Source organism: Eurypyga helias, unplaced genomic scaffold (assembly GCF_000690775.1).
Source record: "Eurypyga helias isolate BGI_N326 unplaced genomic scaffold, ASM69077v1 scaffold14733, whole genome shotgun sequence".
Classification (NCBI taxonomy): domain Eukaryota; kingdom Metazoa; phylum Chordata; class Aves; order Eurypygiformes; family Eurypygidae; genus Eurypyga; species Eurypyga helias.
In genome coordinates, this window is record NW_010240665.1 from 9,917 (window position 1) to 71,475 (window position 61,559).

Genomic DNA, 61,559 nt, shown 5'->3' on the forward strand with positions numbered 1-61,559 from the left:
ATCTTACAAATACTCCAGGCATTAGGAATGGAAAAAAAACCCCAACCTACCCTATCACTGTAGATATTATTGCTTCATAGATTGTTTTTTTTTTCTCTTCTCTGGCTTTCATTATTCCAAAATTAGTTTTTATAAACATTTCAAAATTGTAGGTCTGTGTGTAAAAAAAATCAGAGATAATGGTTTTACAGATACCACATTAATTTAGAATAACTTTGTGACTTGTTCTTAAGTAAGTATTAAGGGCTCCAAACATTGACCCTTCTTTTCAGAAACTGAGTTGGTTTTAAGCGGTTTAGTATCTGGGCTAGTTTCTTATTTTTAAAGAGGAATTTAAAAATAAAAACAGATGCAGATAAACACTTGAATTTCAGGATCAAAAAGCAAGCTTTTGTTTAAAAAAAATTAATGACAAACTACATCAGCTTGAGAAGAGAGTGGTTTTGAATTGCGTGTCTTTCACCTTCATGAAACAAAAAAACCCGGAACCTATGAGGACTGTGGTCCAACAAATATCATAGGCGTGTAAGAGATGCAGGCTGGATCCTCCATACCTGTATTTCCCCAGTCTTCACATCACTAATTTACACCAAAACCAAGTATTTTCCTTTTCTGTCTTTTCATCCCATATGATCCTCAAAATTCAGAGTTGAGCCTGAAGGTGGAAGGTGTCACCCTCCAACACAGTATCTGTCAGAGGCGAATAAAGCTGCAAGGCGGTGGCAGACTTGGTGCTGCTGATCTCCAAGTCACCATCTATGCAAAGGGTCTTTTCATCTGCCAAACACCCCCGATGCCACACTTCAGTGGGGTCTGCAAGCACTCCGCTTGTCAGAAATACGTACCAAAAAGTATCAAAAGTAGCCAATTTTAAAATTTGCTGCTACTATTACGGCTGTGGCTTCTTATAAATAGCTTCAAGACAGGTAAAGTTTCTCATGCTGAGATGTGCGTGAGGCTGAGTGGGTAGCACTGATGTAAATCACCACCCCTGCTCTCAGCCGGGATGCTGCTGCCATCCTCCCCCCCGGAATTTGCACTGGGGCTGCGCGCTGTGAACAGCAGCAGCATGTATCTGTACTTCCCAAGAAGAGGAGAAAAATGGCTGCGTGGAAGAAACTTCCGCATTACAGACATTCCAGTTGTTCCTTTGAGCCCCAGCCATAACTCCCTCCAGATGTAACCCTTCACTTCTCCCTCTTTACAAGTTTATTTTCCTTGTAAGGAAGAAAAACATGGAAAAGATTTTTGGTGGGTGTAAACCAAACTGGGTAGTACTGAATGTAAAGAATGAAGAAGGCATTATACAACATCCGACTGCAGTCAGTGAGCTCAGTCACACGCACGGAGCCATGGAAATGCTAAACCCCATCAGATGCCTCCATCTAGGTGAAATTCATCTTCTTGCCTAACGTCGCAGGGGAGAGGAGTATGTGTGTGCTGGTGCATGCACAGGAAAGGAAATCTTTGCCTCAGTTTATGACTTGAACAAGGAGCTCTGTGGCCTCTCTAGCTCCTGCTGCAAACTCTGGGACAGATAAAAGCCTGACGGTGCTGCACACATCCTGCCCGGGAGGTCACAGCAAACATGTACCTGCAAGGCTGTGGCAGCTCCACAGCTCTCAGGCTTCTCTGTAGACACTTTCTGGAGCAGGGAGAAGGTACAGAGTGAAAGCACTCCATTTTCACACTTCTTAAGTGATCTTCTGGTAGGAGTACAGTGACAATTTCAGATTTAGATTTAAGTTTTGGGCAAAGGAACCTGCTTTTCTATTCTTCTTGTGCAGAAGAACAAGGCTTTCTGCATTTCATGGCTGGAGGGTCATGGCAGCTAAACCTCTGCCCAGGCCTGACAAAACAGTAAACCACTTCTTGGCCTCGTGGTGAGTAACTCAAGGGCTAACAGAGGTACGCTGTCTTTTGACCGAAACCACCAGCCTCTGCTCTCCACCCAGCAGAGCTGTAAATGGACCTGTCCATGGACTCTCACAGCTGTGCCCTTCCCTGGAGAACCAACCGAGCAGAGTGAGGAGGAGTTGCAAGAAGCTTTTTTTTTTTTTATCAGACTTCAGTCTACTGGATGGAGAAATCACAGCAACAGTCTTGAAATATTCAGATAGCGTTTCACCACTCCATTGTATGGCGTACTGCTGATGCACTGCTGTGCTGCACAATGAAGAAAAACCGTGGGTTTATTTTCTCTGAACAGAGGGGTAAAGCACAGCTTGTCAAGGGACCTTCAGGCTGATAGCTAGCTTTTCCTGAGGGTTCAGGTAAGCCAACGAGCCTATCAATCATATTTGAAAATTTAAAACTAAACTCCACTGAAATGAAATACCTGAAGCAAGTCGCTTCTGCTGCCATCCACACCGGGCATCACCTAGATGTCACCAAATGCACCATTGTACCACTGACTTTTTCTTCACCCAGAAGCTCTCCTGAGGCTGTCAGCTCGTAGAGTGAGCCTGATGTCCAGCGCTCACCTCTGCTCTTGGGGGGCTGCTCCTTCACCCTTTTAGTAAAAAGAGCCCCAAAAGGCAGCTTTAGAAGACGTGGACACACTAAGTTTAATTCTCTTGTCAAGAAATAGTTACCACTAAGACAACAGCATAAGAACAGAAAACATGAAAACCTTTACTCATCGGTGACTTCAAGTGTCATTTGTGAGAAGGCCCAGGAATGGAAGTAAGGACATGGGAGGAAGTGCAGACCTGCTGAGGCATGGTGGGCGCTTGATTCGCCACTGCAAAACATCTCGGTGTGGAGCCTGCAGTTCTGGTAAGAGTGAGATGCAGTAGTTCTTGTCCAAGGACAGTCTGAACTACTGATTCAATAATTCACATTTGAAAGGAGTATCTGCATATGTAGATGCAATAGGCAAGGGATTATTCCATATTTTATGTCAACACATAGATATCCTACAGAGTATTGTTTTTCTTTCTTTTTTTTCCTTCTCTTTTTCTTTGGTCTGGTTTATGTTTAGATTCTTATTAAAAACATGTGGAAGTATCACAAACAAGAATTTGGCTGCCAAAATTTAGGTCCCTAAAACCATATCTACCGTATCTAGAAGGGCTGATTGTCAGAGGTGGGAGGCTAAGAGTGTGGCAGAGCAAGATATTCTTCATTTAGGTGCCTACATACAAATACAGGTGCTTGTTTGGAGCAATCAAACTGGAAACATTTTGGTCAGTATATTCATGCAAGAAACATGAAAACGGTGAACTGCTGAGCATCTGACAAGCTTAATGCTTAAATCATTAGCAGAACATGGCAAGCTGCAAACTTTCCAAGACATCCACTGGGAATCTCAAACAAAATAGTTGGAATTCCAGGCTTCTTCAAGTTCATTTGTTATAGAATCAATTGAAAAGGGACCACATTTAGACTGACTGTTCGCAAACTTAAAGTCTGATTTAAGAGAAATTTAGAAGCCTTAGTTCAACAGAGCAATTTGTACAACATACTAGCTGGGGCTGCCAGACCGTGGAGGTATCCAGCCTTAACAGTGCTGCTTCTACTGCAGCTTTCTCTAGATGCTCATGCTTTACTACACCTACTCAGAAGTGTATCAGCCTGAGAAATTCACTGCCAGGTTTTTGGCAACTGGTGCAGAATAACTTAAAGCCTGCGGGAGGCCCGAAGCCACTGAGCCTGCTCAGACTGTGCGGAACATTGTCAGGCTCAAGAAGACACCAAGGGAGAAATGGGCACTGCAAGTATAACATTGGAGGGGCACTGCATGTATAACTTTGGCTACTGGAAGCACAAAGTGGAGAAAGTGGATGCTAGACTTTGTTTGACCTGTCAGGATCTGAATAACCATTTATTTCTCAGGAGAAGAGCATAACTGGGTAACGGACATGTCTGGGAAAATACACACGCTTCATGCCTCCTACAGCATCAGTGCCATTGGTGCAGAAAAGGATGCTGGACACCTAGGACCCATGGGAGAGTGAAAGTCCTTCTGGCATGCAGTGAGAGGAGACCATCCCAGGGTGGGGAAAAGCCCATGCTTTGGGCCTCTTTGTGCATTCTGTAATACAAAAGATGCAAAATCCTCACTCCTATGAGCACAAGCAATAACTTTCCAGTTCTAGAAGATCAGTCAGATTGGTGGATGGCAGCCAGGCCCTCCCACTCCCTCTTCGTGCAGCTCTATGGTCCCGCTGCACTGTGGGCTGCTGCGAAACGCAGCACAGAGAGCAGAGCCGGCAATGCAGGGCTAAGAGGAGCTACCAGGCTCACCCTCTGGCCGTTCGCCTCCCCACCTTGCAGGCCAGTGCTCTTCTGAAGACGCAGCCTTGGGACGCCGCATCCCAGTGGCAGCCAGTGCCTCAGCCTGCAACGAGGCAGGGAAAAAGCCCAAGTTGGTGCCTGCTCTTTCCTCCTTGGCACCACTTGAGTGTTGCTGCATGAGCTCAAGGGAGTTGCTGGAGAGCAAACCCACAGCTGTCGCTTCCACTGGCTGTATAAGGCGTTGGAGTAACCAGGAGAGATGCTCTGGATTGCCTTGATGGGCCAGATGACTGCTATTTAGGTATTAAGATGCCCAATTTAGGCATCCAGAATAGGAAGTCTGCTTATGGCTCTGGTGTGCTATGGCCCTTGCTTATTATGCTGTTCATAATCGTGTCATTGTTTCCGTATGCTTCCTGTTTTATTATATCCATCTGCTGCTCCATATTTTATATTTGAAGTGCAGGCTTTCTGTGCCACAAATTTGCTCTGTGCTTAGCACATAGCACAGGCATGCCAACGCCCAAATTCTGCACTGCCCCCGCAGTCCCTGGTGGGAGCCCTTCCCAGTTAAATGAAACAGTTGAGACAGTAGGTAGTTGAGAAAAATGCTTCACATCCACTGAGCACCAACATTTCAGTTGTCTGCCTGCTGGTGCCTGCTATCAATGGTAATAAAAATTCAGGGCTTGGAGGGCAAATTAATAGATTGATTCTCCTATCAGTCTTTTTAAGCTGTAGACATCAGTCAGCATGCTGAGAAAAAGACAAGTTTTCACGTAGGTGTTAGAAGTCACCTTTACATCCGTGACACAAGCAATCCAAAACACAGAAACACTACGGTATCACACAGGCCTCACTGCCAGCCTCTTCTACTCATGGTGGTTTCACAGCACCTTTGGACACTCATATGAAGCGATCCTGCTAGATTTAACAAAAGGCTGTGCCTGGGCCACGATTTTAAAATGTTTCCATTTCTGACTGCCCGGCTTCATGCTGGCCTGATTCTTCAGAGGGCACCCAGGGATTCAATACCCCTGTCCCCTCACCTTCGACCACTACTTATTTGAGTCAGCACCCCAGCCTGGATGTTGCTCAGACTCCTGTTTTTCTCCCTGAAAATCCTCTTCGATGATCTCATTCATGGTTGTTTGTGTATCTGTACTCCCACTCTGAGCTGTGCATCCCTTCAGTTACAGAGACAAAAAAGGCAAGACTCTGGTGTGCAGTAGATCAAAGGCAAGGCTCTGTTTCTAACTTGCTGAAAAGCTCCAGAGTAATTTGTTGAGAAGCTCTAGAAATCACATGTAATCCCTAGATAATCCTATGTTCAGAAGAAAAGCACGCCTGCTCCCTTTGGTATCCATGATCCAAAGCTGAAAAGAGAAGTATTTAATGTTAATAGTTCTTCCCACCTGAATTGTTCTACACACCAGCTTGGAAAACTATTATTTGTATGACATTTCAGTGGCTTTGTGTGTGACTGGATTGATGATAATGGACTAAGCAGACTTTTTCAGCAGGCCTGAGATGACTAAACTGTGTAAATCACAGTACACACAACTACTTTCCCCATCAGTTTGGTTTTACTTTAATTCACCAGTTATAACTAATGCCTCTAAGAAAGCAGGAATAAGCAACTAAAACATCACCCTATATGGTTTCACAGGTCTCTGGGGAAGGAAAGGGAGCAGTCACTGCCTTCTCCAATACAGACACTTTGACTTGCAGTAACTGCTCCCAGGAGGCTGACGCTACTCAGCATCGACACAGCATTGTAAGGTCGAGAAACAGGAGAGACCCATTTTCTGCCTGAAGAGTTTATTATCTGCAAGAGGTATCCGACAGTGTTCTTCAGTGGCACCACTGCAGATGAGGACTCAAGGGGTGCTTTGCCCAATTCACATGAAGTTTGTGGCCCAGCCACCAGACAGAGTTTGCCCGAGTTCAGCCCGAAGCACAAGGCCGTCCCTTCCCTCTTGTGTCTCTGACGTACGCTGGCAACAGCAGCTGCCCGAGGAAGATGTAGGGCCAGGGGTGCTGGTGGGCACGCTCTTAATAAAGCTTCTGAGACCGTATTACATGGGCAGCTTTGGAGACTGGGGCTTCCTTAGCCCGCAAGAGGAACAGGCAGAGCTCAGCTATGGAAAGATCACTGGGAGAGGTTGTTTTGAGGGGCAGTCTGCAAGGAGTGGGCTGGGATGTGAGTGGGCTGTGCTGCTGGCAGCCAAGGAAGCCACTCTACATGCCAGGTCTGGGGCAATGCCATGTGGTGGAGCCAATCTACACCCTTCCTTGGTGGTGCTCACACCCCTAGCTGCCACCTTCCCTTCTCCTGCAAACCTGTTTAGGAGGTCCCTTTTAGGGGCTAACCGAGAGGGGGTAGTTAAAAAGCTCACCGGCTCTTTCCAGGCATGCTTGAAAAACACAACGCACCCTTTTTCTTGTACTTCATTCCCCCTCTCCAGAAAAAGCAGTTTTGAGATAATAAAACCAGCTAAACATGATCTACATCACACCCATATATGCTTGACACGGCAATACAAACTGCAGCCATGTTTCTCAAGACTTGCTCTTAAAGACACTGCAGTGAGTCCGTGTATTGGAAACCTAATGGCTTCATACAGATGGTGTCTGCTTCAAATGGCTCGGGCGACAAGTTCAGGCTTACTTTGTTCTACTCAATTACAGAACAAAAACGGCTGGTTGCTTAGTGAAATAATGTGTTACAGATACCATAGGACTGATTTTTTGTGTATATATGGGCATTACAAAAGTGGGGTGGAGACTAAACACCCCTTCCCTCCAAAACCAAGCAGAATACGTTCTTGTCAGTCATACGGGAATTACTGAAAAGTTGCAGACATATTCATGAGACAGGAGATGTCCTCAACTTTTTAACCAAGAAGCAGATGGAAAGGAGATGGCATTGATTCTCTGTGATCCAAACCAGTTGAGTGTGGAGGAGCCAATGGATCAGATATAATACTAAACAAGCAACACTCAGCAGGAGGGCAAGATGCTCCAGAGACCTTTGAGGCAAAGGGAATTTGTGTGAAGGACTGAGAACTGTTATGGTATCAGGATTTTCCCCTCTTGTGAGGGTAACCGTTTGTTGCGGAGCTCGGATCACCCAGAGTCAGCCACAGCTGCGGCTGGAGCAGCCCAACCGAAGGAAGACCATGGTCCTTTGCCCTTGCTCTGTGTTCCTGCCTCATCTGTTTGCCTGTTACATTAAACACCAATATCACTGTTACTAATGTCTAAGTGCTTCATCAGTACTATAATATATTATATGTTGAATTAAAGAAAGAGTAAGCCTTAACAATATCAAGCAGAACACTCATTACAGTCAAATAGGATCACTGTCATCTTCACTAAATCAATGAACTTTTCAATCCCATTGCTGATTCAGTTGTGCCTCCTTCATCTGTTACCAAAGAATTACTTCAACTACTTAAAACCATACATAAGGACTGAAGCTATCTGCATATATAGAGAAGCTTCTCGATGTATGTAACAATGCTTGATAAGTGAAAAGAGTAATAAAAAATCCTACTCAAATCCCACTTCACTCCTACGGCCTCCTGGGTAAGGCAGGCCTAGACAGAAAGTTATCACAAAAGACTTAGTTTTTACTGGTTTGTATTACCTTTGGCTAGCACAGCCTGTACTACTCCAGTGGAAGATGTCATACAGCCCCAGCAAATACTGGAACAGTCACTTTGGAACAGCAGTGAAGCCAGAAGCTTTTAGTAGGTGCTGGAACAAATTCAAGTCTCATGTCTTTGCCACCTCCTTCCCTCTCTCCAAGTCAACGAAGTGAATACAGCCCTTCATTTAAGAATGAGAGGGATTCACAGACAACTCAATAGTCCTGTCACAGCTGCAGAGATTTTTTCATTATCCAATTACTAGGGAAATGGTCTTCCTCAAACTTTGCATGAATAATGAATCAGTTGGTCATTGTGGGGAAAAAAAAAATCACTGTAGTAGATCATTAGTCTTGTTATCTTCTGGGGTCACAACCTCTCACCTGCTGTAGCTGAGCCTTATTTCCAATCCATCCATTTTACTAATCAACCTTCGTGTTGCTCAATCTACTCTATGGTATCATCTATGTGTTTAAAGGTTTGATGTCTCCTCTAGAGCCTCCTAGCCCTTCCCTTTAAGTAATTTATAGTTACCATAGTATCCTACAGCCTTCTTAACTGCTTAATATCAAGTCTCTTGTGTCCAGCTACCTTGCGTTCATGCTTGTACCTGATATGCTTGAAGGGCAGGGCTTCTGTGGTGTCATGTTCTCCTCTAGAAAAAGTCTTTCCTAATTTCAGGCACTGAGAAAATTCAGTCTTTGTCCTCCTCCACAGAAAAGGTTATTTCTGGTGTACTGAGCCAAGTTGTGAATGTCTCATCCTACCACCTAGGTTAATGGTGCCATGTACCCATGCTCTGCCTGTTCTTACATACAGGGCATATAGTGGATGAGAGACTGTTGGGTCCTTAGAAAGAAAATCTTCTGGCTTTCATGTTAGCTGGCACGGAAGTGTTTGTTATAACAAAGCTGTAACACCTCAGCAGACACCCAAGAGGTCTCCTGATGCCTCTTCTGTGCCTAAAAATGGAAAAGGTAAGTCCAGGTCTAAGCCTGGGTCTCCTGTAAGATTTCACCGTTAGTTGAAATGTATTTTCTTTTTCAGCTTTCACTATCCTGACCTAGCTTTTCCTAATTTTCCTACTGAAATATGAAAAAACAACAAAAAATCAGTAAGCATTTTAAAAGTCAAGAGCCATCATGTATACTTCAATGGGGAACCTAAGGTTGATGTTTTGTTAATATGACTCTGAATATGAATTTGGGGTGAACTACTGAAAAGTAAGCTAGCCCCTGCAATACACTGACCATTTCACATAGCATCCTGAATTCTGCTCTGCTGCTGTTAACCTGAGCTTGCTTCTGGAAAGCAATACTGCCTGATGCAGTCCGGTTTTGGGAAGAGTTGCTGAAGTCCGCTTTACAAACCATTACTGAAACAAAGAACAGTACACAACCAAATGAGACACGGTGCATCAGTTAAGTAGTGGAGCATGATGAAAACAAATGAAACCATCTGAAAAGTGAGTTGAACAATTACTTCCATTCTTCTTTTCTAAAAATCACTGTAGCTACAGGAGGGTAGCATCTTGAATAGTTAAGTGCCCCTCAAATACAACATACAGGCAAAACAAGAACAGTCCTTCCATATTAAAAGCATTCCTGCTGTGTCACATCACGGTGCCTGCGTAAGCCAAATTCAAGACTTTTTATTGTCAAGAGGCACTACCATTACACTACATTTTAATACGGATCTTTGCCAACAATCATAAATAAAACCCTCACTCATAAACAATTCCTAAAGGCAGTGTGTCGGATAGTATTTCATTAAAAGAAGTTTGCTGCAATGTAGTGGAATACCACAGGCCATGGCCAGTTGGGCCTTTCTTTCCCCTGCATATCTCTAGGTGTTGTGTCGGTCCCCAAAAGCCTTTTTGGTTAATGTATGTCATGCCTACCAGAAGTTCCTTCTTGCTAATGGATGAAAAAACCACCGCTTAAAGGTGGAGAAAATCAGTGCCATTTTCAAGAGGTGTTTAATGTGGGAAACCTGTAAAAGCTGTCAGGGCAAAAAAATTGGAGAAGACAGAAAAAATTGTAAATGAGTTACAAAATGGTGACAGGAAAAAAATTTTGTCAACAACCTGGTGGTTAAATGAAAATAGTATTCGCTAAATACCTTTCAAGATTAAATCCATAAGTGACAAGATATTCAACTGTACTGGTCTCTGTTATGTAAATTCTGAGATTTTCATGAAACAGAAAATGTCTCTTGACACTTGATATTCTTCAAAAGTCTGTTGCATGGATGGAATAACTGGACAGCCCTTCTCAGACTCAGCAAGAAGATGAATGTTTGTTTCCTAGACTGCTGTGGTGGTCATAGCAATAAACACTTTTAAAAGGCTTTAATTTAAAGTAACCTGTTTTTTCTGCTCTCCGGACTACTCCTGTATCCTCAGGGATGAGCAGCTCACTGCATACATTTGGATGTGTAAGGGCTGACTTACTTTTACAGAAAGCTGCACTTAGTAACTCACTACAAGGCTGACATCACTGAAACAAAAGTTCAGTAGTGTAGGGATGTGGCAGAGGTTACCGTGCAGCATATTACTAATATACTGGGGAGAAAGATTATGGCAACTGCCTGCTAGTGTCCACATCCAGGATGCAATCTCCCCAGGGGATAAACACTCTTGGCAGGCACTGAAACCCAGAAATCTCCTTTGCAAAACTGTCTGCAACTTGCAGCCAAAGCTATCTGCATACGCTGGGACCCAAGACTACAGTCCTTGACAGCACACGGCTCCAGACATTTCCATGGGGCAAGTTTAATCTACAAAGATGTAGAAATGTAAAACAAAGTTTTGCTCAAAGTAACTGTTTGTCAGATCATATGCTTCTAATTTGGTTTCCAGTGACATTACACAGCTGCAGCCAATGGATTCCAGCCAGGCCCCGCAGTCACCGAGGTTCTTTTTGGTTTAAATTTAGTATCTGAACATGTTTTGCCCATCATTAAAATGGAGAGTAATGCTCAAAAGTGAACCGTAGATGTTACAACTGCAAAGAACTTATTAGGTCACCTAGTCCCATCCTCAGAGCAATGCAGGATTGAAAACACATTGCAACAAATACTGAGCAGAGCTGTGTTTGTTTTCTTTTCTTTTTTTTCCTACTATTTTTTTCTTTATTGTAATCATTAATTGGTATATTTAAAGGTTTAAAAAACAACCACAAATGCCAGTGTAAACATGCTTCAGGTATATAAGTAATATAAAGTATTGCACATACAAAGTCCTATGCTCCGTATCTCCTTATGGTGCTATTTCATCAGAGGAAGAGTTGTGCCGATGACGTGACTGTAATGAGCCAGTGATCTAACTTCACAAGCCGCTACACACAGCAAATCAATATTTACAAAAGCTAGAAGCTCACTGTCTTTTTCATGGGAGGATGATTTTGCCTGGAATGTGTGGGATAGAGAGGTGTGCAAATATGGGACAAGCTTGCTTTGTGGTGGTATTTATCTGCTGATCTCTGATCTACACGGGATCACCTCAAACCCATTTGGGGTGAGTGGTCTGTTAGCGGTTTTCTGGGAGACCGGGAGGAGGCCAGGCCTCCTCATCTTCAGAAAACGGAGGCGAAGCACCTCCATTTTCTGAGGCATGTGTCTCATGAATTCTCATGGGCACACTGCACCTGAAGAGCTGAAGACTCCACGAAGGTCTTCTTGCAAATTTGCCTTAGGTATGAAGATGGAAGGAAACCTGCTCAGGTTTCCTAGCTCTTGCTTGGATTTCACAGGTCTGTGTGCAAGAAATGGTAAAACTGTAACATCTCCTGTCAGACTGACAGAAGTGACAATGTCTCGTGGCTAGGCCTCCTGTCCTCAAGTCTTAGGAAGCAGAAGGGCAGCTACCTAAAAAGAACCACACAGCATCAGAATGGATGAGGGCAGTTGCCGATCAAGAAGCTGAGATGGATTGGGAAGAAAATGAGTTCAGGAGAAGGAAAGTGTGGTGTATGTTTCAGAAAATAAACAATCCCTCCTGAAGTTCACACATTATAGCTAATTTCAGTCGGCACCGAAGAGTCAAGCTTTCAGGCGTGAATGTGCACAGATCAGAGCTTAGAGCCCCTGCTGAGACAGGGACCATTTGCTGATAGAAGAGCAAGAACAAAGCCTCTCTTCTTCAGAATCCTCAGACCAGAAGAAAATGAAATCTTAAATGTGTATTTTTACTCTTTACCTCAAAATATCTTTCCTTCTTTTTGTTCATGCTTGGCTGGCTGTCGTCCTGTTTTTCTGCATAAATACAAATCCTGTCCACCTTCCCTGCAAGACTTTTCTTAAGAAATTATTATATTCAGCCTTCAACTTTGCTGAAATCAACACTTTAAATATGCTGCCAGCTTGCAGTCTGTAAAATAAATTAAAAAAGGCAAAGATTTCTTTAGGTGAACAAAGTGTTAGGGAATATGACACAAGTTAAAGAGAAGACACAATGGCAGTAGCCATTCCATTTTCAGAGGCCATTTCAAGAGAGTAAGAGGGCAACGGGAAAGAAAATTTATCCTAGCCCCAAACCTCCAAGCCTTCTCCGTATCACCAGTGTGGCTGTGATAATTTAAATCGGTGTTCCACAAATGACTGTATCCTTTGTCAGCTGTACAGGTGTCAGCCATCAGCAACGCAGTGAGAGGGTAACTTGTTGCCGGCTCTGCGGATTTAGTTATCTGGGTGTGACACTGCCAGCTCTGGGCTGAAAGAGATACATGATGTTCTTGTTTATCATATGTCTTATCTTGTAAAATGTTGCATAAATCTGCTTTGCAAAACCCCTTGTAGCCAAGAAAAATGTGTTCTGTGTGTGGAATGGGTTCACTTTTCTATTTACATGCAAGGTAAGTACATGATTTCTATTTTTTTTACTTTCTTTTCTCAAAATCTAAGTTGATGATTATATCAGATACTTATCCTGAAAAGGTGGAAAAATAAATAATTGTGCCCCATCTATAAAGTTCTCTATAAACTACCTTTGTTTTTCAGAAGTACTTCACAGTACTGATATATTGCTTGTCTCCCTGAGCCATAATTTCATAGAAGTTCTTATTCTTAGGGAGGTGTCAAAGGCATTCTGCATGATACAGCAGTGTTCAGAAGGCTTGTGCCTGTCCATCTTCGAGACAATACAGCAATGCAGGTGTTCTCTCCTTGGGAGATTTGGGCTTGTTCTGGAAGCATCTCAGTATATACCACACGTGTTCAGAAGCATCTGCTGAAATGTAGACTGACAGGAGCGTGGGATAAACATTCTGCTTGGTGGTGAGTAGTTTGTAAGGCAGTGATGAAGCTGCTTTCTTTGGCAAGGATGGCCATCATGTGGCATGTTCTCAGAAGGTTGCATAGATCAGATTACGACACCGTGTCACTTGCAGGAACAAAGGAAGACTGGTGGAAGGAATCCTTCATTTAATCCTCATCATGTTTCTAGTCTCAGGCAGAATTCCGACTTGAACTGTCACTCTCTTCCTCTATGCATCAGTAGTTTTGTTATTTGTCAGTTGTTCCCTGTCAGCCATGTCATCTTGAGGAGGTCTAGCTCTGTCAAAGAAGCCACACTGCAGAAAACAACCAAGAAGTGAAGGTGTCATGGTAAGACAACCACAGGAAGACTCAGCTGCAGTTTGATTCTTCACTCAGTCAGCCTGAAAGGTCTGTACAATCTGTGGCAGGCTGACAGACTGTGAAGCTTTTTTGTTTCTATTCAAATTGTTCTCTATGAGAAGTTAAATGTTTAGGTGCAAGGCATTGAGTTTCAAAGCACTGCCTTAAAAATTCAAATTAAAACTGTCTTTGCAGATGTAAAGTTGGTCTCACTGCTGATATGGACTGACTCTAATGAGAAAATTGCTAATTTCAGTTCAGCAAGACACTCATTCAGAAAAGATATTTAGATTGACAGATAGTACTAACTACAGAGGTGGAGTATCTGTTGGGAAATGTGCACAGGACAGTGTTCTGGCCTAGACGAAAGATCACTAAAGACAAAATTCTTCTCACCTAACTTTAACTGCCTATAAGTTATGCTTTTGGTCAAAAGGTTGGAAGTTATGTAGGCTTCACAAGAGGTCAAAGGAGAGTACCATCAAAAAGTAAGGCCTCTCATCCTCCCATGGTTTAGACATAGCTTTTCCTGTTCTTAACTGACCAGGCAAATCTGCAAAGTTAGCATAGGTTGGACGCCTAACCCATAACCTTTAGGCAGCTAAAGGCAGATGAGCCATATCCTGACTTAAGAAATTATTTTATTTTTTTTTAAATTGGAACTGAGAGCGTGGCCAAAAGCTATGTTGGCTCCCTATAATATAGCAGTTTCCTGTAACTTGTGAAGGGAGACCAACACAGAACTTGAAAACTTTAACAACAGAAGATGTGACATACTAACATAAGAGGAAAACATCTAAAAATTAATTCTCAAAGCTGGGAGTGTTGTTACATGCTGACAAAAACTGGAAATTCCTGAAGTATTCAGAGAAAACAAAGTTAGAGTCACTTCTTTTTGAACCTAAACATCCTGAAAAAGAGGATCATAGGTCTTGGGAAACAGAGCCAAACTCTGTCTGCCCATTTATAACCAGACCTTAATAATAAAGGAGAACTTTGAAAACAAGTTCCTTGCGTAAAGGTCAGTGACACCAGCATGTCAGAAATGCCAAAACAAAAAAGACACATGTGTATTGTTGCTTTAGCTCCAAAATGCTACAGAACACAAAATTCCAGCCTTTCTTTTCCTTGTCTGTTAGTATCTTCCAGCATCTTTCAGGTTTTTTTTAAAGGCAAGAGTAAGAGTAATAATGCAACATACCTTCCATAAAGCGAGGGTCAACATGGCTAATACCAGTAGCCCAAGAAGTATCGCTAGTATTATAACCCATAAAGGGATTACAAAGGAGACATTTGGAGTGGACCAAATGACAGATGTTCTGATCTGAAATGAAAAGAACACATTAAATGAACACAAATTAAACAAGTAAAGCAAATATGGCAGCAGAATACAGAGGTTCTAAGCATTCACTTCAACAGCATTTTGCAGACTAGAAATATGCATTGCTTGGAATTCTTCCATGTTCGCTTCATTTACTGCAAGGTCCTTTCCACTTGTTCATGATAATTACTAGAAATGGGATTTACACATATACAAAAGTCTTGTCGTACCAGACACAGGAATCATTTTCACTTAACGCAGAGAAGCAAAAAACACCCTTCTGTGCAGATGCTTCAAGATTCGAAGGGCAAAGTTCTACTCCTGTGTATGCTGGTGAGGCCTAGGCCTGTGTAACTAACTGACTTACGCTGAATTACTCTGAAACAATGGTTGACTTCAGCCCAAACTCTTAATTCAAACCACAATAGATACCAGTTACATTTTTCTTATTTTAATTGCTGCTGACACACCAGTATACGTTTTTTCCTATGACTTGAGTTTAAGCTAAGCAGTCCAAACAAGAAACTCTGGCAGAGTGCATTGTTCTTGTGATACAGCCTAATGCACAGTTTGGTGTTAGGCTCCTTAGAAGAAGCCAAGCATATGCACAATTACCTAAATGGGAAATAAGCATGAAACGCGCTCTCTCATTGTCTGAGGCTCTAGAAAGCAGCAGGTGTGTATAACATGAGTTACCAAAGGTTTTAATTGACTTGGCAAACTTCTCTCTTTAGACCTTCATCTTGACAAAGAGTAATAATAAACCTTCTGTATTTCTTCTTCTGAGTCCATCCACACAAATAACCTCCTCCTCACTCTCCATTCCAGACCTTGTACCAAATTTATTCTGCACTCTCAGACTCTGCTTGGAGAGCTCCTTGTCAGTCTCACTGAGTATTTGCTCTCTCCCTGCTGCTCCCAAGTGGGAAGGAATGAGTTTGAGCTTTCCTTAGCTCCTCAGCCACAGTTATGTCCCTTCAGTTTTAGTTTATTTTGTCAAACTTTCCTCTTTATTGTTAGCCTAGGAAGTTATTTCTCTCTGAGCATTTCTTTTGGACCTCTCTCATTTACTCCTCATCTCCCTCAAACAGGATAAGTATGTGACAGATGGAAGTTATTTTCTTCATGACAACATGGTATCAGTTTGCAAAGCAAACTCTTAAATGATCTTCCTCTTCAGTGCTTGAGGTACAGCTAGAAAATCTACTCTTCTTAATAAGTTCCTTGGCTATTGCCCAATCCCCGATCTGCACTCCTTGCAAATTCTCTTTCCACTTGGTTTTTTTGCTATTAACTCACTGGTTGATGCACCTGAAGTTTCGCAGAATGTTAATTTGTTCATTCATGGAACAGCATCCTAAGTTTGAAGACTAAACACAACTCCATAGTCCAGTTCAAAATCAATTCCATCTCCGTGTCTCCCACTTTTCTCCTTGAAGATGCCAAGTTTCAGCCTTTCTGCAACATCTAGCCCTTTCCTCTCCCATGCTTTCTCATGATCAGCATACTTCCCAAGACTTTTCCTTCTGCAAGTACCAGCAGACCTGTCTCTCAGATACTGTCATGCCTAATTGGAATGCAATTTGGAATAATCCTTTCCACTTACTTCATCTGTGCAGCCAACTGCCCCCTACTCTGACACAGCACTTAGAGAGATGACACCCTGGTGAGGTCTACTGATGCCTAGTATCAACCCTCACTGTTATGGGATACAGATCACAGCTGAAATTAGGGACAGACTTTCTATTTAGGATACCACTTGCCTTCTACCAAAGCTTACACTGAGGGTTACACAGAAAATTCCGAGACAGTGCCCAGTCCTGGGGTTGGCACTTAAACATTGACCTAAACTCTGAAGATGAAGTGCTTGCAGTGCTGGCCATGCCTTCATTGATCTAACAAACACATACTTCTCTAGTGCAGCTGTAAATAGTTATTACGCTAAAAGACTTCAAAAAGATAGGATCAACAAACAATAAATACCTTAGCCAATTAAATCAAGAAAAAATTATTTCAAGACAAACAGAATTACTAAAATACCCATGAAATCCCACCCTTAGTCACCCAAGATATCTTGCTGGTGTGATCAAGTGATCAATTATGCCACTTCAGGGATACTATTCCCATCCCTAGACTCCTCTTTGGGTTGCTTATTAACCACCCGAGAACTTCATCGGCTCTCTGTATCATTAGATTCAGTAAGACCAGTCCTCATTTAGTGAGGACAAAATGTTCTTGAATGCCTCTCCTTGTGTCTCAGAGTGGTACTGTATCTGGCATTAAAATGCAAGGGCAGAGAAAATGAGATGCAGGTCATCTGAACTGTCTGCAGAGATTCCGCCCAGAGAAAAGCCAGTTAAGGAAAAAGATGAATGGAAGTAAAAGGCTTATCTGGCCTTACATAAGAAGGGATGCAGACATGATGGGCTGCAGAAAGCCTGTAGCAAGCAATGAGCTCAGCTGCCCAAGAAAGCAAGCATCCCTCTTCTGTTCCTTGAAAATCTTCATGAATGCTGCCCTGAGGCAAGCCTTGAAGGCCCGATCACGTGGAGAACTAGAGTTGGGAAGTGCTGATGAAAATTCAGTGGAGCCCAGGACAGCAAAAACTGAGACTGACTAAAAAACCCCAACTCATCCACACTGTGCACTTCCTCTGCTGGCAAAGGCTGTGGTACCACAAGCAAGAGGTTATCATTTTTTAAAATTATTATTTGAAAAGGATCTGAAACTATCAACACACAGTGTTTATACCTTACTGACACAAGGTTTGAGCTTCACTACAGTTTCTGTTCAAACACTATCACTTGTCTGAGCATGCTGCTGTGGAGCTGGAGCAGTGAAGTGACAGACCACTTACCACAATCATCCTAACCAATATTTGTAAACAACTGCAAAAAGCAAATCCAAGCAGGGCTTTCTGTCCTCACGTCAGACAGAATGACTGACTCCATTTCACAGTAGGATCAAATCCAAGGGAAGACCCGCTTGCTTAGATAATTTGATTTAGCCATCAGTACTGATAGCTTGAGCTGAAATCCTAGGTGGCACAATGTGACTGAGATAAATGCAACAGGAAATGAAGTCAGCATCACTGCTCCGGGCCGGACGGTACAACACCAGCAATCCAGAACAAAGAGACTCTGGCAAGCTGCTGGCCAGCTACGGAGGGGTTGGTAGAGAACAGTCTACTGAAATTGTATGTCCTGAATTGAAATTATCAGAGTGGGCAGGTACTTCTGTAGGAAGGATTTTTTGTGATGGTACCTGACTTAACCACAGCTGTCTCCTTGGGCACCAAGGCCATGTTCATCCAATCTGAGGCAACGAATTCAGCAACCCAGGAGCTCTCAGACAGGGGTGAGCCAAGCTGCTGCCTGGTGTTGTCCAGGACCTGAACAGCTCACTGGGCTGCCTGCTGACTGCACAGGAGCACAGCAACTAGACTCCTAAATAATGTGCTGCAGTTCACTGTTCAAAATTAGGGGGGGGTCAATCCAGACCTCAAACCATGTTTGAGATACTGTTGAAATCAGTGGAAACAGTTGATTTGATTAGGGATGGTGGATTTCATTAGGCTTTGGATAAAGCTGATAGTAGTGTAACTACAAGTAGCTATGCAGCTATTCCATATTTTCTTTTATGCACCACTTCCTAGATGTTCGCTGCATTTGCATGTTGTGTTTTCTTTCCTCTTAGGCTTTGAAAACATTAAGGCAACCTGCCCTTCTTATGATACCTACAGAGAACCTATCAGCGTGGATCCAGATAAGGACACCTGGGTCTTCCTGAGGACACACGGTAACCAGTTGGGAGTGGTGTAGCAGTGCTCAGCCTTGCTTGTACTGCATGGGTTCATAATCCTCTCTCCCTTCTTCCTTCTGTCATTTACAGACAGTAGAGTGCAATTTACAGTGTAATTTCAGTAGCTCCGCTGGAGCCTGACAAATGTTGAAATATAAACAAGAAACTGTAATCTTGCAGAAGAGCATCAGGTTTATAATCCTTAGATTACCAGCAATGGGTAAAACAGACAGCAGAAATTCGGTCTGTCCTATATTAAGCAGGATGCTGCTGCAAAACTGCTGCATCTCTCTTCTCTTGCAGCAGGAGTGAGGCCAATGGCTAATGAAATATTCGCCTGCTAAAATCTTAAAACCATTTTGGCACACCCACTCCCTTTTCCCATGAATCCTTCTTTGTCTTAGGTTTTTGAAAGCAAGGGAAAGGTTGTGCTAAGTGCTTGAGATTTATTTCCTGAGCAGAGGATTATATGTAGTCGTCAGTCTCACTCCTGCCTGTGTGTATTACCAGTAGAATGTAACGCCCCGGGCTGCCTCCTTTTATACAAAGACTTGCAGGGTTACTAATGCAATGCCTGGTGAACAGTTTTGACACTGCAAGTCCTGAACACCCACAGAGCGGAGGCAGAAGCTGGAGGGGAAGAAAGAAACAAAGCATCCTTTCAGTTTTGCCTGCCTTGTTTCACCATTTCCACAGAAGACTCTGTCTCCTCCACCCCATGCTGTCCACAACAGTTTTACATATGATTTTTATTTAAGACAAGTTTGCATTATTCAGCTTGGATCTCTGCTCTTCTCCATGTGGTAGGTTTAGTACTGCAGGATTAGAGCCAGGGAATGTTTTGGGAGGGATTTATCTGTTTTCATCTAAGGTGGCCAGTATGAAGCAGTGGAATTTGTACACATGTTGCATGTTGGCACTGTACTTCAGATGCACATCGGCTTTCCTCTCCGTCCAAGGCTAGAAGACTTTCTTACACGGAACGTTGAAAACAGTGGTGGCTTCTCTGTCAGGCTGGGGACAGACTTGACCTCACACACTTGAGAGAAGCCATCTGAATTTTGTCCTTTCCCACTACCGAATCTCTCACACCTTCTGTATGCAAAGGGCTGACAAGGAATGCCATCTGGCTCAAGCACTGAGATGAGGGTGCAGCCAACTTGAGAGTTACAGACAGAGCCTTTGCCTGCTATTGGAAATAACATCCACTGTCACTGTCTGATAGTCTTAACTTCAGAATCACTGCTGTGGTTCCATGAGTCATCTGTTGCTCACAAAAGTAATTCTATAGGGGGGTATTTTATTTTGCCTTTTTCATAACGTGCCACAGTTAAGCACATTTTAAGGAAAGAAAAGAAATATTAGGGGGTTTGCCACTGATTTTTTACAGTTTGGATTTTGCTCCTGCCTTTGGTGCTACTCAACGTAGCTTCAGAATTGTCATTGATCCCAGCAGAAGGCAGCACGATGCAGAGAGAAACGTGGGGTAAGCTGCTGGTTCATTGGCTGGCCCTTGTGGGAATTGTTCTACTGGTGCAAACATCCAGCATCAGTGGTCAGAATGCAGTGCCTGGTAGGAGTGAGATTCTCACAAGGCTGTATTTTCCCTCTTGTCCTATAAAAGACACACTTAAAAAAATAAAATTATCTCCTCCATTGTTCAATCTTCTACTTTAAGAAACAGTAGCTAAATTAATTATTATTCTAATGCTACCCTTTTTACTACCCATGATGACCTTACTCTAACCTTTACTCATTTTGATTACAGAGGTTGAGAAATGGGAACTCTTAGTACTCCTACACGTTCCCATCCAACCTTTGCAGCATGATGTTCTTGTATGTTCTGAAAAAATGCTCAAAATAAAATGTAAACCAACCTCTGAGCTTGTAGTCATAATGAATATTGACATTTATATTTACACTTTGCAAATGTTTGTGCAAATATCCATATATGCAAATATATTTCATAAGGAATATAAGCCCATTTAAAATGAAACTACTCGTAACTGTGTAATAGTTAAAAAGGAGTTAAAAGCCTTAGTCTGAAATCAGTTTTACTCACTGCAGGACACTGGTCAAACAGTTTATGCTAAAGGCATTCCCTCTGAAGATCCTATCAAGCATTTAAAAAAAGCAGTTATATTTTATTAAACTCCAAAACTGGCTCAAGAATCATAAATTAAAATGAAACAAATTACTGCTTATTCTAACTCTATACTTTTTACAATAAAAAACTATTATTTCACCTTGCACATGAGATTAATCATGTAGGATAGTATTATTTACCATAAGAATACCTCTAGGAAAAAATGTCAATGTTCTTTTGAATTATACAGCTGTTAGCAAGGAAATACAACCAGTTGTACAATATATAGTTGTAATTCAAAGCCTATCAAAATCAATAGAAATATTTTTATTGATTTCATTGGATTTTGGTTTAAGCTCCAAGCTAATTTCCTGTTTGATGCCATTTTCATTCTAATGTTTTACTATAAAAGATTTCGATTTTCTTACATTTACATAACCTTTCACACATCTATGTATAATGACCTTCTGTTCAAGATGCAGACCTGTATTCCATGATGATGGAAATAAAGACCTCAGTGCTGCAAATATGTAAGCACATACCTACATGACTGTGTAGGTTACCAAGGTGTATGGGATTACTAATACCACCAAAAATACATATACATAGCAGCCTGCAAAATTGGAACCCAGTGCTGTATGAGTTAAATGAAGGACATATGCTCTGTTCTTTTAGAATATATCCTCTTCACTATATAAACTTTAAGGTGTTGGCTGACTATTAAATCTATACTTTTGACAATTAATTTAAAAATATTAAAATCTTTATTCCACTTCCACCCTTGCATTGTCTGAAAGAAAACCATAAACCTCCAAATAAATCTTTGGAAACTTTTAAAACACAACCAGTGATCTTTTTCAGAAGGAGCAAAAATATTGAGCATTGCTCAACTTCAAGCAAATATTTCTTCTTGCAAGGGGAACATCAAAAGAGCTTGTGCATATAACACATCAAACTGTAGAGCTGGCAAGCATCCACTGCCATGTCCAGATATGAAACGACATAAAAGCGCTATCATTTTTCAACATTTTACAGTTGCCATTACAGGCATTTTGCTGTAAATCATCTGCAGCAAATAACAAGCATTATACTGGCTGGAGTAAGAGAATAAAATGCTTATCTGATCATTTGGTAGATCATCTGACACTTGTTGAGAACAGCAGGCTATCACCTGGGGTAAAGCACTTCAGTCCAGATGAAGGAACCACTACCAACAGAGTTCTGCCCAACACGTGTTTCTGGTATGGAACACATTGTGCAAGAAAATATAAAGAGCCTGAGTATATCTGTCAGCTTGGAGCCTTTGAACCTTTTTGGATGAATACTGTGTTAAGCATCAAATCTCTCTGGCAAAAGCATGGGTCTCCTGATGTCAGAGGTTGGGAGCATATAGGACCAAGATTTCACCTTGTGTCTTCCCAGAGCCAGTATCAGTCAATCTCTGCCTGTTCAGAACACAACTTTACAACCCATATCCTACAAAATATATTAAATGTAAACTGTGACGTGTTTTATTATGTTGGTTTTCCATATAACAAAATATTCTGTTCCCTACTACTACATCTCAACAGACATGCTATGATGTATCTGCACTAAGATTTAACTGGGGAAAGTTTGTACGAAGCTTACGAAGCACTTCAAAAAGTAGATGATAAATCTTTACAGAGGTGAGAACAATAAACCTTCAAATTTCAGATTACTCTTACACTAGAATAAAATTTTGCACTCATATTTTACTTACCTCCATCAGTAATGACAAAATAGAGTGAACTTTAACCACAGTATTGGACACCGTAAGAAGCAAATTCCTTTAAATTGCTCTCCAAACTCAGTGCTTTGGCCCCAGCAAAAGATTAAATCAACTTACACCTCCAAGATTAATTTTTCATGTAATAACACAGGGACACACGAATCTCGCTCTACAAATAAGGGAAATACTTTACTGTCTCTCGATCACACCTGTAGGGTTTACCAGGTAATTTCGTACCTTGCACGTTACGTGCTGTGAGGCGGAAACCCCAGAGAGGCACGCAGCCTGTTCTGAAAATCAGGGTATCAAAGCAGCTTAATACAGGTAAGATATGCCACAGATAATCTGTAAAGTTGTGTGAGAGAACTGCGGACTGGGAGAAGAGTGAGATCTCTCAACCTGACAGAACCAAGATTTTGGATTTTGCATATGAATTTCCTCCAGAATTTTTTTTACTCTAAAAAAGGTAATTGGAGACTTGCTTTCACAGTTTTGCTGTTTTCTTCTGAGTGAAAAATCCATCCTGCCTGCAATACAGCTGTCTGCACATTAATGCAGCAAGAAATTATTTAAAATTGGAATTAGTATCATATATCAGCAACTTCCACAGAAAGCAGTAGAGGTATTTTCTTTAGGTGTTTTTTCAGGAATTTTCACTAGAAACACAGAAAAGACCAATCTCAGTATTTTAATCTATAAAAACTTTCACAGCTGTGATCAGAATTACCAAATACATGTGCTTCACACAACGATATCATTTCCAGTTACTTACTGCTATGCTTCCCTCGGGGAGCTTTGCTGGTTGCATTTTATATGGCATGCTCCTAACTTTGAAGGACACATTGGAAGAAAGAGTATAGAGATCATTCTTTCTCTGAAATTACATTAAAAAAAAATTATTAAAACCCGTGTTTATTCATAAAAGCATTATGAGAAATAAGCAGAGAAAAAATACAGAGCACTGATTTCCTAAGGCAAAGACGGTTCCTTTTGGTTACGGGTACAGCAGTCCTGGGACCTGTGTGTATCCACGAGACAAAAAACAAGACAAAGATGCAAAGACCGCATGTTCACATGAGAAGAAGGGTTAGACACACAGACAGACAGACAGTTGTTTGTCATATTTCACTCTGAAATAGCAGACTGATGAGTTTGAATCAAGGGGGAGGTTTATGGGGTGTGTGTGTTTTAAAACCTAGCCTCTGCTCACCAAGCCCAACAGCAAATGTGGGTGTCTTGAGAAGATTTCCAGGCCTACGTTGAGACCAGGCTGGTAGAGCTCCCTGTTGGCATCAAAAAGGAACAAACATCTAAAACACTAAAAGGAATAAACATCTTTGCACTTCACTTGAGAGTGTGATTGATTTCCTATTGCAGCAGAGCTCAAAACCCCAAAACACCTTGCTTTTTCACTTCATTGTGCAACTGCAACAGGAAAGTACAGCAGTCATTGTTAAACTGGCTGCCTAGTAATATATTTATGTAGCTCTCGTTAAGCACTTCAACAAATGAAAAATGAGAAGTATCTGCCGAAATCTGTCGGGAACTGGCCTAAGGGCTGACATGTGAAAGTACATGTCCCTTAAAAGAATCTCAATGGTTGCAACATATACTAGAATGGATACAAGTATTTTCCATGTGCATATTTTGAATCCTGTTGACTCTTGGCATCATCATTTTCTAACTGGAATTAGTTTTGAAGGCTAAGAACATCAGGTATCAAGTAAATCTCGCAGTTCACTTTGAATTTGACATCTCTCTATTTCACTGAATGTTATTTTGTTATAGACAGAAGATCCTACACTCTTTGCCCTCTTTTTCTTGTTTTTATCGCAAGGAAGGATGGCTGAGTGGTTACAATGCTCTTCTGGAAGTCAACAATCTGTTTCTAATTCCACCTCTGCAAATGATTTTTTGGGTGACATTTATCTTGTATATCCCACCCCCTGTAAAGTTGGGGTAATCTCCTTTTTATAAAGTGCTTTGATATGCTCTAAAAAGCATTGGATAAGGGCTAAGAGACTATCACTATATCCCCTTACCTTAGGCTCCTTGAGGTAAACAATTTTAATCTTTTGTATGAGAATATTTTTGAAGCCCTTAATTATTTTTGTTACCTGTCTCAATCCTTTCTGAAGTATGATGACCAGAATTCCACACAGTATTTGACTACAGATTTACAGAAAGACAGAGCCTTGTAAGAAATCTTTCATTTTGGCACCAGTTTCTTACAGTCCAGTGTATTCAGAACGTCGCTGTCGCTTCCTAAATCCCCTTCTGCAAAACTTTCTCCTTGCTTCTACTTCTCACACATTTAGGAGTTCTGCTCCATTGACTCAGTCCCTGTGTGATTACTCAACATCTTTTCCTCCCTGCTAGATGTTTTTCTCTGGAATTTCCTGTTGCATCAAAGGCATAAACCCTCTCTAAGAAATGTTTCTTCCCTTTCAGCCATTTGGTGGAGCAAAGACTGAGGTAAGAAGACCTCATGATAATTTGGGCTACTATTTCTTTCCTTCACTGATGGAGAAAGGCTTGTTTGTTGACATGACTTGAAATAAGCATAACCTAAACCTGGGAGCCAGCTTGGATGTAGCTGGAGGACCATGGCCCAACTCGAAGTTTTCACAGAACTACTGAGGTGGGAAGGCACCTCTGGAGATTATCTACTCCAACCACATGTTGAGAGCAGGGTCAGCTACAGACATAGGCTTAGTCCAGTTAGGTTTTGAGTATCTTCAAGAATAGAGACTCCACAAACTCTAGGAGCAACCTATCCCAGTGTTTGACTACCCTCACAGTAAAAAGGTTTTTCTTATGTTTAAATGGAATTTCCTGTATTTCAATTTGTGCTTCTTCCTTCTTCTCCTCTTATTGGATATCACTGAGAAGAGCCTGGCTCTGTCTTATTTACTCCCTCCTATCAGATGTTTATAGACACTGATAAGATCCCGCCTGAACCTTCTCCAGACTGACAGTCCCAGCTCTCTCAGCCTCTCTTTGTATATCAGATGCTCAAAGCTCTTAATCATCATTGTGACCCTTGGCTGGACTTGATCCAGTATGTCCACATCTCACTTGTCCCAGGGAGCCCAGGGCTGGACACAGCACTCCAGATCTGTGTCACCAGTGCTGACTGAACAGCAATAGTCATCTGCCTCGACCTGCTGGCAACACTTTGTAATGCAGACCAAGAGGCTGTCGACTGACTTTGCTGCAAGGACGTACAGAGTGGGGTCATGTTCAACTTGGTGTCCATCAGGATGCCAACATCCTTTGCTAGAATACTGCCTTCCAGCTGGTTGGTGCCCAGCCTGTATGTACTGGTGCATAGGGTTATTCCTCCTCTGGTACAGAATTTTGCATTTCCCTTTGTCACGCTTCATGAAATTCTTGCCAATCCATTTCTCCAGCCTGTCAAGGTTTTTCTGAAGGAACCGTCTGCTGTATTAACCACTGCTTCCACTTTTCTATCATCTACAAACTTGCTGAGAGTGTACTCTGTCCCATTATCCAAGCCATTAATGATGTTACACAGTACTGGCCCCAGTATTGACCCGTGGCATTAGAGACAAACCTCCAGCTGGACTTGATGCTGCTGACCACAACACTTGAAGCCTGTCAGTTCAGTCAGTTTTGAATCCACCTCCTCTCCACCTATCTTCATTCATTTTGACAGTGTCAAAAACTTTGCTAATATCAAGATAAAAACCAGTGACTGCTCTCCCCTTGTCCACCAAGATGAACCTTTCCGTGTCCAGCAGAAGACTCAAATTTTCCCTAGCCTTCCTTTTGCTGCTGATATAGAAGTCCCACTGATACCCTTTAAATCCCACGCTTAGCTCCTGGTGGGCTTCTGTTTTTCTAACTCTGTCCCTGCATGTTTGGACACTCTCTCCATATTCCCCTTCCAGCCTCTGCACTGGGTCAACTGATGCTGCTTCCACCTCTTTTATGTTTCCTTTCTATGTCTCAGTTTTACCAGGAGCTCCTTGTTCATCCATGCAGGCCTCCTGCCACCTTTCCTTGACTTCCTACATGTCAGGATGAACAGTTTATGAGCTTGAAGGAGGTGATCCTGGAGAATCACTGCTTTTCCTGGACTCTTCTCCAGGATCATTTCCTATGGAGTTCTTCCAAGCAGATCCCTGAAAAGGCTGAAGGCTGCTCTCCTGAGGTTCAGGGTTGTAGTTCTGGTATTTGCCTTGTCTGTTCTGTCATATTCTTAAAAACTAGTTTTCTCTTCAAAGCTGTGAGTGTTTACTGGCAATATGAAGCTAGCCCACTTTTGCCTTCTGGAACTCATTTGGATATGCCATAATTTTGTTCGTTGAAAATATTGAGAGCAGCTGAATTTTTATTATCAAGACATTTAACCTTCCCTTGGGGGTTATATTAGGTATGAGCAATACGAAGAAAAGTGCCTCAAAAGTCTACATAGGGATAATCAAATCATACCCTTAACATAGATGGCATCTAATTGAAGTGAATTACCTTTTCTATCAACAGTGTTTGAAATGAAAAATTGGACCGATTTAGTATTAAGACTTGGTGAGTAAGTATTTTTTATACACTTTCATGGTGCTAAACATCTATGAGATGGTCTTCAGAAAAAAGTTTTTCCTTATCACACTAATTATTTTCCATTTTCAGACTCCAGCCATTCTTCATCTTTTATTCTACAGCACTAGACATGTCACACAAAGTCCCAGCATACTTCTGTAGTTGTGCAATGATCTGCATTCAGAAAAAAGCCTTATGTTTTCAATCCTAAGCAATTCATATTATGCAGGATTCTGGATACGATTATATGATTTCTAAAAATAATCTGTAATGGAGAGAGTAGGATATGTTATATTGTTAAAAAAGCAGACATTAGACATGCAGCCTGATTAGCTAAGATACAGTAGAGGCATTAACTCTCTTGAAACATCATATAAAAGAAACACAGCACTTACAGAGAAATAAATCCCTTCACCTCCTATACATGGCTTATTTCATTTTCATCTTATATTAGCAATAAGAACATCAGAGGAAGGTACTTCCTGTGGATTAATGCTTGGCTGGGTTAATAACCTTGGGTTGTGCCCACAGCTATCAGCTTTACTCAACCCTTCATTGGACTCCTGGAAATGCTGCACATTCCCATTGTTTTACAGCAGTGGAGAACAGAAAAGACTAGGAAGTATTTTCCTGCATTCACCAGAATTATGTTTGTGGCAAATGACTTCAGAAAAATGACTGTGGCATCAGTTGCAAACAGGATTTTTAGCTGTACCAACAACTTGGAGATACAGGCAGATGCCTATCCTACAGCCTTGTTTATAATTCTGAAGGCATTCGTGAGAAACAGCATTTCTTCACTATATCATTTTTAAAGTAGCATATGTTTAAATATTCAGCATTTACTGTAAGCATCAGGACCTGTGGTTTGCAATTCAAGCTGAGGACTGAGAGGAAGGGGAAGAAGGAATTTGGTATTTGTGAATGTCAGTGCCTAATGACCAACGGCCGGGAGCCCAGCCCTAGCTACATTGGCCCTTTGAGCTTCTCCCTGTGGTAGAACAAGCTGAGCTTGCTCTTAGGTGCATCGCCGAGACAGCTATGTGCCAATATCATGGCAAGCAGGCAAAATGTGACGGTCCCCTGTGTTGCCTGGGTGGTAGATCCCTTCTGGTGTATTTATTAAGGCTTCTCTCTCCCTACACACTTTTGGTTTACAAATAGATTTTTGAACTGAAGCCTTTGTTTCCTTTAATGTTTGTGAGACATAGGTGCATCCAGAAATGAAGAAAAGTGTTCCCAATAAATATTCAGTGCAGTGTTTCCCCAGGTACAATTGAGACAAACAGAAATAATGTGGGAAGTGCTGGGAATTCTTGGACAATCTGAAGGAGAGTTCACCAGGCTCCACTGGAATGCTGGTGGTTTCTGCAGGAAGCTCAGGCAAAGATCTGAAGTCTCCCCAAAATGTCTTTAAGGCATATGGAGGCACCTTAGTCAGGTAGAAGACTAAAATGCAGGGGCAAATCTGGCCCACAGGTAGCTAGAGTGAAGGTGGGTAGGAGGAACAAAACTTCTGGCAGTTTAAAGAATTCTGACAGGTCATTGTTCTTCTATGGGTTTGAAGAGTTTAACTACTGGAGGGAATCCCCAGAACAACTTTGTTCACTGCCTCTACAGAGCACTGTTCACCTTCTCTGAAATACTTTTCTTCTGGGTAGATGTAGCCCAGTGAAGTCACCCTAACTGAAGGGTACGTACTTTATCGACTGCAAGCTGCACGCTGCAGTGGAATTTTCCCCCTCGAAGTTGTCTGTGGCATACGGAGTTCAGTGCTGTTATAACAATATTGGCTCTGCTTGATTAGAACTTGTTTCCCTTTGTGTCTGCTGGAGTCTGGCACATTTTAGAGACAAGAGAGTAAGCAATATGGTGTTACCTTATAAATATATGCTTTGGGAATTCATTAGTCTGCTTTCTTTGACCGATACCTCCAAACCCCTGAACTACTGCCAACAGAGTAGCTTACATAAATGCTAAGGGTAGAGGTCATGCAATTATTTTTCTTTTATTAATTTATTAAAAATTATTCTGTGCATGGTCAAATAGTACCTGTGCTATTTGTAACAAGAGGGTATGTCTACCCAAACGAATCTGTGACCAAAGATAATACAACTCCTCTGCAAATCAACACATCCTCATGTCTATCATTAACTTCCTACACTTCACATATTGTACATGTTACATTCATTTAAATAGACTATTTTAAATTACAATATAGGCAGATATTTTGCTGTGATTTCAGAACACTAATATACTGATTTTAATGGTTATTGATTTAAGAAGTAAAACTAGCCTACACCCAAAAAACGTTCAGTCCAGTGCCAAGGTCTCTTTCATTCTAGTGTTCTTTCCACATAAACAATCAAATCCAACATAACAGAGAATTTCTGGCCACACATAGTTTTCTTTTTTACTTATTTTGTTTTTTCAAATAACAACAGTTGTCTGACCTAAGACAAATTTATTTGAACTTCTTCCTTTTATTATTATATGTAGCTTGAAAAGCAGTGCATCAAATTTATGGCTTTTAATTCTCAATCTGAATTAAAATAATCTACTTAAATTTATATATATGGCTTATATATGGCAATTAGTGAGAGACCAAGCTCTATCTCTCACTAATTTTTCTGTGCTTCCCTACTTCTAACCATGGACAGGGAATTTTGACTGGCTGCAGATTTATGTTTTGAGAACACTAATCCCTTGGCTTAGATGTTTTCCACTCGGCACAGAAAGAGTTTTTGTGCTGAGTCTAGAAACTATTGTTCCTTGGGCTCATATCCCACTCACAGCTTGGGTAATTGCTCCTATAGTAAAGAGGTGAGGGAGAAAAGTGATTGAATAAAGGAACCTATACAAGAGCTAGATCTCTCACCTGTCTTGGACCAACTCCACCAGGTGAGGAAAGAATTGAATACATGTCTTCCAGTTATGAATTTTCTAGCCACTAGGCTGCCAGCTCTAGCTTCTGCCACTAAATATTGACTAACTGAAGTCCTCCTTCATTCTTTCAACTAATGCTGTAGGTACTTCCTGAGTCAATTTTGGACTCTGCCTTCTCAGAGGGGTGGAAATATTCCTGCTTATTCCCAATTTGTGTGCCTAACCTCCTGATAAGGGATGGCTGTCATACACCATCATGATGGTTAGTGCAAGTCAATTTGCCTGAGGTACCTCATTGTCTCCATATGCTGGATAGGGAGCCTGGGTATTTAGTTTCAGGTTTTGGATTCCAGTCTGGAGCCAGGCACTTAGGATGTGGGCATCACAGCACTCATCACCTTTATTATGTTAAGCATACATTTCCATATTTAGGCACCTAAAAAGCAACAGGAGCAGTGCATGTTCAGAAACACTGAAATAACCAGTATTTAATAGAGAAGGCAAAACATGGCTTTGTATACTAAGGGAGCCCCCAATTACAGTGTGGCTGCCATGTTTCTGTTGCTTTTCAGCTTTCTCAGATTAAAACTAGATTTTTCTCCCTTCTAGCTATTAAAGTTCATGCAGTCAGGGGTGCCAAATTCAAATGTCTGGATCTGTCTAAAAGGCCAGAGAGAAACAATACAATTATATTCAATATCATTAAAAGAAAAGAAAATAAACTTCAAACCTCTTGGGAACCTCGCACAGCCTCTGTGGGTTTTTTTTACATTACTGCTTCCCCAAGATCTCCCAGAAGGAGATTTTTATCATTGTGAGGAACTTTCAATACAGGCTGAAATAACAGTCAAGAATGAGCTAAGTTCCACTTCCCACAGTGCTGTAAGCATCCTAAGAGATTTGAGCCTGGAAGGATGTCGCATATCAGGCAGATGGTACAGATTCATCATTTAGAAATACATTTTCAAAACAGGTGTTTTACAAGCCAACCTCTGAGTCTTAGATTAAAAAAGTACCCATCAGAGTTCAAAGAACACTGGGCAAGATGTCCCCCTGATGATTCAGAAGTACCATTAGACTAATGGGGACATAAACGGAGCCCTAACAGAACACAACATAACATAACCTTGTTACTCTTTTGCATGAATCAGGCTATTATTTGCTCGATCAGCAAGTCTGAATCCAAAAGTCAGCTTTACTAGAGGGTTCATATTTACAGTCAGGCTTTGAAGTTAATCCAAAGAAGTATGTGATTCTTCTTGGCCTTAGCACAATGTCTGTCTCTTGACGGCTGGTTGGGAAATTTGGGTTGCTTTATTTACTCAAACATGTCTAATCATTGCACGTCATTTAACTGTTATTTGTTATGGGAGTTTGGGGTTTAAGGTGACAGATTACAACTGTCAAGAGGCAAAGGGGTCAGCTGTTGTCAGTTAAACTAAGTGGAAGAGGAAGGAGTCACTCAATACATGACTGATCTTTTGTGGCAACAAAACATAAGAGCTGATCCATATACCTTTGGTGAGAAACATGAATTACTTCATCCTAGCATTAATCAATCACTTCCAATCAAATACTTATCAGGTTTGAATTAGTGTATCTGTGAGAAAAAAAATATGTAAGGACAGTGCGTTCTCAGCTTTAATGAGCACAATTGCTTCTGCAGATCATCATATCTTCATTTAGATTATAACACAGTTGAGGAATTTGTATGTTGCCATTATCCTGCTTTCTTTGGCATATGAAAATTTTTGTACATTAGTTGCTTGTGCAAAAAAGTCTGGGATGCTGCTGTAGAGACAGCAACTTTTCCTCTAATTTTTTTTTTACAAATCCATGACTGTGGGGTTCAGTCTGGGCCTTGAACAGTCCTTCCTGGTTCAGAATCACCACATCCTGATTATTTTGACTGCATTTCAATCATCAGTTTGAATCTGCAGAGTTCAGCCTAGTTAACAGCAGCAGTTTTTTAGGTATACTTCAGTTTACTGCTGGAATAATCTTAGGAACTAGAAGTTTACAGGCTAAGAGCTGACTATGCCCTTTTTCAGGAAGTAATTATGCTCTGCAATCTTTTATGGTGATGACTGTATAACTGCTAATTTTAAAAGGGTCTGTGAAAGAGAACTGTTTTGAGGTGAGTTGGAGGAAGGCAACCAGATCCCATCATGCTATTTGCTCTCTCCCTCTTCTCAATAAATAAGTTTGCATGTGAAGCAAGGGTCATGTTATTCTGGCAGCCTCTTAGACATAAATGGGAGGATGCAACAGTTCTCTGGGGACTACCTTTTTTACTCAGAAACAATCTGTTGCTTGAAGTGCAGTTTTCTGAGCTTTTACAAGGCTTCTAAGTTACTATCTGAAGGAAACAGAGATGCTTCCTAAGGCTACAGGCAAAAGGAAAAGTTATCACAGCCCATAAAAAGCCTTGTGTGATAGCAAGGGTACGTAAGGACAGTGGAGTAAGCAAAAGATGTAGCTGTAGGAGTGTTTGCCATGGGTCTCTGCACCCAGGGAGCCTACAGAATGGTTCACCCCTGCCCACAGGTTGGTGAAAGATTCCACCTCTGCCTTGACCTCACTGACTGAAGGAAGGTGCAGGCATAGCAAGCAGGATTTATTAAGGAGTAAGGAAGAGCTAAAGGGACTGCGGCACTGGCACTGCCATGTGTGTTTGCACATACCTGTGTCCCAAGGCACAGCTGTGACCCTTCTCCACCATTCAGACCAGAAGGAGGGCAGAGCAAGGTGTTTCAAATCAGCTGGATAAAGCATCCTCTGAAGACACGTCTCTCTCTTGCCACTGGCTACAGTTAGGCAACCAGTTTTGGCATCTCGCTTTCAGATGACTCAAATTTTAGGTAAGATGAATCTCACTGCTCCTGCATTAAACATGCCACTGAATGTCATATGGTTATCCTTCTTCTGAACCTAGGTCAGGCTAACCAAGCTTATAGCTAGAAAGATTCTGTCTTTATTAAGAGACACCAAGAAAAGGAGGTTTAATACCTTCTGTAGCTACTTTGTTCCAACTGTTACACATTCTCTGTCACAACCAAAACTCAGGGAAACACTCTCTGTTTCTCATTAACTTTGTTTAGCTTTAACCTCTCACAGTTATTTCTTGTTACATACTAAACTGGACTTAGAAAAACTTTTATGAGGCAAATTCCCACTGATATAGCTGTAAATAGCCTAGAAAATTGGCATATAAGGATCTGTGCAAGGGGTTTCATTTATGTGGGTTGTTCGTTTTTTTTTTTTTTCACAAGACCTTGGTTTTGGCCCTTACAGGGTTAAGTAGATTTCACCAGCAGAATGATGAACAGAAGGCCTTGACTGGATCCAGAATGTGCCTGGTCCAGTTCCTAGTAAGGTAACTACAGGAGCTAAGCTTTAACTTTTGCTTGGTGAAGAAGACGGGGAAGGTTCATTGTGATTCTGTTTGATGAAGAAGATGGGGAAGGTTCACTGTGATATTGCTTGGACACTGCTGTGGTCAAAATTATTACAGATTGTTTCAGCCAAGGATAGTATCTCTGCCTGTCTCTGTGTGTTAGGAACAGTGAACTAGTGCAGTTAAGTGCACAAGTGTTAAGTTCACAAGTGAACTTAACAGTTAATAGCCAGTGTGGGAAGGTCAAACAGTCTCTTACTGGAATTACAAAAAACTGGAGTGAAGTTAACATCATATTTTCCAACACATGTATTTTTCCTATGAGGGCAGAGATGCTTACATACTGGTATTTTCTGTGCAAAATTTTGTAAGACCTTTGTGAAAGCTTACACCAGAAGATGTCCAACCCAGTTACCCAGATTTGGAAGGACAGGCATCCAAGCTATCAAGCTTTTGGGCTTAAGTTTGAACTAGAGCCTGCCCTTTTTTCCTCACTAACAGATGACTCACTAGGCAAGCCTAGATGAAGCACATCCAGTCTAGCCTTTCAAACACATTTGCTAAATACGCCTTCTCTTAAAAGCATTGTATTTCTGGTACGGGAACTGAAGAGAGGATATGAAAGTTTCTTGGGACTGATTGTTAACCAAAAGAAAATGTACTGACAAATCAGGAATTAATTCTCTTAGTATCTTAAAGCATGTCCTTTGTTCCTGAGCTAGACTTAAATCACTCTCTCAAGAAAGGCCAGATACTTCAAAGGTCTCTTCAGTCATAATGGTGCTAATAGCTGTTGCACAAGAAAACCAAATTGTGACCTTAAGTCCTGACAGATAGGTAGAAAGACCTTTCAAGTCATCCTTTCAGTAACCACTGCTGCAGAGACCCGTGACCCTCCAAGTATGATGGTCAGCTATTGAGCTGGCATTCAGCTTTCTGTAAATACTGTCCTATCTGCTCTCTTGTTTCTCTAGGAAAGCAAGTTAAGAGAGGAAGAATTTCATTTATCTACTTTTGCATTTGAGGAAAGGGAGAAATTAATTTAAAAAGTGGGAGGAGCTTAATTTAAAGCTCCTGTTGTAAGCTGAAGATCCTCAATTCTTTTCTTGCAAGGGTAAGAGGTACTGTGGGGATAAATCACTCTTTACAGGAAGGTTCTTGCATTCCAGGTAGGAAGAATGGGGAATTCAGACTACAGTAAGGGCCAGGTGTGAGGTAACAGCTCACAGTGCAACCCCTCTGCCTTATGCAGTGTAAATACAATTCTGAGAGCAGATGAAGTTGGAAATGCAAGAATTTGCAAAGGGAAGTTCATTTTTTCCATGGTCCGCACTGCCCCTTTTTTTAGTGGTGTCACAGATTGTCACTACATGAATGTTGTATGTCATATGAGCTTGATACATAGTACTTTTCCCTAGTTTAACAAAGAATGAATAACAATTAATTTTTAGGCTGGACACCGTGTACACCATCTGCTGTTTGGCTCCAAGAATAACCTTTTATTGAGAAAGATATAATGAATGCAGAGCACATCATGGAGACCTAAGAGATTACTGATTTGGGCCAGTCCAGGAAAGAAGAAACAAAACAGGAAAGGTGTTTAAAAATAATCTTCAGGTAACATTCAGAACATGAATTTGAGAGGGAGTGATAGTGAGAAATAAAATCAAGCAGCATGAACCAGCGAGACATTGTTTTCAAAGAAAGGGGTAACAAAAAGGATTTGCATTTGGCCCATTTAATTCCATCATCTGTGTTCTTAACTATCTGGTCAAATAAAAGATGCAGGCATCTTTGTGTGTAGAAAGAGTTTTTTGTGTGCATTACCTCCAGGAACGTTTGGGCCCATAGCCGGGACCTGATTTTTAGTGCTGCACTCTTCCCTTTTTCCAGCTGTCCCACAGTGCAGGAAATTAGGATACACTTCACATTTGTACAGTTCTGTGCACAAAATAAAGGAAGACATACCTATGCTTTAAAAATGTATCTAATCACTTTCAAATGCTATACATCAGCAAACCAAATCAACTTTTCCTTAAAGAGTTAAGTAGTCTGAAATCAGTAATTTGATCTAATACACATGAGATGACCCATGAGTCATTGTGAGAACTATAAACCAAGGGGGAGATTCATTTTGCCCCACCGATGAATACATCCACCCACCTGTAGTAATGAAAACATAATTTTCAACAATATCTACTGAAGAACTCTTCAAATGTCCAGGTACTTATCAATCTTTTGAAGCATGTGATTTTTATTTATCTATCAGTCATTTTGTTATTTCAACATTTTTTTTTCCTGTTCTCTATGCCTGGAATCTTTATTTCTGTTCCTAAACCTTCCCCCTCTTCTAACTCTCCTGGTCTTCTTACTGATATTTATTTTATAACAGCCAGAACATTTGCAGAGATTCATTAGTTGCTCTACTTGAAACTTGTTGTCCATGAAACACTCCTGATGAGCAGTGATTCTGGCTCATACACAAGGTTGAACACAAAAGCCAAGCCATGCAGCTCAGAACTGTACACCCTGTTAAAGTCTGCCAGAATGTCACAAAAAAGGTTGAAAGCTGACTGGAAGCCACTGCAGGGAATAAGCAGAGTCCCATGGGGTAACCGCTTGTTTGGGGCACAGAAAGGAAGAAAGAGCTCACGAAAAAATTATTAGAAGTGTGTGTAAAAAATATATAGATTTATATATACAAATGGGTTTTACCTGAAAAGTTTTAGTTTGATCCAGGAGGAAGGCTGAGGTTTTAATTGATTCATGTTTTTGTAACAAAGCAGAGAATCCTTCTCTTACAGATGCTTTGTTGACACTCATGACAGAAGGTCTTGTGACCTCGAAAGCAAAGCTAAGTTTTCACAAGTACATCCCCTTGGGAGACTGAGAATGGCTGCGCTATCAGAGGCCGTACTTCAGAAAATGAGTTGATGTATATAAAGATCTGAAAAAAACCCTTAAGGAATCCTCTATCTTTATAGACAGCTTTCCCCACAAATCTCTATCTTATTACAAGTTAAGCAGGAGCTGTAAGCTTAATCACTGTTTTCTAAATCTGCCTGAAAATGAAACTGTAAACCCTGGAACTTGCAATTGTAAACAATTTTTTTTTTTAATTAATATTTCAAAGTATCTGTATATTTGGCTTTTTTATACTTAAACATCCTCCAACTAGATTTATTTATCTTACAGGAAGGAGGAGAACTGTTTTCATTAATCATAGTGGCCAAAACCACATGTTAACAAAATAAATCATTAGTATGCAAAGAAGTCTGCTTTTGGCTGACATTTTAGGGCCTGAACACATATTTCTATTTTCCTTAGTAATGCATTTAGCTTGTAGTGATTTCCAGAACACTGTAACATTAGAACTAGTGGAAGGGAAACCAAACATTTAATAAACAGTATAAATGGAATAAGAGGTTCTCAGAATATTTTTTCTCCCTGTGAAAATGCTTTGATGAAAATGAAATTAACTTAAAATTTCTGACAAAAACATTCACAGATTTTAACAAACAATTATCTTTGGCCAGTCATTTTCCAGAGCAACATTCACTTTCAAAGTCTAATTCAAATGTGTCAAAAAATATTTTTTTTTCTGGATCTGCAGTAATCAATGCTGAAGGCACATAGAACTGGGACACCTTTCTAAATGAACAAATGACATAATTGCTTTCCTATGCCATCCTGAAAAGGTCCTGCTATCTATCTGCTGTACCCATTCCTACCCTAATTTGTGCTTATCAAGGGCATATTGTACTAGAAGACTGCTCATCACTGTGTCAATTTTATATTACTAAGTACTCAGCTAAATACTATCTGTCTACACCAAGGAGCTGAAAAACCTCTGCTTTGTTTTTTAAGATGCAGACGTAGTACATACTTCAGAACTTTGTTAACCACTTTCAGTTGCCGCAGTAATTTCTATCTTGGCAGCATGTGACCTAATCAGTGAGAAAGGTAACTGATAATTAAGGCATTACTGAAGAATGGATTAAGTGTTTTGTGGTATTGACTGGTATGTCTTCGAAAGCCCAGCCATTCTTCCTTCAGCCTCAGTGGAATTGTATTATTCCCAAGGCATTAGGTTGGTGAAAGAATTACATAGGAATCAACAGTCATTATTGTTTAAAATGGGTTAATCTGTAATTTTGGTCTTAGTAACATTATGGTGTTCATTACTTTCAGATTCTATCTTCTTCCTTTACAAAAATTGCCAAATTAACTTTCAGAAGCAGCATAATTATTCTATTACTCCAGAATACTTAGGTCTGTGAGGGTCTTTTCTTCCTACCAAATTCTAGTGATGTCAAGGAATTCAAACATGAGCTCGGAGTTAACAGCTTAATAAGAGACTGGACTGATGAAAGAAATTCTGCCGGAGGTTCATAAGAATCAACAGAAAGCACTGACTGCATGAATCCTGCGACTGACCTCAGGGTCACAGAGTCTGAACGCTGCCTCTAGGCAAGGGGAGCTGATACCTACAATGCTGCAGTACGCCAAGGACGGGACACTGGATGCAGGAATGGAAAAAAACCAACCTTTAGAAAATACAGCCAAGTCCAAACAGTCGGGTACCAGACTGACTAATCAGAACTATATTCCTAGGAGAGAGATCTTGCTCTTGCTCCAGCATTGTCTGGAATGTTAAAGATGCGGTGACCTGTCCCATTTGTCTTGCTTGTGTAGGGGAAAGGGTAAGAATCTTACCTTTTCATGTGCCTAAATACTTACTGAGGGGAATAAATACACTCCAAACTACTTGTAAGTCAGAACTCTTACTTTACCTGAAAATGTTAAGTGTGAGCTACTCTTGTGAAAAGAGCCAGAATTCTAGGAGTCAAGTTAACAAGAAACTTGTATTTCAAAAGTCAGAATCTGAAATTTAATTTGTGGAAGAGGGGCCCATTCTTTAAATCTGTGCTGAAATTCCCTGTGATAAGTGTGCCATCACATGACCACAGGGGGTTGTCTGCAAAAAGCCAGGTGTAACGCAGCCAGGAATTTGGCATGATCCTCAACGTAAAAATCCGTCAAACAATATCACTAACCTGAGGCACGGGGATACGTAATAAACGCTATTTTTAAACTGAATGGCTAAAAATCACTTAGAACAATATTTAAAAGTCTGTAAATAAATCACAGTCAAACCAACAGCCACCTTGATACATTGCATGCATAGTCCAAGTTTATAGGTTTGATAGCTCACCAATATTTTTGCAGAGTTTCTCCTGTGAGGTTCTGCCACTTTGACATCCCTTCTCCTGATATAATGAGAAATTGTGGAATTATATAAAAAAGCAGCAAGTTCAGGAGTGTCTTGTGGAACAGCAAACTGCAAAGAGAGAAATGGTGGTGACATACAATGGTTCTAACAGATCTCCTCCCTTCTCAGAGGTTTTGAATTTTGGATTAACACTGTTTTTTCAATTTAACAGCACATCCATGAAAACACACTCTCTTCAACTAGGACTATGATTAGTAACAGCACAGCAAGTTATTGCACAGTTATAGGAATTACAGTAGATAACATTTTTTTCCACTTTTTACTGGTGTCTGTTTCATTGCTGTTACTTAATTGTGAGTCCTGTGGCCAGATTCTGATCTCTATTACAGGATAAATTCAAAGTTGCTGAACTGAAATGTGGTCATTAGTCCAGATCAGAATCTGCCTACTGAAATATAATGCTTTTACTCTCTTCAAAAAGTAAGACCAAAAAAAAAAAATCTGAATTCTAGTAACACAACTTTTGATCACTATTTGTTACAGATTTCTTTTGGTAGCAACTCAACTTTGTACAATGCAACAATTTGTTCATTATTAATCGCATATTGAAATGTGTTCTCTTCAGCTTTATCTTCACAGATTTTTATTCCCTGATTAAAACCTATTTTTATTATTGTCTTTGATTTCTACACAGAACATTTATGGCTTCTCTCAGGAAACCTCAGAGAATGTCTGGGAACCTAACTGTTAGGGAGGAAAAGATAAATTCTAATTTATGACAATCCAGTTACGTAAAATCACAGTAAAATATATGCAGAAGTTTGTAATAAGATCTGAACAGGAGCTCACCTAAATATAGACAAAACTGTTCTTTAAGGACCTCAGATTATAAAGAGCAAAATCATATCCATCTCATCGATTCCTTTAACCTCCAAATATAAAATATCTTAAATAAATTCCTAAAGAAAATGTTAGGAATGTTAGCATTAAAGGAAAGAGAATAGCTATAAACACACAAAACCTTCCACACTAGTGTTGCATAGTACTAGATCTCGAAAATTTGTACCATTCATCTGATTAATATTATGAGGCTAAAGAAGGAACTATTTTGACAGTCTGAGTTCTTCAGTCAAAAGCATCCGGCAATGTGAAAGATACTATAATTTATTAACTGATGAAAACGCCTTAAGCAAAAATAAGATTTTTTTTTCCCTGTTGCTTAATTATGTTAACATTGTCTTTTTGCAATAAGGGAACAGTTAAATAGCTAGTAAATCTCTCCCTCTCAATGTGATAACATGTGGGAATTCTCCTTCCAGGATTCTTTCACCAGCATATATAGGCTTCTTTAATGATGACAAATTAAAAGAACCACAATATAATGACATGCCTTTGAAGAAGCCCTCAATATATAATCACAACTGATACATATGTAGATTCATTTGAATATTGGATGATTTTTATATTTACTCTTCCTTTCCATAGATCCTAGAGTGTTAGCATCTTCAGTAGTGAGTTATTACAGTCAAGGTTTGAAAACAGCTCTGTGTGATAAGAGAAAACATACATGTCTCTGGCAACAACGGAAAAGCAGAATTTCTCCAGTGGCCTAGATGCTCAGGTCAAAGACATTATTTTATCCTTCTTGAGCAAGTGGCATGGAATTGTACAAGTCTGTCTCTGTAGCTGTTTTGCATGCCACACATTTAGCACATCATACCTTATTATACAGATTCTTGTTCCCTCCCTTTAAATACAGTGGACTGTCTTAGTTTCCCCATCAGGGAAAACTGTACTGCTTCCGTCTTCCAAGCCTTGTCACCTTCAGCAGATTTCCAGATCTCTCCAGTTCTTCACTTCTCATTTCAAAATCCAGTTTAACATTTCTCTTTTCCTAGCCAGGTAAGACCCTCTGCTGCAATGCATAACTCCAGACCAGGACTTACACACGGTAATAACGTCTCTGCAGCACGAGGAGACACTGCCTCTGGAAGAGGTTAACTCCTGCCAGTCATATTTGTGGATGTACTGTACAAGTGTGGTGGGTTTTAGCTGCTATTTCACTGCTTCCCTGAGAGACACCACACTCATGGTACTACAGTGCTCAGTTACTGAGAATGTGCCAAATGTGTCACCCTGTACTGTCTACCATAGTTCCAAACCACTGCCTATACCTCTGGTACTTATATGCACAGGCTCCATAAAACTACTTTTTGCCATCATTGTGGGAAAAAAAAAACCCAACTGGTCAGGAATGATAACTCAGGCCAAAGGCCCATCTAGCTGAGCCCTCTTCTCGTCAACACTGCCTTTAAGCAGATGTGGAAGGAAGAGTAAGAACAGGGCATGCATACACAATGCTCTTTCCTAATAACTTTCAGCTTCCAAATGTTTTGAGCAGGGAGTTCCTGATCTGCATGAAGGTTTTGTTCATTTATTAATCTTCACTGGACTGCTCTTTGTGCATTTGTCTAGTTTCCTCTTAAAACCACGTAAACTTTTAACCCTGGCTACTTCCTTTGGCAACAAGTTCCAGACATCTAATACCTGTCGCACGAACCACCGCTTCCTTTTGCTTGTTTTGAATCTGGCTTTACAGGCTTCATTTGATGCTCCAATTCCTGTGCAGTGAACACACCACATTCCTCTGCCGGAATAGGCAGGGAGCAGTCAATCCCCACCCACGCTCTTTCCGCCACTTCTGATTTGTGGATCATATTTGTGCACAGTCACCTCCTTTCTAGACTGAAGCATCCTAGTGTACCGAGTTCTTCCGCAAGGGAATCTGGTCCATAACTGTGATCAGTCCTTTTGCTCCTCTTTACCCCTTTTGCAAGGTTCATAACATTATTATCCTTTCACGTCCCTCACCACCTTCAGAGAAAGATAAGCTACAGAAAAGGAAAAGACTCTAAGTAAGAGTTAGCGCACAAGTTTGATTTATCTTTGCGGAAGAAACAACAAAGCACACAGGAAACCTTTCTACAAGACAGCAATGGGGAGGAATATACTGCTTTAGGTGAAACTGAACAGTTCAAATAATTTCAAGAAGGCATGCCAAAGCACCCTGAGAGCTAGGTTCTGAAATCCAAAAGGAGCTAGGCATAGAATGTCCTTAGCCTTACTTGGAAATTTGACCCAGGCCTCCTGCTGTTTATACAAAACCTGAAGGAAGCTGTCTCTGTATCCTCTTCCCATTAGGAGCAATAGATAAGCTTTACATATTTGAAACCTGATTTGTGTATTCATGCTGTTCAGTGCTTTGAAAAACTGTAAATAAGGAAAGGATGTTTAAATTCTTGCAAAAGTTATTATGCATCTAAAGCCATATTCTGCTAAGACAGATGATCCATTATTTCATTATTACAGGAAGATTTCACACAAGCCTCACAAGAATTCAGTTGTTTCTTTAACAGATGTAATTATTATCAAGTAGGAGAAGGAAGGGCAAACTCAAAAAAACATAAAATAACGCCATCACAAATACGGTGCCTGAAAATGTCATTAAGAACTGTGGCACAATTCTGCCCAGGAGCTCTGCCCCCCTGACAATAATGCTCCCATCTCAGCTTCCGAACTGAAACTTAGAAGAGAAGGGAGGAGGGATGCTGAACTCCTTTTCACGTACGTGCAACCTTAGCTGACCGGTGGCTCTGGGATGCTAGGCTTGCAGATAGAAATGAAGCAGCTCAGCTTCTTGCTCCTCACCACCTCTGAAAAACAATGGGCAGGGGGGTGGAAAAGACTAACAGAAAAAATTCTCTGTTTCCAAACTTGCTGTGTTTTAGGTACAAAATGGAAACATTCTTTATCTTCACTTCCCTATCCCTCATTTCCTTTTTCTTCTTCTAGAGAAACTAAATAAAAGGGTGGAATCTGAACTCCTCTCTGGATTCCTGGGTGAAACACAAAAATCTAGCCATAAAGTATTTGGTATACAGCAGTTTTTCTATATTCTTCTAAGTATATATGTTAGTTCTGTCTCTTTAAGCTAACGACTTGTCTCTGTGGTCATGAGCAATCCCCTTCACTAGAATGATGTCTCCACTTTCATCCACAGAAACTCAAATCCCTCCTGGTATGCGAAGGACGTATAGCTGCGTTTGGAACGCAGCTCTCCCCGCAAGATGTTTAACAGGCTACTGGTTAAACTCGAGAAGCATTGTTTACTCCAGAAGTGTCTGGAATCAGTTATGCTTAATAAATTGGATACTTTATTTTTGATGGGATAATATGTAGAGCTGTGTTTTGCTAAATCTTCTGACTTTCAGCCAAGCCAAGCTGTTTTGGGGGGATTTGCCATCACAAACATAGATCTTAAACCAGGCTTTTAGACACCGGCGTATCAACACTTTACTGAGGAGGCTACTCCTAGGCTTCCCGTTGTTAGTGTTTCCTCCAGACCCTGAAGTCTCCAGCTCTGCTATGAAAGAACCACCATGTCCATGGAATGGGAAGCAATTTTGATGGCAAACAATACCTAACAGTAACACTTCTGAAAAAAATGGCAAGTAATTTTTTTCCTTTTTGTTGGTATGATTAAAATAATTACGCAATAATTTCCAAGTAGAAAAACCAAAAACCTGTAAAGTTGCTGATAAAATTGTAACTTTTATGAGTTAATATTGATTAAGCCATAAAATAATTGTAGAGTGGCAATACAAGAAAACTTCAATTTCTGGAGGGCATTTCATGCAGAATTTCAGTTGATACTTTCCCTTTATAGGATATTCAAAGTATGTCCTTTGAAAAATTAAATTAAAATCATTAACACTTGAAGACAAAAATACAAAAAATATTTTAAAATATTTAAAAAATATAATGGTAAAAATATATAGGCTTCTAAAAATATGATGGTAAAAAATATACAGGCTTCTAAAATGACACGTTTTACAGCTTATACCATTTCATTGTTGAACTTAACTGTAATACAAAATATAGCATATGATATTAAAAAAATGTATCTTATCATGCACTTGGTGCAAGGAAATAGCCCCTGGCAACAAAACATGCTGCAGACTGACTGGCTAAGAAGCAGCCCTGCAGAAAAAGACACGGCTTAAGCTGCACGAGCCAGCAGTGTGCCCTGTCAGCAGCGAGCACCAACAGCACCCTGGGGAGGTATCAACAGGAGCAAGGGCAGTACACTGAGGAAGTGATTACTCCCATCTGCTCAGCACTCGTTAGACCCCATGTAGACATAACATCCTTTTTTGGAGACTCGGTAGAAGACACAGATCAATGTACTAGAAGGATTTCAGTGGAGGGCCCCTAGGGATGCTTCTCCTGCAAGGAGAGGCTGAGGGAGCAGTGCTTGTGCAGCGCAGAGACAACAAAGCTTTGGGGGGACCAAAGCTGTCGGAGGGAGGTTATCACAAAAATAGAGCCAGCCTTTTCACAGAGGTGCATGGTGGGATGATGACAGGCAATGGGCGTAAGTTGAAACAAGAGAGGCTCAGACCTTTTCCCCGTAAGGACAATCAAGAAGCAGCAGAATTTGCCCAGAGAGATTTTTACAGCCTCTGTCCCTGTATGTTTTAAAGACTGGACCTAATAAAGCCCTGAACAAACTAGTCTGATCTCACAGATGATTCAGCTTGAGCAGGATGTTGGATCAGAGTCAACGTCTCTTCAACCTGAATTAGCCTATAATCCTAACAAACCAAATCACCATACAAATTAGCTGTAAATTATTTCTATTGAATTAAAAAAAACTAAAATTGTGTTACACCCTTTAAAATTACTTAATGTTAGAATACTTGGTGGCTGTCAGCTGTCAATTAAATGAACAGCTCCAAGAAGTTTGTGTCTTTCAGTTTAATGATACTGCATTGTTATGTTATACAGGATTTTCTCCACCCCTAAGAGGTTCAGATGAAGACCTTTAGATAAACAAACCAGTGCTAGGTTATATCAGACTCAACTGAAGAGCTGTGTGCCTCCTTTGACATAACAAAGGTTGACTTCATGGAGGTCCTCTGCTAAGCACTGCTGTACAGATGACTGTCTGAATTCACGTACTCCTTAGGGCACAAGAATTTTCAGGGTCTCATAAGAAGTGAAAAATTTTGTGTCATCTGTTCTAAGTCATGTTAAAAATGACCCGCAAGGAAAACCCTGCAAATTTCCATTTAAAAATTTATCTTGTGTCTAATACTGCCATACTGAATCAAAATACAAATTTCTTCTGATAAGAAGAGTACAAAAACCAAACACATACCACGCAACACAACTGTCGTACTACAAACACTGTAGACCATCTAAAGCTTGTTTCTTACCCAGGAAAATGAACTCAGGGTCATTGCAAAAAATTCCCAAAAGCTCCATCCCATTGTGAAGTGTAAGCAGAAAAAAATCAAACAAAATGCAGACAGGGATGGAAATAAAAGGGACTGACTTACCTTTATTTGCATTGTATTAATAGGAGAGCTCGTCTGACATTCCAATGGTCCGTGTGTCTGAATATGAAGGATGTAGAGAAGAAATTCTTCTCGACTGGACACAGGCCAACCGACATGAAGAACTGTATTGTTGATGGCACTTGGTCCTATATTGTGCAGCTGTCAAACAAGTATCATTACTTTCCAAGGCAGTAAATAACCACAAAAACCCACAGCAACTACCACTTACACATTTTCAAATTCTTAGTATCCACAGCCTTGAAGAACTTTGGGAAAGACGTATAGATTATTATTATAATTTGAATGATGGAGAATCTGTGGCAAGCATGGGAAAAGGACCTCTCCATGTCAGTCACAAAGCCAGTGGCAAACCTGGGAGAACAACCTTCTTTTGTCTGAGTCTGTAATCAAGAAAGCCATCACTTTTGCCATTTTCTTCTACATATGAAAGAGCTGAAATTATCTAAAAAAGGATAAAAAACCCAAACCAAATCACACTAGCAAAATACACTAGACAAATATATACAATGAACCTCAACAGAACATAGCTGAAAATAGCAGCTGAACCTTCAGGACACAAAAGAATCACATTCCAGGCTGCAGGAATAGATGGTATAACAGAGCTTAAACTAGTTCTTTGTGGTTAAGAACTCTATGATGTTCAACACTTAGTTCAAATTTCCCCAAAAGAAAAAAAAAATAACTAGTGTTCCAAAAGTAACATCCCAGGACATCAATAATTTCTGGGAAAACGAGCAAAGGTAGAAACAACAGAAATTAAAACAACTGGGGTATTAAAACAGTTTCCTTATATCAGTTTACAAGTTGAAAATATCTGATCACCACAGGAAGTTTGGATATGTGTTAACACTGGGCCTGAGAGCTAAAGAAGCAGAACACCATGGAGCTTTACTCAAAGTAAAATGATATGAGGTGCGAGGTCTTCCTTTTTTCAAACGTGTAGAATTTCTGTGGCTAATGAGCTTTATTTAGAAGCAAATAAAACCCACTTTCAATATTACATTTTCTTCGGTAAAGGTTTTTTGGGTGGGTGTTTGGGCTTTTTTATACTTTGCTGATATCAATAAACCATGAAAGTGGTTTCTTTAATCACTCTAACTATTTAATCACTGTAAATATTTTAATACATTTGAAGTCACACACATAGTTCCCCAAACAGCCCAAATGCTTGAGACAGGAAGATTTGTTAGAGATTTTTCTGATTCATTACAGTTTAGTATTAGGGATGCAAACTGTAATCTTACACTGCTGATTAAGCTCAGTTGCTTATATTTTCTTGAGTGCTAGTTTGTGAATTATAACCACATGTGAAGCACTCTGGTTTACCCCCTAGAATAAAAGTCATCCCTCAGACTCCAAAGATGGCCTGTATCCCATGTAGTTTACTCAGTGCTCTTTTTTCTAACCTGAACCCTTCTTTTTTAATTGATGAATTATCAACAGAAAAAAAAGCCAACAATACAAGGTAGAAATATGTATACTTCAAAAATTAAGAGTTACTTTCAACAGAACATTTTCTAAGCAATGAGGTAACAAGTTACCTGTATGTCTACAGGGTTTGGTTTTTTTATAGATAGCTAGATGTTAAAGGAAATATAATTTTTCCTGTGTGCAATACCCACAGCTTGTAATGAGAAACCAATCAAACATCTGAAAATATTTGGCATTGATTGTAATAAGCACTTTTGAAAGTTCTTGTCAAATGCCCCAAATGTTTATAGATCCCTTAAATGTCAAAGACAGACTTCTAGCAAAAACTAATATCTCCTCAACTAACAGATACTGAGGTTGTGAATTCCCAGATTAAATTTCAATCATGTGCTAAAGTCAGAATATTTACATTTGTGGCTTTATCTCGATGCAGATAAAGACAATAAACCTCATTCATCAGGATTTCAAAGGTAGCAGCATGAGGTCCTGTGGCAACATACATCATTTTTACCTCATAGATATGTTCTACTAAAGGACCAAGTTCTTCTTCTTTTGTAGGTTCATCTTTGGGTTCCCAGTTGTGAAGCGGCAAAATAATTGTTGGGGGGTGAGACACTCTGTAACATATAAAAAATGTTAAACCAGTAACAGTTACCAGTGATCAGCCACGTTCCTTCTAGAAAAAAGATGCAGACCACTATAAAAACCTGATCCCTTAAGGGCATTTGATTTGGTCACATTCATTATAGTTAGGTGATGTGAACAAAGGTACATGACCGAGGGTGTGCAATTAGTTTCATGCTCCCTTTGATGGACGGTCCTTTCCAGAGAAGGGAGTGACTCCTCAATTTGCAGAGGAATGCAGCCTCTCAGACATTTACATCATTCTTACTGATGAGGTAGCTGAATACATTAGCCACTAAGTAATGATATGTAAATAAATGTATTTTCTCATTTCCATTTAAAGCCTGTAGATTTTTAATACTATGCATCTTCCTTCCCTGCAACACACTTTTAGATATTCATTTAACTGCTCTGACTGCAAATTCCTTATAACCTCTGTTACTATTCCTTTAAAAAAAACATGCAAAGTAGTCTATCTCATTTTACAGGTGGGAAACTGAGGTAAAGATAGGGCAAAAGGCTTCCATAAAGTTACAGTAGAGATGGGTGTATCACGAGGCTGAATTCAGGACCACAGCCTGAAATATTGCTCCAGGCTTCCCAATTGCTTTGCAAACAAAGTGGCAGCTAAGGCATTCCCTTAAACACTGTTGCAACATGTAAATCAAATATAAGTGAAGACAACAATGACTTAGTACTTGACATCTTTCTTTCCAACTGTTATTTTATTTTGCCTTTCCTTCTCCGTTTGACCTCAAGAAAGGACCAAGCAGTCTTCCATTAATGTTTCTATTCAAATCCTAAGCATTTTATTTCCCATAAAAACAGGATGTTTCTTGTAAAGGGCCCATTCGGATGCCAACTTTAACCTTATTCAGCTGTTGAGAAGTTGGGAAATCAGGTCCCAAGAACTCCTTTGAGTATGGCAGGTGAGTTCTGGCACAGACATTTGTCATCTGCTGGTACTGGAAGTAGCTCTGGGTATTACCCTTTCTTTACAAGGGTCCTCTCACTCAGTTTTGCCGGTTTCCAGAATCCTTAGCTTAAGGAACAGCCACAAAGTTGCAAAGCTTGTTCTGCCAAAGCTGGAATCTTGCTAACAGGAAACTGTCAAAAAAGAATTGCTAATAAGGGTTTATCAGAATATAAAATTCTATTTCTGTCCACCGATGTTAATTCACTTTCCCTTGAGTCTAAACAGAAAGCACCACTGCAAATTTCCCCTTGAAGAAGGCAACAGAAGACAGGATGTTTTTGTTGCAAATGCTGAGATTTTAAAATACTTTAGGAAGAAACAAGCTGTTGCTGCTTCCAGCTCTTATGTCATATGCGATGAATGAAATGCCTGATAGAAACTTCTCTACAGAAGACAGCTTCTCAAAGCAGCAAGGGATCCCGGAGAAGAACCACTTAATACCAACCAGGCAAAGTGCAATTCTTCATCAAGTTTAGGGTATCCTGGAGTATCCTGCTGAGGGTAAATACTTCCCCAGACTTCAAAAGGCTGGCAGTTTGTACTACCAAGTATGCCAGAGGACAATACGTCCTATGTAAAATTTGTCAAACCAAATAATAAAGGAAATGAAATAAATTCATTAAAAAGTGATTTCAGATGAGGTACTTTGCCTAACTTGTTATATTTCACAAATGGCCTTGCTTCCAGTATGAATTTTAATAATTAAATTGTTGTTGGAGAACAGGAACTTCCCTGTGTTGTTATAAAAGCCAAGACACAGAGACCCTTAAGCTACTGCAAAAAAGTGTAAACCAGAAAGTGTACATAAACAAAATGAAGCAAGCATGAAGTTTCAAAAACCAGTGTTTTCTATCACATTCCCTGTGCAGTTTTTCTTCTCCACAGAATTACGAAATGCAAAGTGTAAATGTAGCCATTCCATTAAAATTATTATAAAGTATATAAGAACATTTAACAGATTTTACAGGTCTTTTGAGGATTTCTGCTATTGATATGAAAGTAGCAAAATCAGGACAAATTAAACAGAAATCTTCCCTTTTGATTACTTTATTTTGCATTTAATTTAGAATATTTTTAATATTTGAATGATTTATTAAACAAGGATTTTTCCTAGACTTCAAGATGACAATGATCAGTCAAACAAAAGCACTGAAAAATAAAATAAAGGAATTATGTTCTACAGAAAACACTTATGTGGATATATGATAAGAATTCTGCCAGCTGCAAATCTTCACAGTCCAAATTACTTCCTTCCTGAATCTCTTGTTCCTCTAGTGCTCTTCCAGCAGTGGCAAATAACAATTAAATCTATAAAACTCTTACATTTTTATAGACATAAAAAAAGTAAGCAGAATAATCTAATCTCAGTTATCAGAGCATTGAATGAACTACCCAAGGAGTTATCTTAAATTGCTTGTGAATAGGATATTGAAGAAGGTTTCTTCCTTTCGCACAGAGGCAGTATTTGTATGGGTCCACTGTGCAAGTATATATATGCATTATGCATATGCACAATTTGATAACTACTTATGTTTCCTCAATGTAGAGTGATTCCAGTCCCACTTCATGCAACTCTGTGCAGAGCAGTAGGGAAACAAATGCAAAACATTTTCCAGTCCAAATGTGGACACAGTCTCTCTTTTATTTTTATCTAGGAAATTGGGAGCCAATATTTCCCTCGGAGCTGTATGCTTTAGCATCTCTGAGTAATTAGCAAAATCTGTCAACAAAGCATTTAGGAATTTTCCTTTGTATATGCATGCTATAGCTAATAAGAAAACTGAAAGACTTAAGAGGAAAGGACCTGGAAGTCATTCAATTGAGTAATTCTCTGTATTTAATGCCTTGTTGCTTAGCACTGCAGGCAACAATTCAAGCCACTTTTTCCACTTGTGGGCACATTCATTTTAAGAAACGAGGAAGTTCTGGCCATTTTTTGATGTCTATCTATTTACTTATTACAGAGCTTTTCATTAAAGAGAACACACTATGGCACAGAAATAACAGGATGGAAGCAAAAAAATTTCAAAAAAAATTGCAAACAGTACAAAAAGTTTGTAAGAATTTTCTATGAAAGTGATGAGCAACCTCACTGAAGAAAACAGCATCCACAGCACTGGAAGCAGCGCTCACTGCGAAGTCTCATGTATGTATCCATAACCATCTTACTGATGCACTGAAACTCCAGCCAGTCCTTAACCCTGGTGTCCACCCATGGCAACATCATGTAGTTGCTGTCTCCCAGCATTTTCTCACACATCTGCAGCCGACCAACTGACCCCTTTGATTCTTATTTCCTCAGCCGCTACTTCTCTTTCTGTGTTACCTTCCCCCGCATTTTGTATTTTTCACCACTTCCTCTCCAGCTCATTTCCCTAGGTTACCACTAACTACAGAAAATTAAATAATAGTCAAAATTTGTTCTTGGTAAACATGTTGTCTTTCAACTGCTCCTTTTCAGAAAGTGTTAACGTATATCCACAGAGTCTTTGAGTGCCAATCCTCTTTTTTCCATCTAACTTGAACCTTAGGGTTAGTCCTCTTAATCTGGAAAGCACTTATAAAATGTCATGAAAAATATTTTTTAAATCTCCCTGATTTAGACGGAATATTAGAGCAGAAAACATGAGCTCTGTGATCTGCAGAATGGTTGGACTCTCTGCTGGCACTAGGAAGTCGAAGTAATGTCTTAGAAGTGATAACAGTAAATGGAGTTTTATAAATCCGTAAAAGCATAAATAAATGCATTTTCATTTGTTTACACCTAAAGCAGCCCCTTGAGGTGCATCATATAAGAGACATCTGCCCCTCTTGTATCAGCCTGCCCTCCTGGTCTGACTGGGAGTGAAGCTGAGCCATGTACCTCCTGTTCTCCCCTTGCTGAGCTGAGAATGGTTAGTCCAGAGCTGCAGTTTGAGGAGATGTAGGAAATCTGAGATACCAGACATAAAGCATTTTGGGCAATCATTTGCTTTAAAAGAGCATCCTGCTGACCTCCTCCAGGATGCCAGGATAGGAGTCTAGTTCCAGGATTTTACATAGTCTGAGATTCTTATCACCTAATTGCGTTTTATAGTTTCCGAAACCAAGCTGCATGAGAAAACAGAGATAGGAATAATCCTCTTTGATCATATCCAATGCTTGTTTCGTTTTGGTATCCCATGTGTCAGTGGAAAGACACCTGCTCCAGATGGAAATGTAAGAATCCTGCAGTAGTAGCTGGTTGGCCTCTTGTTATAGCTCATTCCTTATTCATCCTTTCTTCTAAAGCCTCACTCTGCTCCTTATTAGTCTATGCCTTGCCATAATGTGTTTCACCATTCCAGTCATAAAAGCAGTAGATTCTGCTTTGGTACTCAGAACTAAGTGCCTACGTGGTTGCACAAGCAGACCTACACATACCAACAGGCATTTTGTACTAGTAACATCCATACACAATTTGAATGCTCACATAAGCTGTTGCCTCTGAGAGGTGTTACCACACTGCGGGATTCTACAGTGTGCTGCATTTGCACAGACACTCACTAAGTTCACTGGAGTCCATGTGGACAGCCCTGCCCTACATAGCCTGCTAAGTACTTTGTAGCTCCATCCTGCAAGGCTTGTAGGGGTAAGAGTCCCTGGCAATTCTCAGGTGTTCTTGGTGGATAAGGAGTTTGAAATTCTATGTCAAGAGATTCACTATATGGGATTATTATATGTGGAAAGATTCAATACAAAAAATAGGTATCATTATGAATTAAAATGGTTGAATACTTACCCTCTGATCTGTACTTGAGCCACAGCACTGATGTTGATATGGAGGTTAACTAAATTGCTGGTTGGATTAATCTTGTTAGAACTGGGAAAGATACGTACAAGGGTTAAAAAAGGTTATTTAGCAGAACTCCAGATTGTTACAGATACAGCACCGAATACCACAAGGCCCACAATTAGGAAGTGATACCATTGGACACATTACAGCGTGGGCTTGCTATTGCCACTCCAGTCTTGTAAAACACTGATATTTAGGTCTGATATTATTTGAGCTCACCACATGTTTAATAATACAGTCAACTCAAGCTTTCTTTAAAGAATACTCTGCGTGAATATGATGATACAAATTTATTTCCTCAGAATATCATGTAAATTCCCTCGTTCAACTTGGCTATCTGTATGGATATGAGTGTCTTAATAGAATACATTCATGCATTGGAGGAAGTCCGTGTTAATGAACAAGATAGGCTTTGGTATAATAAAACTTGCTTTTATTACTCCAAACTTGTGACTTCTGCATGACAGTCTCTGAAGAAAAAGAACCAAAATAAACTGTTTATTTACCTTTCTTATTTTCTCCCCTCCCCTTATCCAGAGTGTTTACACTCCTAATCCCACTTAGCAGTGAAAGCAGATCCCTATGTTTAAAGCCTCATGCTCATTTTATTGTCTCTTCTTATTGCAAATCCCTATTAGTAACGGTAGTTTCACTTACTTCAACAGGCCATTCCTATAATAGCCCATTCATGTAAAGAAAGCTTTGCAGGTTCAAATTAATGAAGATAGTGAAGATAAATAATTACAGACTTAGAATTTATTTAATTATGGGCTTAATGATACTAAGTTTGGAGGTTTTTTTCAAGCGAGTGTGGAAGTACTTCCTTGCTTTATGGAAACTAAGTTTCTATTGCTGTCACAGTTTACTGTTATCACATCTGGGTATCATCAGTCGAATGGAAACATTCAGAGGAGGCCAGCATTCCCAGCGACTGACTCCTGAGGAGTAAAGGGCAATACTGCTTTGATCCAGGCTTTCTGGTTACAGATTGCTAAAATTAGGAGCAGCTCTAATTTGTTTGTAAACTAATGCAGACTCCCCTCAAACGTCATTTGAACTTTTGATGTAATACTCTATAGCCATTGCTTTGAGTACAAATGTACAAAAATTGCTTCAAGTACAAAAATGACTACACTACTAATTTGTTACAATAAGCTGCTCTCCAATTTGCATAATGGCACTACTTTCCACAGAGTTAAAACACAGATTTTGATAATCTATATTGGTATTCAAGTCTTGTTTGTGCTTTATGGTTTTGTAGGGAAGAAAATAGTTTAAATAAAAGTGCCAGGGTATCTCCTTCTCTAATGGGTATGTAAAGCGCCTGGCAAAATCCCCATCAGAAAAGAAATCAGATTTCAAGACACTACACAGCCTCTTGCTTATTCCCTATATGTAATGCACTTCAGCCCTTGCAAATCAAAATAGTTATTTTCCACTTGATGTTTTGGAGTAAATTAAAAGTCTCTCTCTTTTAAATAACTTGCACCAAATTCAGACATGTTCTCTGCTTCCCTTTCCTTCCCTTTAGGTAATTTCCTCTTTCTGCCTTATGGGTTTCTGTTTCCTTTTTCTTTTATGATTGTTTTACCTGTTCACTAAGGACATAGAAATGTACAAACTGTAACGCTGCTTGAGAAGGTACAAAGCAGTGAGTTTTAACTGCAGGGAACATTCTCTACGCAAGAAGATTTACTACTTGGGTTTTTTTTAAGTAGCTGGTTACTCTTCAGTGTTTTGATACCAGTCTGAGGAAACTCTCATTTTTGGTAGCTCAACAGACTTCCTCCTTTTACATTTTAGTGGGTCACACTCAGGAAGGAAGCACGAAATGTTGCCATGTCCTGAAGTTCAGACTTACCACTCAATAAAACCTTGTCACTTTCTCTAAAGAAGTGACCTACTCTCAACTCTTATTACCTAGAGAGTTCTGTCTACCCAAAAAGCTCTGAACCTCCCCAGTTTCACAGCATGAAAAGGGTAGTGACAAGAGCCTCTAATATCCATTTAAAACTGTATTGCTTGCACTAATGACCTAAGGGTGAACTGTGGTATGGACAGGGACATACAAGCTACATGTTTTATCTTGTATCTCTCTCTGGAGGAGACCATGCCCAGGTTTTTCATGGTCTCCAGCTCACCAGCCAGACCCCTGGGAGAGGGCTGAGGCCTGACCAGGCACCTCTGTGTCTTCTGTGGTGTGGCTGTGCCCTTCCCGAGTTTCTGCATGTCCCTTCCTTCAAGAGTTACATCCTGGAAACATGACTTAAACTTTTAAAATGTCTCAGTTTTTTACCACAGTGAACAGGATCAAGGCCCTCATTAAATGCCAGACATTAGCAATTAAGTCTGTGTGTGGGGCAGGGAGGGCCCCATCATAAACTCCAGTGTGTATTTGATGAGCACAGATGGAGCAGAAGCCCTGCCATCTACTGAAAAAGTCCCAGGTTTGTTCTTCCTGTTGTAACCCAGCCTGTCCCGTGCTTTTTTGTCCCTGTGGAGGACAAAAGCATAAACCAAAAGATTCTCCACAGTAATATTTCAGCCTCACAAATGTGGAGGAAACTAATGGAAAAATGACAAAGGTTCACCTTCATCAAACTGAAACAGTTTTCCCTCTTCATGCCAGTAAATCTGTTGAGCAGATTTTAATTGCTCTCCCTCTATTTTCTAATTTGTCATGAAGAAGTAGCATGTCTTTTTTTTTTTTCCCTTATCAGAGCATGATATGTTTTTAAATACAGAACTTTGTTACGAAGTGATCACTGCTCATTAATCCTGAAGTGGAGAATGAAGTGAAAAATTGGCCAATCTGTAGAAGATCCTTGAACCAAAATAAGGTACCATGAATTATAGCACAATAAAATCCTCAGAATAACTCAAAGACTGATTCTGCTAAAAGATAGCCAGGCTCCAATTCTACAAATCCTCCTGAAGAATGCTGCCATGGAAAAGCCCATGAAATAAATACCGACACTGGCAGACTTGGAGCAACCTTCTTATACATTAAACCAGATATCAATAGGTATTCAGAATTTAAAGAACCATACTCTTGATAAAACATCTAACCTTCTTATTTGCAGCTCAAAATTGATGCTGAAATCTGCGTTTTCAAAATGCTGAACTGAAAATCGAATTCCTGTAGAGAACTGTGAAAGAAACAAAACAGGTTACGAAGATCAATAAAGCAGTACTGTTCAACACTGCATTTCACAGATATGCATAGGATGCTGTTACTATTTAAAATTAGTATGAAATAACACTATTTACTTGTTTTCAAGAAAAAATACCATCCTGCCTATGTATGTCACCAGATGGAAACTTGGCGGGCTGGACAGAGGAGAGATCAAGAGGAACAGAGAAGCATACCCCCAAGAACACTGTGGTGAGCCCTTCTTCATCCAGATAGTCTTTGCTTTACTGTGCCAAGCCAAAAGAAAATAATAGCTGTCTGGCACCTCACATCCCTGCCTCCACCCAAGCGTGCCTTTGTCACACTCCATGGCTTCCTTCTCCTCCCTTTGTCTCTGTAACTGACATGTGAGCTGCATGCTTTAGGTGTTGTGGGGCTGGCTGATCACCTGCTTTTCTTCTAGAGGCTAAATTAGCAGCAGCTTGATATTTTAGTTGGATTTGGTTTGAGTTTTTTTCATTGCAGCTTTTCTGGAAGTCTTAGTTAAGAGGAATACAACTTCAAAGTCATATTTGCAGTTCAGTTTGCAGTGTGTGGCCACAGAAGACACAGGGTAAAACATACAATTCCCAAAACTGAAGGAGATTAGGGCTTCCACCAACGCTCCCTTGTGTTTGTGCAGACCTTGCTTCCTTTCCCTGAGTATTTCCATTTGCTTTGCAAGAAGGGCACAGAGTACCCTTCTTGTTGGGCATATTCACAGCCCAAGTAAGTAAGTGTCAGGGGAGCAGGGAGAGATGCCATCTACCCTCCATGTTACATTAATAAACTTCTACTGCAACGTTTAATGTTTTCAATTGCTTCATTTCAACTGCATGTGTTCTGAATCTGGTAATTTTTGAAATGTGAATTTTGCATTGAGACTGACAGCAAAGTCTACACCCTGTAATCTTGTACAACTTCTCATTCCCCACTACCTCCCCTGTTGGCTGATGGTAGAATTTCCTGCAAGATAACTTGCACACTGTGGTTTCATATTTTTTTTAATAGGATGGTAACATACAGTCATATTCTCCACATGGAGAAACAATATTCCTGAGAAATTCATCAGAAGGCATTAGGAAATGAGAACATCATTCCTCCACCTCTGCCAATATCTGACTAGACTACAGGAAAAAAAAGAGTTGTCTCTTGGCATATGTTCTTTAACATACTTGGGGCAGTATTTATTGTCAGCAACAGAACAGGACACAACAGTGTAGAGTTTATGTTTGGAACCTAGATTCAACATCACTGAGGAGGAGGCACTTTCCTCTGTAGGTGTCATTTCAGATGTTTAAGCAATTCCTTTTTCCCAAGCATTATTTTTTAAAAATTTTTATTCAGTTCTCCTTCTTTCCTCACTTGCAGTGGTGCACCACTGAATCTTAATCCGTCTCCAGAATGAGACTTGCCCAACATGTTTCAATTACCCCTTTCAGTTGTTCTATGCTGACAGCAATATTGTCATCACAAAAGAAATGGGAAGTTCAAGTCTTTGAATTCTGACCATTTTAATGTCATAGTTAAAGCTAATTTCTCTTTTTGGAAGTAAAATCTTTAAGATGGAAAGATAATGCTCATTAAATTAAACAGAAGCTGAATAGTTGACTTAGAATAGAGATACAAACTATTTTCAAGTCCATTTTTAGACACGATTTTAACAACTGTACTGATGTGTCATTCACCCTTAAAAATGTAACATGATTTTTTAAATCTCTAAGACAAAAATTTCCAAATATCAAACTAGGAATTTCTCTTACTGTTTTCACTAATCAGTCTCTATAAATTTCTTTCCACGTACAGCAGAAAAAAGATTTGATGAAACAAAGATAAAATTTTCCTCAGATAAAGCAGACGTGAACTGCAGTTTTGATGATCCATTATACCCCTGAGGCTTAATCCCTTAATACTGGAACACACTCCTGCCGTACGCGTCTAATAAGCTGCCTTTGGTAGTATGACTTTGTTAATGCCAAATAGCCCTCGACGCTGCTGTGAATAATGGGGCAAAGATGCTCACATGTCCTTGCTAAAAATCCACTGAGGCCAAAGGAGTTGGATTTCCTTGAGCTTGTAACTTAGCAATCACTCAACCTCCTTATTTAACAGGACGTTCATTATATCAGAATAGTTTAATTTTATTAAAAATTTTCCAAGTGAAATTACTTTCATCAAAATTGCATGATTTGCCATGTTAGTAACATCATGTATCTTTGCAATACATGACATTTTGGCTATTACTGATAATCTTTAATCTGTTATTATGTTTGACAGGACCTAGGATATGTTGGGAGACAGCTTTTTTTGCAGTGTCTTACAGTGCACATGAAAGATAGAGCCTCTGTGCTCTTGAAGAATCAGATTGGTACATACCAAGAAATAGGCAAAATTGTCCAAGATTCCTAGACTTCTAACCTCATAGCTATTCATTTCTATGAACTTCCAAATTGTTCTAACAGAATTTATAATAAAACTTACATCTCTCTAAGGCTGCTGACCAGGCATTAAGAAGCTTGTCAGTCCGACCCATTTCAGTGTCATAAGTAAGTACTTTCAGCACTTTGCAGTGAGATGGTATCACAGACATTCAGTTTGCATTCTGGGCCATATGGTGCTGTGATTTTCCTTCCCATTGCTTTTTATCTCTTTTTAATGTTTTTTTAAACCACAAAGATATTATTGAAAAGGTTAAGTAAATTTTGTGGTTAACAGACGATTTTAAGGTCACATATTTTCTGGAAGTCAGAGATATACTAATTTTGATGACAATAATGCACTGTGAAGATGTGATGTGTCAGAAAACTCTGTAGCCCACTGCAGTTGGCCTGTATCACAAAATCCCAACCTGTGGGTTGTATCACAAAATCCCGACATAACCCTCATACACAGGAATTGGTCTTCAAGAGTTCAAGGATTCTAGGATTTCATTTTCAGGTAACGAAAAGTCATTAGAGTGACTCAATAGTTAAGAGTTTAAGGAATGTTTGGTTTTGACCTAACCCTCCCTTCCCATTCCCTCACAACTTCCAGAGTCCCTTTCTGACTGAGTATTTTGAGAATAACTGATCTCCTGCCAGAGCAGAATTGTTTTGCAGAATTGGAAATGGATCAGAGCAGCCTTTCATGATTTATGCCATTTGTACAAAGGGCTAGTATTGTGCTGTTGGAAGTACATTTGCCATCATAAATACATTTGGACTGAAAAAGCTCAAGTCCTTTCACCTTTACTAAGCTTCCAGGAGAGCTGGCTTCAAAGATAAGTTAGGCTTTAAGCTTTTACTTGCTATAATCAAACATTTTTGCCATCTGGCTTTGTAATGCTCTATCTTCATATGCCTTAATTTTCAAGAGTTGATTTTTTTTTTGTTATAAAACAGATTATGAACCCTGCTTTTTTATTCTGCTACTTCTAAATCTCTTTTTATGAAGTACTTTGCTTAGGAATATTTGGTAACAATATATTCATGGCAGCCCTAGAGCAGATCCTGAAGAAAAATAGGATTAGTTATGCTGTGAGAATTTATAAGGAGACAGGTGAGAGTAGTACTGCTTTAGAGGCTACTAAATAGCATTCCTGATTTCTTCACATTGCTAGCATTTTGGGTCAAGGATGATGTGGAAACAGGGCTTTCGATTTCACGGGAAGGAGTGTGAGGGGCTGTAGTCTAATACCTCGACACTCAGACCTTTCCATTGCTTATGTTTATGACAATATTCAAGCCACAAAGATTTGCTTCTAGCTTGATATACAATGAGTGTTGTGTTCAGTCTTCCTTTTCTCTTAGAAATCCACATGTTTTTGTGCTTCTCTCCTCCCACTGCAGCCAAATCATCAACAAGATTCTTGTCCACTCTGTATCTTAAGAATCTGCTTGTGCCATGAGACCAACCAGGAATCCACTATCAGGTATCTAAATTTGCTGGTTTTCTGGCATAAGAAATTATCTGCCTTAATTTGGGATTCATCTAGTGCTTCAGCCCATCACTGCCTCTATCATTCCATTAAGAAAACTCTATTCCTCAGAAATGTTTGCAATTATTCTTACTTTTTAGGAGTTTCATTTACTAGAATAAAACAAAAACTAAAAAACCTTTTAGCCCTCTTCTCTATACTCATTGATGCCAATATCTATCCAGTCTGCCTTCTGCAATGTCCTTCACAGATAACGTTTACAGTTCCCCCTTCAGACTTTTAGTTCACAGAAATTCTACAGAGAAGAATCCTCACCAGGCAGGCTCCTGCTCCCAGTAGGCCCATCACCTGGAGCTAATTTTTCAACGGCTTCCAGATCCTTGTAATCCTAAAGAGTCTGTCTGGGACTTCTCATGACCATGAAGGCAGATGACTCTATGAGACACCTGATCTCACATTCACTTTCAAATGCCCTCTGACTGATCTGAAGCTAAGCCTATGTTCTAAACAAGTTTATTCCAGTCCCAGTCTCCTATCTAATGGCCCATTTGGTTCTTCTACTGAGGGTCAGACAGAAAATGTTTCTAGATCATAAGAGGCCAGTAAAACATCTCTCTATAGGATCTGAAGAGGGAAGTATTTATCTTCAATATGAGAAATCTTAACTTAGTAGGGATTTTGAAAATATTAAGAAGATTTGCTTTGGCTTCTTTGCAAAGCCCCAGACCCAATATGAAATGCAAACGTCAGCAGTTTTAAATGAAAAGCTGTGGTTTATTCCTCATATATTTTATACTGATGACTGCTTTATTTTTATTAGGAAAGCTTTTTCTCTTGGTATAAAAGTTTGGATTATTTTTTTTTAGTTAAATATTCATAGCATTGATAAATTTACGAGCAGTTCTAGAATTATTCTGCAATGGCATCCATGGCTGAACATTCCAGGGTTCAACACGAAACTGTTTTGTCATGATACCGGAACAAGTGGTGACAACTGTGGAATGGATAGCACTTTTTAAACCTCTGAACCTATGTTTAATCCTTACGTGCTGTCCATTGTCAGCCATTATTCAGTTCCAGTTTTGTGTTCCATTTGATGTGTAGTATGATTTATGGATAGCTGCCTTAGGAAAATGTTTAGAATGACATTAATAACTTGAAGGAAAACTTGACTCCAACCACATTTCATGGATGTAATACATGATATAAACTGATAAGACTTACGCATTCAAGAGGAGAATCAGGCTAAAGAAGCTGTCATTTACTATACAAATCTTAAGCAGAAAGAATACTAAAAGGGAGAAATAAACAGATCACATTATGGATTGGGATCCTCTTCTCTTTATACCAGTACAATCTCTGTGAATTAAAGTGAGTGGCTTTCATTTTCTTTACAGTAAGTAAAATAAAACACAGACCCCAGCATCATTAATCTCTTAGAACAAGAAATTGTCAGTTTTTCATAAACACAGTTCTGCCTCTTATTACATCAACAGTTTCCTGTCCAAGTAAATGATTCTGTTTAGGTGCTGCTTACTGGGACACATTCTGCTAATTGAATAGTTTTCCATTTGCTCCCCTTCAAAATTCAATTAGATAAAAATCAGTAAATGCATCTGGTTTTCCCTTACATTTGCGCCAGCCACCATGGGGTTCCCAAGATCACAAACCACCATTCTAGTTTCATTTTCCATCTTGTAATCACAGCTCAGTACGCGCAGTGCCTGTAACAAAAGGACACCAATATGAAGGTCAGAGATCACGGTGACATGTATCCACTTGGGAAAGTGATGCCTTTTTGACTGTGACATTTCTTTCAATTTCAGACATCTGTTCAGTGCACTATTGTCCTGGTTTAATCCTAAAACAAGTAAAAATATCAAAACATTTAATTGGTTATTGTCAGACAAGGGAGGAAAACTGATGCCAGGGAAAAACAAACAGTGAAGTTTCCCAGTACCTTAAGAGCCATGATGGGATCACTCTATTTCTAGTTTTAATACACTGACTTGTTGTTGTGAATCATTCCTATAGCCATAGTGACTCAACAGAGGAAAAAAGAGTAGGCAAAGGTGGGTGAGGGGAATAGGCCTCACACTAATTGCAATAGCTGTATTATCCATCACCAGAAGTCTCTGTAGTAAAATTCTGGTATTGGCAGAACTTTATTATTGATAGTCTAGAACTTCATTTTCCAACCTAAGGTAAAATACCTAGAATACTTCTTTAAAAATAGTCTTTTACCTGTGTTTATAATTTGGGAACAAAGGAGATAGATTTTCACACTATCAGAAATTAAGGTGCTTGTTTCTTACAGCAATAAGTAAAATTTAACTTTTTCCAGCAACTATTAAAGTCCAGTTGGTACCTAATATTTCCCAGGCAGTTTTGGTGGATGACTTGGAGGATACACTTGTATAATTTCCCTCTAAAGCTCTTAATGTAAAATGTTTTCTTTTTTTCTTTTAAACCTTTATAGTCTTTATCACCAGTTGTATCCTCTCTAAACAAAACACACTGTATAAAAGGAGGAACAGCTATAGAATAGTGGAAGTTAGGAGACACAGAGTATCAAAAGCACCAAATAGCGCAAAGCAATAGAATGGGTTTTTTTTTCTGTTTTCCATTCTGTCATATTCAATCATAGAATCATAGAATC

The 61,559-nt window shown here is 39.9% G+C and overlaps 1 protein-coding gene across 1 annotated transcript; it reads right to left on the reverse strand.

Moving 5' to 3' along the window:
* Positions 1–12,690: 12,690 nt before the first annotated feature.
* On the reverse strand, positions 12,691–60,620 carry LOC104507283 (integrin alpha-8-like). Its single transcript, XM_010148514.1, has 10 exons — positions 60,532–60,620; positions 54,882–54,961; positions 51,759–51,839; positions 46,910–47,015; positions 44,947–45,105; positions 38,528–38,653; positions 35,140–35,253; positions 23,239–23,340; positions 14,710–14,832; positions 12,691–13,462 (listed from the first exon to the last, which is right to left on the reverse strand). Exons 1-10 carry the CDS (start codon positions 60,592–60,594, stop codon positions 13,376–13,378), a joined length of 1,041 nt encoding a protein of 346 aa, XP_010146816.1. The 5' UTR covers positions 60,595–60,620; the 3' UTR covers positions 12,691–13,375.
* Positions 60,621–61,559: the final 939 nt, after the last annotated feature.

What these genes read in the sequence shown, in the direction of transcription:
- LOC104507283 (XM_010148514.1), bottom strand. Translation starts at nt 60,594, where the DNA reads ATGGAAAATGAAACTAGAATGGTGGTTTGTGATCTTGGGAACCCCATG. An exon ending in GCTCAAGTACAGATCAGAGG is followed by an intron (nt 47,016 to 51,758) that starts GTAAGTATTCAA and finishes TATATGTTACAG; the next exon opens with AGTGTCTCACCCCCCAACAA. An exon ending in GGGCCCAAACGTTCCTGGAG is followed by an intron (nt 23,341 to 35,139) that starts GTAATGCACACA and finishes ATGTAATTTCAG; the next exon opens with AGAAAGAATGATCTCTATAC.